Source organism: Triticum urartu, chromosome 1A, assembly GCF_056163025.1.
Source record: "Triticum urartu cultivar PI428250 chromosome 1A, HENAU_Tu73, whole genome shotgun sequence".
Classification (NCBI taxonomy): domain Eukaryota; kingdom Viridiplantae; phylum Streptophyta; class Magnoliopsida; order Poales; family Poaceae; genus Triticum; species Triticum urartu.
Genome location: NC_141873.1, coordinates 522,223,370 through 522,295,458, shown reverse-complemented (window position 1 = coordinate 522,295,458; position 72,089 = coordinate 522,223,370). Strand labels below are relative to the sequence as shown.

Here is a 72,089-nt window from a genome sequence, read left to right as displayed (position 1 = left end):
TATTTGAGTTATGAGTTTGTACTTCATTTTAAACAATGCGGAATAGTTTCGCAACTCACGCCACCTGGAACACCACAGCGTAATGGTGTGTTCGGACGTCGTAATCGTACTTTACTAGATATGGTGCGATCTATGATGTCTCTCACTAATTTACCACTATCATTTTGGGGTTACGCTTAACAGACAGCTGCATTCACGTTAAATAGGGCACCATCTAAATCCGTTGAGATGACACCTTATGAACTGTGGTTTGGCAAGAAACCCAAGTTGTCGTTTCTTAAAGTTTGGGGCTGCGATGCTTACATGAAAAGGCTTCAACCTGATAAGCTCGAACCCAAATCGGAGAAATGTGTCTTCATAGAATACCCAAAGGAAATTGTTGGGTACACCTTCTATCACAGATCCGAAGGCAAGATATTCATTGCGAAGAATGGATCCTTTCTAGAGAAGGAGTTTCTCTCGAAAGAAGTGAGTGGGAGGAAAGTAGAACTTGACGAGGTAATTGTACCTTCTCCCTTATTGGAAATTAGTTCATCACTGAAATCAGTTCCAGTGATTCCTACACCAGTAAGTGAGGAAGCTAATGATGATGATCATGAAACTTCTGATCAAGTTACTACCGAACCTCGTAGGTCAACCAGAGTAAGATCCACACTAGAGAGGTACAATAATCCTGTTCTGGAAGTCATGTTACTTGACCATGACGAACCTACGAACTACGAGTAAGCGATGATGAGCCCAGATTCCGCAAAATGGCTTGAAGCCATGAAATCTAAGATGGGATCCATGTATGAGAACAAAGTGTGGACTTTGGTTGACTTGCCCGATGATCGGCAGGCCATAGAGAATAAATGGATCTTCAAGAACAAGACTGACGCTGACGGTAATGTTACTGTCTACAAAGCTCGACTTGATGCGAAAGGTTTTCGACAAGTTCAAGGAGTTGACTACGATGAGACCTTCTCACCCGTAGCGATGCTTAAGTCCGTCTGAATCATGTTAGCAATTGCCACATTTTATGATTATGAAATTTGGCAAATGGATGTCAAAACTGCATTCCTTAGTGGATATCTTAAAGAAGAGTTGTATTTGATGCAACCAGAAGGTTTTATCGATCTAAAACGTGCTAACAAAGTGTGCAAGCTCCAGCGATCCATTTATGGACTGGTGCAAGCCTCTCAGAGTTGGAATATACGCTTTGATAGTGTGATCAAAGCATATGGTTTTATACAGACTTTTGGAGAAGTCTGTATTTACAAGAAAGTGAGTGGGAGCTCCGTAGCATTTCTGATATTACATGTAGATGACATATTGTTAATCGGAAATGATACTGAATTTCTGAATAGCATAAAAGGATACTTGAATAAGAACTTTTCAATGAAAGACCTCAGTGGAGCTGCTTATATATTGGGCATCAAGATCTATAGAGATAGATCAAGACGCTTATTGGACTTTCACAAAGCACATACCTTGATAAAGTTTTCAAGAAGTTCAAAATTGATTAGGCAAAGAAAGGGTTCTTGCCTGTATTACAAGGTGTGAAGTTGAGTCAGACTCAATGTCTGACCACTGCAGAAGATAGAGAGAAAATGAAAGGTGATCCCTATGCTTCAGCCATAGGCTCTATCATGTATGCAATGCTGTGTACCAGACCTGATGTGTGCCTTGCTATAAGTTTAGCAGGGAGGTACCAAAGTAATCCAGGAGTGGATCACTGGACAGCGATCAAGAACATCCTGAAATACCTGAAAAGGACTAAGGATATGTTTCTCGTAGATGGAGGTGACAAAGAGCTCGTCATAAGCGGTTATGTTGATGCAAGCTTTGACACTGATCTGGATGACTCTAAGTCACAAACTGTATACGTGTTTTTATTAAATGGTGGAGCTGTCAGTTGGTGCAGTTCCAAGCAAAGCGTCGTGGCGGGATCTATGTGTGAAGCAGAATACATAGCTGCTTCGGAAGCAGCAAATGAAGGAGTCTGGATGAAGGAGTTCATATCCGATCTAGGTGTCATACCTAGTGCATAGGGTCCAATGAAAATCTTTTGTGACAATACTGGTGCAATTGCCTTGGCAAAGGAATCCAGATTTCACAAGAGAAGCAAGCACATCAAGAGACGCTTCAATTCCATCCGCGATCAAGTCAAGGAGGGAGACATAGAGATTTGCAAGATACATACGGATCTGAATGTTGCAGACCGGTTGACTAAGCCTCTCTCACGAGCAAAACATGATCAGCACCAAGACTCCATGGGTGTTAGAATCATTACAATGTAATCTAGATTATTGACTCTAGTGCAAGTGGGAGACTGAAGGAAATATGCCCTAGAGGCAATAATAAAGTTGTTATTTATATTTCCTTATATCATGATAAATGTTTATTATTCATGCTAGAATTGTATTAACCAGAAACTTAGTACATGTGTGAATACATAGACAAATAGAGTGTCACTAGTTTGCCTCTACTTGACTAGCTCGTTGAATCAATGATGGTTATGTTTCCTAACCATAGATATGAGTTGTCATTTGATTAACGGGATCACATCATTAGAGAATGAAGTGATTGGCTTGACCCATCCGTTTGCTTAGCACGATGATCGTTTAGTTTTTTGCTTTTGCTTTCTCCATAACTATACATGTTCCTATGACTATGAGATCATGCAACTCCCGAATACCGGAGGAACACTTTGTGTGCTACCAAACGTCACAACGTAACTAAGTGATTATAAAGGTGCTCTACAGGTGTCTTCGATGGTGTTTGTTGAGTTGGCATGGATCAAGATTAGGATTTGTCACTCCGATTGTCAGAGAGGTATCTCTGGGCCCTCTCGGTAATGCACATCACTATAAGCCTTGCAAGCAATGTGACTAATGAGTTAGTTACGGGATGTAGCATTACGGAACGAGTAAAGAGACTTGCCGGTAACGAGATTGAACTAGGTATTGAGATACCAATGATCGAATCTCAGGCAAGTAACATACCAATGACAAAGGGAACAATGTATACCGTTATGCGGTTTGACCGATAAAGATCTTCGTAGAATATGTAGGAACCAATATGAGCATCCAGGTTCCTCTATTGGTAATTGACCGGAGATGAGTCTCGGTCATGTCTACATAGTTCTCAAACCCGTAGGGTCCGCACGCTTAACGTTCGGTGACGATCGGTATTACGAGTTTATGTGTTTTGATGTACCAAAGGTAGTTTGGAGTCCTGGATTTGATCACAGACATGACGAGGAGTCTCGAAATGGTCGAGGCGTAAAGATCGATATATTGGAAGCCTATATTTGGACATCGGAATGGTTCCGAGTGGTTCGGGCATTTCTCCGGAGTACATCGACCGCGTTGTCATAACGCTTCCGCTTACGGTCTATGAGGGTACGTGGACGACACTCTTCCCTCTCGTTGCTATGCATCACCATGATCTTTCATGTGCATAGGAATTTTTTTGAAATTACTACGTTCCCCAACAATCCATAGAAACATAAAGAGCTTTAATTGATTCAGATACTTTAGGCACAAAAATTTTCATCTTGAGATTTTCCGCATCATGAGCAATCCTATCAACACTTCTAGACAAATCATCAATCTTATTCAACTTTTCTTCTATGGAAGTGTTGAAAACTCTTTGTGTGTTGATAAATTCTTTAATATTATTCTCAAGATCAGAGGTGTTCTTGTTATTATTGTAAGATTGATTTCCATAGTAATTACCATAATTATTAGAGAATTTCTAGGAAAAGGCCTAGGATTAAAATTACCTCTATAAGCATTGTTGTTGAAATTATTTCTAGAGATAAAATTCACATCAATAGCATCACTATTTTGCTCAATCAAAGTAGACAAAGGCATATTACTAAAATCAATAGGAGCACTTTTACTAGCAACCAATTTCATAAGAGCATCAACTTTATCACTCAAAGAAGAAATTTCTTCAACCGAATTAACTTTTTTATTAGTAGAAGCTCTTTCGGTATGCCATTGCAAATAATTTGCCATGATATTATCAAGAAATTTGGTGGCTTCACCCAAAGTAATTTCCATAAAAGTACCACCCGCGGCGGAATCTAAAAGATTATGAGAAACAAAATTCAACCCCACATAAAAAATTTGTATGATCATCCAAAGATTTAACCCATGAGTTGGGCAATTCCTTAGCATCATTTTCATCCTTTCCCAAGATTTTGCAACATGCTCATGTTCAAGTTGCTTGAAATTAATGATCTGGGTTCTAAGGGAAATAATTTTTGTGGGAGGAAAATACTTAGTGATAAAAGCATCTTTGCAATTGTTCCAAGAATCGATACTATTACGAGGCAAAGAAGAGAACCAAATTTTTGCAAAAACACGCAAAGAGAACGGAAATAATTTCATCTTGACCACATCATTATCCACATCTTTTTTTCATTTGCATATCGCATAATTCCATGAAGGTATGAAGATGGGATGCGGCATCCTCATTAGGAGTACCAGAAAATTGGTCTTTCATAACAAGATTCGGCAAAGCAATATTAATATCACAAGTCTCCGCACTAGTGGCGGGAGGAGCAAGAGGAGTGCCAATAAAATCATTGTTGTTGGTATTTGAGAAATGACATAATTTGGTGTTCTCTTGAGTCATGATGAGTACACAACAAGATTGCACTCAAAAACAGATCTAGCAAGAAAACGGCGAACGAAAAAAAGAGAGGCGAATGAAACGGCAAATTTTTGTGAAGTGGGGGAGAGGAAAACGAGAGGAAAATGGCGAATAATGTAAATTGCAAGGAGATGAGATTTGTGATTAGGAACCTGGTTATGTTGAAGATCCTCCCCGGCAACGGTGCCAGAAATTCTCCTTGATGGTAGCTGGAACTACGTCGGTATTTCCCCGAAGAGGGAGGGATGATGTAGCATAGCGACGGTAGGTATTTCCCTCAGTTATGAAACCAAGGTATTGAACCAGTAAGAGAACCAAGCAACACAAAGTAAACAACACCTGCACACAAACAACAACACGTCGCAACCCGACAAGTTAAAGGGGTTGTCAATCCCTTCCGGGGTACGGCGCCTCAAGATAGGCAAGCAGACATGAGGTAAATTGTAGTAGATTGATAGATCGAATGCCAAATAAAATAAATAAAGATAAAATGCAGCAAGGTATTTTTGTATTTATGGTTTAATAGATCTGAATAAAAGTGCAAAGGAAAAGTAGATCGCAAGGCAAATATATGAGAAAGAAGACCCGGGGGCCATAGGTTTCACTAGTGGCTTCTCTCGAGAAAAATAGCAGACGGTGGGTAAACAAATTACTGTTGGGCAATTGATAGAACTTCAAATAATTATGATGATATATCCAGGCAATGATCATTACATAGGCATCACGTCTAAGATTAGTAGACCGACTCCTGCCTGCATCTACTACTATTACTCCACACATCGACCGCTATCCAGCATGCATCTAGTGTATCAAGTTCATGGAAAACGGAGTAATGCAATAAGAACGATGACATGATGTAGACAAGATCCGTTTATCTATATGGCAGTAGATATAGATCTCGTCTTTTTATCCTTAGTAGCAACAATACGTACATGTCGTTTCCCTTTCTGTCAATGGGATCGAGCACCGTAAGATCGAACCCACTACCGGGCACCTCTTCCCATTGCAAGATAACTAGATCAAGTTGGCCAAACAATACCAAATATCGGAGACGAAATACGAGGCTATAAGAGATCAAAGAAACTCAAATAACTTTCATGGATATAAAAAGATATGACTGATCATAAACTCGAAGTTCATCATATCCCAACAAACACACCACAAAAGAGTTACATCATATGGATCTCCAAGAGACCATTGTATTGAGAATTCAGCGAGAGAGAGAGAGAGAGAGAGAAAGCCATCTAGCTACTAAGTACAGACGCGAAGGTCTACAAGGAACTACTCACGCATCATCGGAGACGCACCAATGGAAGTGGTGAACCCCTCTGTGATGGTGTCTAGATTGGATCTGGTGGTTTTGGACTCTGCGGCGGCTGGATGGATATTTCGTCGACTCCCCTAGGGTTCTGGGATTTATAGAGCAAAGAGGCGGTCCGGGGGGCACTCGAGGTGGGCACAACCCACCAGGGCGTGCCGGGGCCTCCTGGCGCGCCCTAGTGGGTTGTCCCCTCCTCGGGACTCCCCCCAGGTGCAACCGGGGCCCATCTGCTTCCTTTTGGCCCATAAAAACATCGTGAAGTTTCGTGGCATTTGGACTTCGTTTGATATTAATTTCCTGTGATGTAATAAACATGGAAAAAACAGCAAATGTCACTTGGCACTATGTCAATAGGTTAGTACCAAAAAAATGATATAAAATGATTGTAAAACATCCAAGATTGATAATAAAACAGCATGGAACAATCAAAAATTATAGATACGTTGGAGACGTATCAGCATGCAATTTCAAAATATTTCCTACGATCACGCAAGATCTATCTAGGAGATGCATAGCAACAAGAGGGGGAGAGTGTGTCCACGTACGCTCGTAGACCGAAAACGGAAGCGTTAGGTTAACGCGGTTGATGTAGTCGAACGTCTTCACGATCCAACCGATCAAGTACCGAACGTACGTCACCTCCGAGTTCAGCACACGTTCAGCTCGATGACGTCCATCGAACTCTTGATCCAGCAAAGTGTGGAGGGAGAGTTTCTCCGCGCGACGGTGTGGTGACGGTGATGGTGATGTGATGCACGCAGGGCTTCGCCTAAGCACTACGTGAATATGATCGGAGGAGTAAACCGTGGAGGGAGACGTCGCACATGGCTTGGAACAATTAGTGTGTCTCCAAGGGGTGCCCTACCCACTTATATAAAGGAAGGAGAGGGAGGAGGTGGGCCCTAGGGGGCGCGCCAAGTGGGGTGAGTCCTACTAGGACTCCCAGTCCTAGTAGGATTCGGCCCCCCTCTTATTCCTTCTCATGGAGGGGAAAAAGGGGGAAGGAGAGGGAGGAGGAGAAGGAAAGGGGGCCCTACCCCCTCCCCTAGTCCAATTCGGACTCCCATGGGAGGGGCACCCTTGTGGGCTGCCTCCTCTCTCCCCTATGGCCCATTACTTTTCCTCGAGGGGGGGGGTCTGGTAACCTCCCGGTACTCCAAAAAATTCCCGAAAAGATCCGGAACCGTTCTGGTGTCCGAATACTATCGTCGAATATATCAATCTTTACCTCTCGACCATTTCGAGACTCCTCATCATGTCTGTGTTCTCATCCGGGACTTCAAACAATCTTTGGTCACCAAAACACATAACTCATAATGCAAATCGTCATCAAACGTTAAGCATGCGGACCCTACGGGTTCGAGAACTATGTAGACATGACCGAGACATATCTCCGGTCAATAACCAACAGTGGAACCTGGATGCTCATATTGGTTCCTACATATTCTACGAAGATCTTTACCGGTCAAACTGCAATGACAACATACGTTATTCCCTTTGTCATCGGTATGTTACTTGCCTGAGATTCGATCGTGGGTATCCTCATACCTAGTTCAATCTCGTTACCGGCAAGTCTCTTTACTCGTTGCGTAATGCATCATCCCGCAACTAACTCATTAGTCACATTGCTTGCAAGGCTTATCGTGATGTGCATTACCGAGAGGGCCCAGAGATACCTCTCCGATACTTGGAGTGACAAATCCTAATCTCGATCTATGCCGACCCAACAAACACCTTCGGAGACACCTGTAGAGCATCTTTATAATCACCCAGTTACGTTGTGACGTTTGATAGCACACAAGGTGTTCTCCGGTATAGTCAAAAGAATATGTATAAGTCATGAAGAAAGCAATAACAATAAAACTTAACGATCGTTATGCTAAGCTAACGGATGGGTCTAGTCCATCACATCATTCTCTAATGATGTGATCCCGTTCATCAAATGACAACATATGTCTATGGTCAGGAAACTTAACCATCTTTGATTAACGAGCTAGTCAAGTAGAGGCATACTAGGGACACTCTCTTTTGTCTATGTATTCACACATGCATCAAATTTCCGGTTAATACAATTCTAGCATGAATAATAAACATTTATCATGATATAAGGAAATATAAATAACAACTTTATTATTGCCTCTAGGGCATATTTCCTTCACAATGCCCACTGATCTTTTTGACTCAATTCTGACCTGTGAGATTCGGAGAAATTCGCGGCGTGCAATTTTTTAGATGGACTAGCACATATGGCCGTGCGTTGCAACGGGAGATTATGCAAGTGTGGTAGATATAAAAAAATGTCTGAATCAAATGCGAGGATGAGATAAGGACTTTTAATGTCATTTCACAAACAATGTCTAAGTGATGTCATGATGAAATAAGGGAATTCTAAAAAGTCATTTCAAAACAAAAATTGTGATGGTCTGATCACGATTTGATTTCTTAAGGCGTCACAATGAAATATTTTTTGGCTGAGCAAATTGCATTCATGGACCATGCCTGAGCTAGACTGACAAATGATGTGTCTCGTCTTGACCTGGCATAGTGGTGTTTACCACAACCAGTACCATGGTACCAGAATAAACATAGCTGTGTATCAAGGCAAAATAGACATTTAGTTATTTTTATATAACTTACAAAAACGAACCTATAGGAAGTTGTGGCAATTTTTTGGGGGCTCGGCATTGTACGAAACACAGAAACCTTTTTTTAACCCGATGCGAGGGACTAAATAAAATCATAAAAGGATCTCTACAGATCCCCTAATAAAACTTCTATGCAAGCGATGGTTCGTTTTGTTAATTATTTACGGATCTGTTTTAATTTTTGGAAACATTTTATAAAATTTCGAGTATATTTTTTCTATTTCCAAAATAAGTTTTGAATACTGGTTTTTTTAAATCATGAACATTTTTTGTTTCATGAACATCTATTTGAGTGAATATTTTTATAATATGCGATTTTTTTAAATCATGAACATTTTATGATTTTTTCAATATTTTTTGAATTCACAAAACATTTATGATTTCTCAATATATTTTTAAAGCTCACAACTTCTTGAAATTTGATTCTTTTGAAAACCCGAACTAACTTAAGAAGGAAAAACAAAAACAAAAATGAAAAAGTGAAAAGCAAAAAACGAAATAGAAAACATGGGGTGCCACCACCTGCAAAGGGGTCGGCCCATTAGCACGTGCGGGAGGAGGAGGCGCGCTTCCTACCGAGAAAAAAGGGTAGGAACCAGGGATCGAACCACCGCCTTAGCCATTGGGCTAGTTGTGTGCTTGTGTTTCACAAGTATATCAACGTATAAGAACCGAACCCGACGTTGATTTTTTAAATAAAACGAATCAGTTTACTTATGAATGGCATGATGGGTAATTTATGATAACCTCCGGGATAACTTTTATGACAAACGACTAGAAACAATAGCCTCTTTATTATTAGAAAAAAGATTGGAATTCATCGTCACCGTCTTCATCGTCATCGTCTTCATCGGATGATTCAAACATAGAAGAGTGGACGATGATGTCAACAACCTAGTGTTATTGTATCTGGTGGACAAGTTTGAAAAGGGCCCGAAGAAAAAGCGCCACACTCCATTGTTGCTACGATCCAACAGTAAACAATGTATTGAAATTGAGCTTCACTCACGATTATTTGCTCGCAGTAATTACTAGGCACAGGAGTAGAAGTGTCACAGCCCTAGTGTACAATAGTTGCATTTGCATCCATACATCATGGCAATCTTTCCTTAAATCTGAACGGGGATTAACAAACCCTAGCACTTCTTTGAAAACTAGGATCAACCAAAAGAATATTTTTTCAGTGAACCCAAAAATGCCTTAATTAATGTTTGATAATTTTGGCAAGGGTTTTGATCCAAGCCAAAAATAGTGAAAATTTTTAGGAAATTATTTGGGCTTTGATTTAATCCACTAATGTATTTGAGTTGGAGCAAATAAATCCTATAAATATTTTTATTGCTCCAATAATTCTGAAACTTCTTGTGGAGCTCTCGGTTAAACCATTTTGCATCCACAATTATTTCCAGAAGCTGCAAAAATAATTTGGTCAGCAAACCAAATTCAAAACATCTGCAGAATTTAGAAAACAGAAATAAGAGAGAAGGAGAGAAGTACCTGGGCCTTACCTGCTACTGTAGCTCGCCCAGTCGAGCCGGCCCAGTCCACCTCCTCAGCGCCAGTCGTCCTCAACCTCGTGCCAGAAGGCACGAGGGCGCGTGCTCGCTGCGCGCTGGCCACGCGCCGCTCCACCTCCTGCTTCCCGCCGCTCCCCGACGCGCCTGTGAGCGCCACGCACTCCCCCCGGGCCCCCTCCCTCTCTCTCGCGTCCATCCCCTCCTCTCCCTCGCTCTCTTCCGCGACGGCCGACGCGGCCACGGAAGTGCCGCCGTGAACCACCGCGCTCCCCGACCCCCTCTTGCCTTCCCGTGTTGCGTGGAAGCTCCGCCACCGTCGCCCACGCCTCCTGGACGACCCGCAGGACGCCGGACGCACCGCACCACGACCATGGCGTCGTCTTCAACCTCTCGGCCGCCGAGATCGCCGACGACCGCACGCCGCCACCAACCCTTCCCCAAGCCCGCTGAGACGCGTACTGCAACCGCCGTGAGCTCCTTCCTCGAACCCCCCTCTTCTCCGTCTCGTTTGTATGCCGTAGCACCATGCCCCACCGTCACCGAAGCTCGCCGCCGTTGCGCTTCGTTGCCACCGTGGCTAGAGCGAACGTAGCTCGAAGCCGAGCACACCGCTGTGCTCAGCGCGGCTCCAGGAGCCCGTAGCGCCCACCAACTCCTCATGTTGTGCTCCGCAGCCCCGTTCCGCTCGACGCCATAGCTCCGGCCGGCGCCGAGGTTGACGCCGTGCCCAACTCCAGTCACCTAGCGCCCTCCCCTTGCCACAGTTGGATGCACACGAGCCCCAGCTCCTCGTAGGTGGGCTCGGCCATCGTTTTGGTCACCGGAGCAGCCATCCCGATCATCGCCGCCGCGTCTGTGTGCTCGCCGGCGTTGAACTCCGGTGAGATGACGTGGCCCGTCATTAGCCACTAATGACCCTGCTGATTAACCCCCCTAAGTCACTGACACCTGGGCCCCACATTTTAGCTAACCGTAGTTTATTTCTCTGTTTAGCTTAAACTAACCACAGTGGCCCCACACGTCAGCGTTGACTTGCTGACATGGCCATTGACCAGGCCCACTTGTCAGCCACACAACACAGCCCTCGGTCACTGACCAGTGGACCCCACTGGTCAGGTTTGACCTGGACCGCCTCTGTTGACTTGCTGACGTCACAGTGACGCAATGCTGACGTAGTTAATAATTTTCTGGATTTAAAATAATTAAAAAATTCCAGAAAATGCCCAAAACTTCTAAAAAAATCATAAAAAATTATCTATAACTCCAAATAAGATAAATTATATATGAAAAATTATCAAAAAAATCCAAAGAATCTGTTTATGGCATTTTCATGCATGTTTGAACAAGTTAACCTCACTGAATAGGACAATTCATGATTATGGAATAAATGGTAATTAGTTTTGGAGTTGGAATTTGCTATGGGTTTGAATTCCACTTCAATGAATATGACTAACTGTTGCACTAGGTCAATTCAGTACTTAATATGACATATCATTCATATGAATGTGCATTGCATTGATTGTGGTTCCTTTTGTGTTTGTCGGTGGTTGTTCCCTCTTAGTAGACGATGTTTCCGACGACGTGATCGATGACACCGATGAAGAGATATACTATCTTCAGAAGTGCCAGGCAAGCAAAACCCCCTTGTTCATCCCGATACAATCCCACTCTCTCGCTCCTGCTCTCTTTTACTGCATTAGGACAACAATGTTTCAACTGTTACATGTTGCGGTAGCTGAACCCCTTTCCTCTGCATGACCTATCATTGCCCTAGTAAATAGATGAAACCCACTAGCATGAGTAGGAGTTGTTTGAGCCCTGATGTGCCTACTCATTCATGTTTGTTTGTCATGCCTGCTACTGCTTAGAGTTGAGTCAGGTCTGATTCATCGGGGATGAATTGGAATGTGGTGAACATGTCCTACCGTTGAGAGCTAAGTGTGTGAACACGATTTGGTAAAGGTAGCGGTGAGAGGCCATGTAGGAGTACATGGTGGGTTGTCTCATTGTAGCCGTTCTTAAGAACTGAGTTCTGTGTTTGTGATCCATGAACAGTTACTACCACACATTGGGTTCCGGTAACTCGACCCCTCTCAACTTATTAATCCACTCGATCTCTGTTCAGGAGTTGCAACTAGTTTCTGGTGTTTGTAGGTAGTGTTAGTAGTCTACCAAGTGGCACCCGGTACAGGTGGGCTTGGGACAGACTAGGCACAGTAGCCCGGTGTACCAAGTGGCACCCGGATGGTGGGCTTGGGAACCCTATACACATCGTTTGGGGCCGTGAGCGACACCCCGGCCGGATCTCCTTGCGGATGGAACCCGAATAGACGATAAACCTGGACGAGAGACTTGTGTAATTAGTCAGGTCGTTGCCGACTCCCTCGCCCAGCTTCCGCTTGAAGGTAGCCGAGGTACATGACGTGTACAGGGCGATAAGTGGCGAGAGCGTGTGTGAAGAAGTACACCCCTGCAGGGTTATCATTATCTATTCGAATAGCCGGATTCCTCGGATATGGAAACTTGGACCCCTTGTATAGTTCATAAACAAGTGAAAGTGGATACTCTAAAATGAGCAAGATAAGCGTGAGTGCTATGGATGGCGTTCTCGTAGGGAGACGGGAGCGGATCCATAGTGGAGTATTGATATGGTGAATATGTGGACTCGTGTGCGCCACCGCAAAAGAGTTACTTGCAGTCGTAATTCAGGATAGTCACCGAGTCAAAGTTGGCTTGCTGCAGTTAAACCCCACCATCCCTTTTGTTGATAATGATGCATATGTAGTTAGTTCTGATGTAAATCTTGCTGAGTACATTTGTACTCACGTTTGCTTAATTTATATTTTGCAGAGAGACTTCAGTCTCGCTAGTAGTTCCGCGTGGACTTCGATGTTTAGCTTGTTACCTCAGCTACGATCTTGTACCGTTGGGAGGGTCTTGTAGATAGTCAGGCTTCTCAGCCTTCTTCATTTGTAGTTGTCTGTACTCAAACAAGTTAAACTTATGCATGCGCTTTGCTTGTATGCTATGATTGTTGGGTCATGAGACCCATGTTTGTAATATCTTGCTCCTCGGAGCCTAATGAATAATACTCTGAGTCGTAGAGTCTTGTTGTGATGCCATGTTGTATTGCATATATTGAGCATATTGTTTGTATGATTGCAATGCTTGGTATATGTGGGATCCGACAACCTAGTTGTTTATCCTTAATAGCCTCTCTTATGGGGAAATGTTGTCTTGTGCTTCCATGAGCCATAGTAGTCCGCTACAGCCCGGTTCACCGGAGTCCTGCTAGCCCAGCACTACTGCTCCGAAACACTTGACTGGCCGGCATGTGATTCACTTCGTTCCTGTGTCTGTCCCTTCGGGGAAATGTCACGCGGTGACATCCGGAGTCCTGCCTAGCCTGCTACAGCCCGGTTCACCGGAGTCCTGTTAGCCCAGTGCTATAGCCCGGATTTGCACGCTGCTGACCGACATACTCGATGTTGATTCATGTATGCCTGTCCCCGTAAGTTAGTGCCATTTTGGGTTCACGACTAGTCATGTCGGCCCGGATTCTCTGTCATATGGATGCTAGCGACACTATCATATACGTGAGCCAAAAGGCGCAAACGGTCCCGGGCCATGGTAAGGCGACACCCGTGGGAATACCGTGCGTGAGGCCGCAAAGTGATATGAGGTGTTACTGACTAGATCGATGTGATTTGGAATCGGGCTCCTGACAAAAAGAAACATCACACGTGCACGTTTCCCTAAAAAAAGAAAAAGAAAAAGAAACATCACACGTTTCCCTCAAAAAAAAAGAAACATCACACGTTCCCCTAAAAAAAGAAAAAGAACAAGAAACATCACACGGTGGGCAACACCGCCGCTCCTCGGAGGAGATCCTCAGACAACCTCCTCACCGAAGCGCAAGAGGACCCACTATGGTCCACTGCCTTGCGGCAGACCACCATCATTTCCATGGCCTTCTCCTTCGCCTTCTTCCCTTCCTCGCCACCGCCCATCAGGGACCTCACCGCTCGCTCCAGCTCTGCCGCCTCCACGAAGTTGTCCCGTTTCCTGTCCACCGTCAGCGGCACGGCCACGCCCATGTCGCAGACCAACGTGAAGGCGTTGAAATGCTGCTCCGCGCCGAGCGGCCACGGCAGCATCGGCACGCCGAACCAGAGACTCTCCAGGACGGAGTTCCAGCCGCAATGGGTGACGAAGCCCCCCACGGAGGCGTGCGCGAGTATCTCCTTCTGCGGCGCCCTCTTGGGCCACACGAGCCCTCTTTCCTCTGTCTCCCCCAAGAAACCTTCCGGGAGAAGCTCCGCGAGGTCCCCGTCGCTTGGGTGTCGCGCGCCGTGCGAGGTGTCCGCCGGCAGCCCACGGAGCACCCACAGGAAGCGGTGGCCGCTGCGCTCCAGGCCCCGCGCTATCTCGTGCGCCTGCGGCTTTGTCAGGAATCCTTTGCTCCCGAAGCAGAGGAACAGCACGGAGGCCGGAGGCTGCGCGTCGAGCCACCGCACGCACTCGTGCGTCTGCTCCTCCTCCTCGGCGTGAGCGGGTGGCGTCAGCGCCAGCACTGGGCCGATCGGGTACACGACCGGGGCGCGGGCTCCACGTGTGCACCGACCTTCAGCGATGGCTGCGAGGACGCGCGGCTCCAGATCGTCTGCAGTGTTGACGATGATGCCGCTGGCTTCCACGTAGCGCCTGCCGGTGTACACGAACCACTTGTAGGTCGGACTCTTCCGTTCCAGCAAGGTCCCCGGGAGGACGGACGGCGGCACCGGGGGGAGGCCGGGCAAGTCCAGAGCGCCTCCCATCTCCTCGAACTCAACGACCACCTCGTCGTCCAGAGCGGGCGAGCGCAAGAGGAGTGACAGCATCGCGGCGCTGGAGGTAAAGTAGACGTAGGACGGCACGGCGAGCTCGCCGGACACGTCTAGCGCCGGCGTGCAGAATATGTCGACGACGAGCGCGGCCACCGGACAGGTCAAGCCAATTATAGCTGCGCGGAGATGGGGCACGTGGAGCTGCACTGCGCGGGAGATGAACTCCTCGATGCCCGAGTGGTCCGTCGGGAGCTTCACGTCCGGGAGATGGTGGAAGCGGATGTCCACGGCGCCTGCCGCTTCCTCCCGGCGTACGTGCTCGCAGATGTCGGACGCGGCCTGCGCTGTCGGCGCCGGCAATAGGAGCACCGTGAGCGACAGGGGCCGGCTGCTGCTGGCGAGCAGCTGCTTCCCGGCCTGTATCATGGGCATGAAGTGGCCGGCGCCCCAGACCGGCAGTAGCACAATGGTCGGATTCGCCATTGTCGGTCTTCGGCTGGCTAGTGGCTACTCGATCTGTCTCTAGCTAGTGCCTTTCTCTTTTTCTATGGAAAATAGTTGCATGAGTATCCCATGAGTGAGACCCCATGAGTTGGTGTTTCTTATAGCCATTGCAGTTGCAGACAAGGACAGTATTTGTACGGAACGACGATAACGATGTGAGTCCATGTTGGAAACTTGAATAACCGTGACTTCCTAGAGTTGCACGAGTGTCCCATGCATATATGCTAGCGACAAAAATAGTGTCATACATCATCACTAGCGTTGGTAGGGTTCATATATGTTATATGAACGTCCACGTACGTCCTCTTCTAATTATCACTAGAAGAACGCCCGTGTGTTGTAACGGGGCCATATTAACTTTAAAAGTTCAATATTAATCATGTTAATAATACATTTAATATTTTCATACATATCAAGTGACACTGGCGACCTTTTTTGTCAATTTAGCAACGGGCTCAGTTGCAACGGGCTCTTTATACATATCAGACAACTCGCTACTACTTAAACTACAACTATGGCTACCAATATTTTTTTGTCAATTTAGCTCAGCAATAGTGCCTGGCTTAATAGACTGCTTTGCATTCACCCCCTCAGAAGACAGAGAGAACCAACTCAACATGTCAGAAGATTAACAGAAATTTCATTTGTATGGCATGAACATATAGCAGGAGCACCAACACATAGATCAGCAGAGAGCAGAGCACAGCATGCACACACTCGGGCCATCTATATCATACACACATAGCAACGCACACACGCATCACGCTGGCATACACATACAGAAAAGCAGGCACACACGCATCATGCGCATTGGCCGGTACGACGCACGCAGAGCAAGGACGTACGCACGGAGAGCAAGCTAGCAAGCACGCACGCATCCAACCCCGCCGCTGCATGCGCTGGCGGAAGGTGAGACAGCAAGGGAGACTGCACATTGAAGCTGTCCATGCAAGGCTAGAGGTGCTGGGCCAGCGACGGCGGTGTCAGGACGGCGCTTGATTCGTTCCCGGTGGCGTGGAGCTTGGGGCGGCAACGCGGCGATAGCTAGTGCTCGGGGATGGGGTTTGGGGCGGGGGCAGTCGACCCGATGGCTGGCAAAGTTAACGGGCTCGGGCGGCTGGATATTCGGCGGGTGGCGGCGGCACAGCGCGAGGATGGGACAGGCGGGAAACATAGCGGGCGTTCAACTACCAATACCCACGCCTTTTTTTAGGAGAATTGCTTGTGAAAATAACGTGCGACGACGACTTAGCGAGCGGATCCCCTTAAAAAAGACATAGCGAGCAGATTCCCTTAAAACTAGTAGGAATGGATACGATTGATGACGTTGATAAATAGTGGTGAATGTTGGCCTAATTTATTATCATCATGCATGGAAACGAATCATCAAGAAAAAGAATACTTCCTATTACTACACTTATAGGAAGCTTCCTAATCTCTACTACCAAACAGTTTCTGCCCAAATAAGGAAGGAAAGTTATGGACGTGATTCGGAAGAAAACAAACGTTATGAAGATTAATTAATTTAGATTTGATCTTTAGAGATTGATTATGATTGATTCTTTTACATAAAGACATTACTAAATAATTTGTGTCAGTATGGAAAGTTCTGATCCGTTCAGTTTTTTTCGTTGTGTGAGAGGGTGAAGTGAAAATAAACCGATAAAGTGGGGGAGGCGACGAAAAAATCTATGACGGTTAACCTACGAAAAAAAACCGGACGAAAGTGGTGGGACGAAAAAAACCTGTAAGCGAGACTACCAACTGCTCCATTAGGAGTCGACCCGATGGCTGGCGAAGTTAACGGGCTCGGACGGCTGGAAATTCGGCGGGTGGCGGCGGCACAGCGCAAGGATGGGACAGGCGGAAAACCTAGCGGGCGTTCAACTACCAATACCCATGCCTTTTTTTAGGGGAATTGCTTGTGAAAATAACGTGCGACGACGACTTAGCGAGCGGATCCCCTTAAAAAAGACATAGCGAGCAGATTCCCTTAAAACTGATAGGAATGGATACGATTGATGACGTTGATAAATAGTGGTGAATGTTGGCCTAATTTACTATCATCATGCATGGAAACGAATCATCAAGAAAAAGAATACTTCCTATTACTACACTCATAGGAAGCTTCCTAATCTCTGCTACCAAACAGTTTCTGCCCAAACAAGGAAGGAAAGTTATGGACGTGATTCGGAAGGAAACAAACGTTATGAAGATTAATTAATTTAGATTTGATCTTTAGAGATTAATTGTGATTGATTCTTTTACATAAAGACATTACTAAATAATTTACGTCAGTATAGAAAGTTCTGATCCGTTCAGTTTTTTTCGTTGTGTGAGAGGGTGAAGTGAAAATAAACCGATGAAGTGGGGGAGGCGACGAAAAAAATCTACGACGGTTAACCTACGAAAAAAACCGAACGAAAGTGGTGGGACGAAAAAAAACCTAAAAGCGAGACTACCAAATGCTCCATTAAAAATAGAGATTAGCATTGGTAAGTTTGCCTCTTCATCACCGATTTAATCAGGTCCTCTCATCGGGTCCTTTTCTTCCATGAGTTCCACCATAATGTCTTCATCGGGTCCCTTTCCCCATTAATTCCACCGAAAAATATGCCACTTTTTACCCTTTCCTTACTTGTAGTCCTCGAGATGGCTTATTGACTTAGCTCGTAGAGCGGTTAAGAGGATAATGATATTCCTAACCTATGAGAGTTTAAGTCTTAGACTTAATCTTGATGCTTGCATTTTTCTAAAGTACATATTGAAAACTTGGAATAATGGTGAACGAACTCGTTGCCATCACCAAAGCCACGTAACTCCCTGTATTTGTGGGGAACAAAAGAACTGTCTAAGTGCTGATCATTATCATCATCATCATCATCAGTGGCGGAGCCAGAAAAATAGGATGAGGAGGGCCGAGTATTGTTAAACCTTGTTGGGGTGAGCCAATCCATCAAAAACACCCATTTTTAACAAGCCTAAATCACAAATGTTGGGGGGGAGGGGGGGGGGGGGGGGGGGGGCAGGGCCTTGGCTGGCACCCCCCGTCTCCGTACTTAAATGGATGCAATCCAAAGGGTACACCATAGGCATAGGTATAGGCATCACATCAAAAAATAGTATACTTGTTGAAGATTGGGATTTAGGCCTGGATCCACCTCCACCTTGTTCGGCAGGTCACACTAAATTGATGCAATCTAAACGTGCATCGTAGGCATAGCATCACATCGGTGAATAGTGTCGTAGGTTGGCATCACATCGAAAAATAGTTGTGTAGGCCAAATATCATTTTTTTTAGGACGTTGTAGTTAATGTTCTCGCTGAAAAGTTAGAAAAATCAGCAGTTTACAGTATGGCTTTTCTACCGTGAGTAATTCGAGAGTTAAAATTTCCGACCGCTGCCAAGCTGGCAACAGCTGGTTGGTCAGTCTGTCCATCCGATGGTCATATCAGGACCTCGGGTTGCGACCCTGTCTATACGTTGTCATCCCCTCCACCATTAGTTAGTTGGCTGCTCCGAATTAATATTCAACAAGTGTCACTTATAGTAACCCATCCTCCTGAAACATTTGAGAGAATCCTAGCGAGAAAAACCCTCAAATACCCACAATCAAAGAGATTGAGCATCACTAAAGGATCTGTTCTAAGTGAGATGGAGACTTGTTACTCTTTAAGACTGTGATCTTATAGACGGTTAGGCTTCAGTTCAAAACTTCCAAGAGTCATCGCGGACAACCGTAGAACATGTTTGTGAATGTTTAGATATCTACCTTGAAAATCTATCATGAGTGATTAGACGAGGTTTAACTAAACTTAGTTCAAGGAGAATAAGATGAAAACTTGGTCTTTTGATTTAAATCTCAGCCTCTCTAATCAGACATAAAACTGTCACGACATATTCCCCGAGCAACTGGTTTCAATTTATTCACCCTTTAAATTTTTGTATTTGTATGTTGTGAAGACTTTGTCTCCTCCTCTCTCTGAAGACTTTTCATTCCACTGTTTTTTACATGTTCTATTTCGTTTTTGCTTAGTTATACCTTTTTAGCGGGTGGTATTTAAGTGTACATGCCTATTTGTTCGTCTTGTTTACTTCTACTATTACTTAGCTTGCATGCTTTCCACTGTTTTGATGACTTTGTCCTCACATTGAATACATGCTTACTCTAGGTTCTATTTCTTTGCGCTCCTTAGTTTTTATTTCTTCGAAGAATAAGCTTCTTAATCTGGTAAGTCTCCAATTTACCTCCCCCCCTTCCAGTCGATTGAACGCTCCAAATAGTCATTGTCGGGGGATGAACCCCGGGCAAGCAACAGAACCCGAATCCTTTTCAAAAACATCAGGGCCGGCATCGCTTCTCAGTCCGGCCCGCACTTGGCTGGGTTTGTCAACACGGCCAAGTCCCTCAACCCGACCGAACTCTTCGACCCGACCAAGATGGCAACCCGGCCCTGACGGCTGGCACAAGCCGACACAGTCCGGCGAACTATGGCTTTCCCAGCAAGCCAACTCCTCCATGGCGTGTTCCTCAACCCAGCCACGGGTCAGCTCCCGTCCCATCCAAGGCGTGCGATGGGACGAGTCCTCATTAGGGGGATGAGCGTGGCAATAGTGCTCCACCAACTCCTCTGACCAGCAGAGGCGTGGCAATAGTTCCCCACCTACCCCGCTGACCGAGGCCGGCGTGGCTAGAGCACACCCCGTCGTCACTGCTGATGCCAGCAGACGGCGACCTGGCGGTGCACCACTGTAGCGGACTCGACCCGACCACTCCGTTACAATCGACAAGACGGAGAAAAGTGCCCCCTGGCACACGGGGCCCACGACTGGAGAACTCGGCGAGCCCTGACACCCTGCGGGTCCCAGCACCGGCTTCTCGGACGATGACAACCCGACTCCACAACCTTGTAACTTTACCATTGTAACCCTGGGGGTTGACCCATAAAACCCCTTAGGAGCCCTCATGTACGCGGGCACATGAACACAGGCAAGACACCACTCACTCACACGATCAGTAGAGCACACATTCCTCGAGAAGGAGCAGCCTATGCTTTGGCCTGTCTTCCTTCCTCCCCAATACAGCTCTAGGAGCAAGCTTGTAACATCCACATATAAACCACACTCGGCAGGATTAGGGGTGCACTACTGCAGGATGCACTACCTTTTTAAAAATTTCATAACTTTTTTTAAAAATGTTTGTAAATAGTATAAAATGTTCATAAATTCAAAAAATATTCATGATTTTATAAAATATTGCAATATCTGTACAAATGTTCATGGATTTAAGAAATGTTCAAGATTTCAGTTTCAAGTATGTCCATGAGTTTAAAAAAAATTCATGATTTCACGAAAATATGAGTGATAGTGTATCTCGGTGATGCGGAAAAATTTGGTCATGGACATTGGAGATTATATTTTTTTTCTCCAGTTGCAATGCACGGGCTGTTTGTGATTTTATAAAAATGTGTTTGCTTATTCAAAAAAGTTCCAAATTTTGAAAACAAATGTCTAGGAAATCAGAAAATGTTCATGATTTTTTAAAAAGCTCGTGTATTAGAAAATGTTAACAAAATTGAACAAAATTTGGCTAATTCAAAAAAAATCATGAATGAAAAAATATCCTAAAAATTCAACAACTATTCGTGACTTGCAAAATAGTTTATTCATTCATAAAATGTTCACTGATTAAAAAAATGATCATGTATTTGAGAAAATGTTTGTTAAATCACAAAAATGTTCATGAATTTTAAAAATTACTCCACCAATTTCAAAAACAATGTCTGTCCGTTCTAGAAATGTTCGCCGGTTAAATAAAATTGTTAAAAAATATTCACATTTTTTTGCAAATAGTATAAAATGTTCATGAATTCAAAAATGTTCGAAAATTGGTAAAAGTGTTCATGAATTTGAAAAATGTTCACGAGTTGATAAAATGTTCATGATTTCACGAAATTGAGTGATAGTATATCTTGGTGATGCAGTAAAATGTGATCATGGCCATTAGAGATTATGATTTTTCTCCTATTGTAACGCACGGGCCTTTTTGCTAGTACGTAATAAATAATTTTGATCTGACGGCTGAAAATGAAAAGGATCAGGGTACGCCATCTGCTGGTTCACAGGGCTACGAATTTCCTTCAGCTTCCTATATCTACTCGGGGGCTCTCTTCTCCGTCCGATTGCGTCTCTCCGCTCAAGCTGCCGGCGGCGACGACAGATAATTCCCTCTTTACCTCTCGTTCTCCCGGCCCGACACCACGCTTATAGCCTGGCGATCCTTGTCCCGTAGCGCCGCCCGCAACCTGTTCGATGAAATGGCTGCGAGCGGCGTCGACCTCATCGGCGCCCTCCCGGACGAGATCCTCCACCACCTCCTCTCGTTCCTCCCGGCGCAGGAGTCCGTGCGGACGTGCGTGCTCGCCAGGCGCTGGCGCCACCTCTGGAGGCTCACCACGGGCATGGGCATCGTCGGCAGAAGCAGCTCCTGCCGTCATGCACCACCTCCTCGTCCTCCGTGAGCGCACGAGCCTGGACTATTTTGAAATCAAGTTGATGGAATTCTCCGCAGCAGATCAGCCCTATGTCAGCCCTTGGATCCGTTACGCCATGCTGTGCAATGCCCGTACGCTCACCGTTCATCTCTACCACAACGCCCGTTATGGCGTTACGCATGTTTTATTTAGAACTTTTTTGACACTTAAAAGGTTAGTTTTTGAGTTTTTGCTCCATTAGCAATTTCCGTCAAGTACCTCACTACATCAGTCAGTCTTCGGTATTATACAACAAAGAGTGAGTACACCGTTGCATTCTTGGGCACAAACTTCAACCAGCACCCAATTGTACAAGCTAATAGGTGACTACATCAGCAACATATGATCTGCCAAGATGACTCGCCGCGACATAGTAAACCAGGAACTCCATCATGTCGAAGTCGAACGTCAACGGTCATTACAGCTGCTTCAGGAAGCTAGAGTCATCTGTGAGACTCCCTCGACCGTGCCTCCTGAATCCTGATGGACCTGATTGAGCTACGTTTAGACACCAGCAGGTCAAGCGAAATTGGTGCTGCTGCAGCCAAGTCAAGCGAAATTGAACAGATTACATACGTGATTACATCCAAGGTTTGAGCTGATGTAAGATCTAGTAAAATAGAAGGAAAATGTGATTCTATACAACTAGAAAAAACAATAAATGAGAAGACGAGAACTCCTTTCCACTAAAGTAAATAACATAAGCTGCAGTTCAGTTTAGACTTTGATTAATCCAAAAAATATGCGTCGGCCTAACATACATTTATTGACTACTCCCTCCGTCCCATAATATAAAAGCGTTTTTAACACTACACTAGTGTCAAAAGCGCTCTTATATTGTGGGACGGAGGGAGTATTTAACTATTTCCTGTTTTTGCAGATGGTTGGTACGTTCATGGCTATGAGGCCTCTTCCTATAATATGTTTAACTGAGCATGGTGTGAAGACATGAAAGGAATTCGTACAATTCCGGGAGCAAAGGTATAGTGTCATTCATGATTTAGTTTTCTTGATTGGTGTGAACCTGGCCGAGTTACCCAGTATGATGGCCACTTTGTATTGCAAAATTAATACTGTGGCAGGGACTCTATCCTCTGGATAGCAACTTAAGACAGATCAAACAAGAATGAACTCTATCACAAGATACTAGTTTGGTCGAATGTGCTAATAAAGAGATAGATTACGAAGTATGTTCTGTTGTATATGCCCACTCATCTCCATATGTACAATATGCTAATTGTGTCAGATTCAGCACTATACTCGTGGCTAATCTGTGGTCTTTGTTTCTACTGACTACAGACACATTGCAATCTCACATGTAAATCTCTCTAGGGTGACCTGTTCTTAGTAGAACCGATCTTATTTTCACTTCAAGAGGAATTTCGCGCTTCTGCCAGATCCTCCCTATCTCCTGATGGAGCTTGTGTACGAGCTTCATCTTGCTGGACCTTGGTCGCTCCAACATATGACACTCTGATTGCGTGCAACTTAATGGCTACTTCTCGCATGATCATTCTTTCCTTCGGGAGCACACACGTGCAAGAAAGTGCTAATTGTGTAAGCGACAAAACGCATTGATAGACAATGTTTCCTATTTCGTCTGCTCCATGAATGTATCCGCAGCATTCTTCTTGGAGATGAACATCGATTATACGTACTATCTGATCTGGGAAGTTCCTCTCCACAAAGTTGACAATGCTGAGGCCATCCTGAAACATGCAGTCCGTTGGTCTTTTGCCTATCAGCATCTCTAGAATGATTATTCCAAAGCTGAAAACATCACCACATGTTGATGCTTGGCCACTATTGGCATACTCTGGAAAAGGTTAAAAATAAACTAATTGAGTAATAGTACACTATAGATCTTTAGTATCCATGTTACAATCTTAAACAAATACAAGATCTGGCGATGGCCGTTACCTGGAGCTATATATATCCTATTGTCCCCTTCAATCCGACTGAGTTGCTTGAACTTGTGCCTGAACTTGACTGTCCAACTGTTGCGGACCCAGATTGAAGTACGAGGTTTGCAATGCCAAAGTCACCCAAATGTACATTCATATCAACGTCTAGGAGGATATTGCTAGGCTTCAAATCACGATGGACAATGGATCTTCTAGAATCATGGTGCAAGTAGGCCAATGCATCAGCTATATTAACAACCATGCTTATCCTTTGCCCTAAGCCCAATACAATAGGTTCTTCACCAGCAGGTTTTTCATGTAACCATTTGTCCAAATTTCTGTTTTTTTTTTGAACCGGGCGTACCCCTTTCCATTTGCATTAAACGGAAATACATCAGTTCCAGGAAGTTAGAGAGGAGGGAAAGGAGGTAGTGAGTTCAAAGCACTGCCAGGAAACCCACCGTGCTCGCCCGCCATCGTGACGAGCACTATGGGGCGAAAACCTGACAACACCATACAGTTATACAAATCCCTGACCACCAGCTAAGCACGAGACCAAAAGGGACTCAGAACGCTAAGAGAAACAAACAGCATGCAAGCCGAGGAGAATCGCCTCCAGGCTAATCACCAAGCCAGCACTTCTCCATCATCATCTTTTGCACTTCTGGCCTTCTCACACAACGCCATCAGCCTGGACGTACTCGAGCGGATCATCTCTGCACCTTGACGTAGTTCCTCCGCGTCCCCTGCTTTTGAAGCCCTGCCCGATACAAAAGAAAGGAACATGCCGAAAACACAATCTCAAACGGAGATTTAATCAATTTCTTCTCAAAGGTAGCTCTATTACGGGCCAGCCAGATGGCCCAAGTCACAGCCGCCAGGCCAACAGTGAAGAACTTATCTCTTTTAGGCAAGAACATATTACACCACACATAATATTGCCAAACATTGTTAGGACATGTGTCAGTCCCCAGGACCACACCTATAGATCTCCAGGCCACACGAGCCACATGGCAGGAGAAAAACAAATGCGAACTCGTTTCCAGTTGGCCACAGAAGGAACACACAGGGTTTCTTGGCCATTTTTTCCTCTTCATCACCGATCTGGTGAGAACTGCATCTTGTGCCATTTGCCATAGGAAAACCTGGATTTTAAGCGGATGCTTAGCTTCCCAGATCCATCTATGGTTGCAGCCACTAATCGGCTTCTCCAGCCATTTATACATAGATTTAGTGGAGTATTTGGCATTCTTATTAAGCCCCCAATAGACCGAGTCTCTATCAGCAGAAAGGTTTAAGCCTACAATTAACGCACGCATTTGATCCCATTGATCTCTCAGATCAGGGTCAAGGCGGCGTCTAAAGAACGAAGAGGGCACAGCACCACCGAAATTTTCCACTGTGCAATCTTGATCAGTGAAAATTGCAAACAGCCGTGGGAAGGATAATTCAAATGGTGGGAGACCATTCAGGGAGTCTTTCCACACCCTGGCCAAGTTACCAGCCCCCAAGGTAATTCGCCTCCCCACCATGTATAAGTTTTTAACCTTCAGAAGAGCCTTCCAGCAAGGCGAATCAGAATATCTCGAGGACACTGTGGCCACAGATTTGTTATACAAATATCTCGCTTTTACCAGATCTTGCCACATCCCTTTCTGGGTTTCAAGTTTCCACCACCACTTCACCATAAGGCTGATATTCTGTTTCCTGAGGTCTTTGACCCCCAGGCCCCCTTTCTCTTTCGATCTACATACCCTTTTCCATTTAACCAGGTAGTAACGATTCTTCTTATTGCAACCTTGCCAGAAAAACTTTCTTCGGTGCTTATCGAGCTTATCTATAAAGGTCTTACTCATGAGCCACATCGACATGTGGTACAGAGACAATTGCGACAGCACCGAAGTAAGCAGAGTAAGCCTGCCCCCTATAGAGGCAGCATGCCCAATCCAAGTCCCAAAATATTTCAAATAGTTGTCCACAATAAATTCCCACACCGAGTCTTTCAAAGAGGAAAAGCTCACTGGCATCCCCAGGTATTTGATTGGAAAGTGTCCAATCTCACAGTTGAAAAGCTCAGCATACCCCTTATCGATCTCTGCATCTCCCCCAATAGTCAGAACCTCACTCTTCTGAAAATTCACTTTAAGCCCTGACATCAGTTCAAACATGTATAACAGGATCTTAAGATTCATTGCCTTCTCCATGTCATGTTCCAGGCAAATGATCGTGTCATCTGCATACTGCAGAATGGACACCCCATTTGGGATGAGATCAGCAGCTAAACCAGTTAGCAGGCCATTTTGTTGAGCCTTGTTGATCATTTTATTTAGGCAATCTGCAGCCAAATTAAACAAGAAGGGGGAATGTGGATCTCCCTGGCGCACCCCTTTCGCGCTCTGAAAGTATGGTCCTACAGAACCATTCAGCTTGATGCTGACCGTACCATTGTATAGGATTTGTCTCACCCATCCACACCAAGTTTTATCGAAGCCTCTCAGCTTATGACATTCCAAGAGAAACTCCCAGTTGACTTTATCGTAAGCCTTCTCAAAGTCTAACTTCAGCACCACCCCAATTCTTTTCTTGACATGCGTGTAGTTCAATATCTCATGAAGAGACATGATACCATCCATAATATTCCTACCCTTCACAAAAGCATTTTGCGAAAGGCTAATCAGCTTATCAGCGTAATTTTCAACTCTTCTATCCATAGTCTTAGTAATCAACTTATACGGGCACCTAAGGAGGCAGATGGGTCGGAACTGTTGAATTCGTTCAGCGCCCGAAACTTTAGGAAGAAGAGTGATCACTCCGTAGTTGAGACGCTGCACATCAAGCGTCCCATCATGGAAGTGCCTAAAAATCCTCATAATATCATTTTTGACAATATCCCAACAATGTTGGTAGAACTCTGCAGGAATATTGTCCGGGCCAGGTGCTCTATTGGTATCCATTGCAAACAGAGCCTCTTTCACCTCCTCCACAGAAAAGTCCTTAGTTAGCTCTTCGTTGTCCTCTTTCGTAAGTTTCTCCGAATCATCCCACGCACCAAGGTCCATGTGAAAGATGTTACCAGGTGCTAGACCGAACAAATCCTTATAAAACTCTGTGGCGTGTGAGATTAGGTTATCAGTGCCCTCGATTTCCACATCACCACACTTCAACGTGTGAACGGTGTTTTTTCTTTTGCGCCCATTGGCTATCTTGTGGAAGTAATCAGTGTTAAGGTCCCCTTTGAGCAGCCAGCGCTCATGGGACTGTTGAAGCCAGAAAATTTCCTCATTCACTAGAATCTCGTGCAGCTCAAAGTTAATGTCAACCTTCCTATTATACATCTCAGGCAGCAAAGGGCCTTCTTCTTCCAGCTCTTCCAAAGCGGCTAGTTCCAGCCTAAGCTCTTCTTTCCTTTTTTTATCGTGACCATATTTGTGGGATCCCCACCCTTTAAAGAAGGTTTTAAATCTTTTGAGCTTAATATTGAGAATGTCTATAGGGTCTTTTGCTTTAACAGCTTTGGACCAGATTTTCTCAACTAAGGGCAAGAAGTTCTCATTTTTGAGCCAGGCCAGGTCGAACCTGAACTCTCTAGGCTTAGGAGCTTCTCTACCCGAGTCGCCTGAGGAAAGGAGTAAGGGATTGTGATCAGAAAGCTCGCGAACAAGCTTCCTAACCGCCACGAGAGGAAATAAGTCCTCCCAGTCACTAGACATCAGAATTCTGTCTAGCTTTTCTAAAGTGGGATGGAATTGGTTGTTGGTCCAGGTGTATTTGCCACCACTACAAAAAATTTCTCTCAGGCCGAAAGCATTGATAACAGAGTTAAACATATCCATGGACTTATGGTTATGGGCCTTCTTATTCTTTTCTTCCCCATTTCTCAATATATTAAAGTCGCCTCCCACAATATAAGGCTTATCCATGGAGGAGCAGAAGTGAGCGAGTTCAGTCAGGAACTCCTCCCTCTTATCTTCATGAGCTAGCCCATACACCACTAACATACTCCATATACTCTTCTTATTGATATCTTTCAAGTCAAGTTGGATCATATATCTACCAGTGTTGCTATGGACAATGTCTAGATTGCCTTTTCTGGCCCCAGCCAAAATCCCACCAGATTTGCCATTTGAGGGGATCCAGACCCACTCAAATATATTAAAAGGGTCAATCTTCCTCAAGCATTTAGAGGAGATTTTTTTTTTCATAGTCTCCTGCAACCCTATGAAGTCGAGTGTATGGTCACTAATTAGATCAGAGAGGCAGGTGGCCATACCTTTCTTGCCCACCCCTCTGCAGTTCCAAATGAGACCTCTCATTTGGAACGGTTTTTTTGTTTCTTGGCCCTGGTAACCCTGCCAGGAGCCGGGGCAGAGTTACCACCATTCTTCCTATCCTCAGTCACCAGGTTCTTTTGACTTCTAGTCACAGGCCTAGAAATCTTAACCGATGATCTGTGGGTTTTCTTTTTACTGCCATGCTTGGATGAAACGAACTCATCCTCAAAATACTCATCTTGCTCCAGCCAAGTTAAGCTAAGAGGGGCTTTTTTTCCTAGACCATTAATCACTGACATGTTATTATCGACATCATTGTCTTTGTTCATAGAATTCTGTTTATTCATTAAGTTTTCTCTAGCCTCCTCAAGCTCGCGTAAAATGTCAATGCATGTAAAATCATTGTCAGGAATGCAAACTCCCATTTTATTAGCTCTACATATCAACTCAGCATCCCCTAAAGCAGCAAAAGAATTATTTCTGGGGTTTGAAGTATTACCTTCCATGGTTTTCTTCTTCACAGCCATAGCCTTTGTCATCATATCCGCCTGCCCCCCCTGAGCACAGCAAAGACTAAACCTCAGGTTAGCTTCAGGAACCAAAGGGGGAGTTGGGACGATCTCATCTTCGCAGTCAGGTGATGGTAAATGTACCAGATAATCATCTGAGATCTTCATATTAGGATCAGCCTCTCCCACCACCTCAGACACCTGCGAGACACCAGTTACTATTTCTGCGTAAGAAGATTTTTTCACAGTACATGGCATATCATTCACCTGTATATCACGCACCCAAGTTGTGCACTCCGGCACGGGTTCCTGAGCCTCGCAATTCTGCTTGTTCTCAAATGCCAGATCATAGGACACCAGAGCAGAATGCTCATTTGCCAATTTCTCAATGAACAGGGTCGTATCCTCATCACTCTCCGACGAATCAGAAGAGTCGTCCTTTACTGCATTGGTCTTCTCAGAATCAAGCTTTTTCTCAGAGGGAATCAGGCGACAGGCCTTGCCCCCCCTGAAGGAGGAGTTACCAAGCTCAACAGGAGCCTGGGCTCCTTTCGAGGATTCAACCCCCCCTCCTTCTTGTCTTTTTCTCTTTGGGGTAGTGATGTTGTTATTATCCTGGTTCCTAACAGCCACAGGGTCATCCTCGACAGGAGGATTTCTAACCACAACCTCTTCCACTTCATACAGAAATCTGTAAAAACGTCCCCCCATGCACCCCTCAGCAGAACCAGGAAGTTCATCCACACTGCGGCATCCAATTTCAGCCCGGACAGATGAAGGTCTTTTCAGAGTAGACATATCAATCTCCAAGGTCACACCGACAAGCCCACCCACAAATGCCACATTCTTCTCACATCTCTTGTTTAAAGGGATCTTGCTGATTCTAACCCAGGCAATTTCCATCAGACTCTCACAATCCATGTCATCAGACCATGGAGTGATGCGAACCACAGTCTTGTGTTTCTTCAGGGTAATATATTCAACAAAAAGGGCACGCTCTACCTCCCTAACGTTAGGAAACCTCATGACATACTTGTTAGGGGCCAAGAGATGAGCAGAGCATCTCCAGCCCTGACCGATGTACACCCCCATGTCATCCTGCAGATCTTGCTTGGAGATATTACCCTCTACAATAGTGATCAGAACATTTGTATTCTCTCTCTGAGGCTGCCTCTCCATGCTATAATCAGGAAAATAGCAAAAACCCTGCCCCTTAGATTGGAAACCACACATAGCAGGAATACACTCCCATGGAATCAAATCAGTACAGACAATCGACAGGTGACCCTTTCTCTTGCAACGCTCACACAGAGCCTGCGGGCATCTAGCAGTGTAGTGACCCACAAGGTTGAAGATCTGGCATGCATCAGGCATGGGGTTAGGGTTACCAGCGTTGACGGGAAGATCGCGCCTCACAGTGGGGGTAGGAGACTTCCCATGAGGACGGCGTGGAGCTTTGTCCCCACCCTCGCTGTTGGTGGCCGTCGTCCAGCGGTCAGGTCGAGGCAGTCCAGATCCGCCTGAGCCCGCCGCGGCTTCCCACTTGTCGAATCCCGTGTCACCAGAGCCCGACGCCTTGGTGGTTGAGGACTGCCCCGCATCCTCCTTGCGCTTCCACACGTTGCTGTCTCGCCCCCGGCCGCCACCACGGCCGAAGCGCCCCGCCCCACGGCCGTGCCTGCCCGCACCAAAACCATCTCCCCTCATCTCTCCGCCTCCACTTCGCCTCCCAATCTCAGGATTCTTTGGTGGGATTTTTGTGGGAGGTGGAGATGCGACAACCTGAGCAAAGGATCTATTGTCGCCGCGAATTTTCCCCTCCCACCACGAAAAAGAAGGAGGAACCCTAGCCCCCCCCCCCTCTGCGGCGGCTCCCAGAGGTGAAGCAAGCATTCGTCCAGATCTGAGAAAATGGGACGCGGACAGGACGGTGGGGCTTTTGTACCTGAGGCGGGTGCCAAAACCCTAGTTCGGGGCGGATCCGGGCGGTCGATGGCCGCGTCGCCCACGTGTTGCAGATCGGCGCCATGGCGGCCCGGGCCACGGCCGAGCACCCCAGGGCCCGCATCCGGTCGTGGTGGAGGTCTTGGCGGGCCACGCACGGTCACGTCCACCTTGTTCCCGTGCACCGCAGCACCGCTCCCCCGATCGACGCGACACTCCGCCCCATCCCCGCACGCCGGCGTCCCTCCGTGAGACGACCCAATCACCGGCAGGCGATCGTGGATCTTGGCGAAGTGGCATGGAAAGGACACGACCCCTCCAACATCGATCCGCTCCCCCTCGTGAACGTACCGCGCATCGACCAAGCACCCGCGGCAGTCGAGGAGAGCGAGTCGCTGGATGTCGCTGCGGAGGAAGATCTCGCCGTCGCGGAACGTGGCGGTGCGATGCACCAGATCGGCCGCGTACGCCACCCGCCATCGTATGTCGCACGCCATCGTCTGCCGTGGCGTGGCGTGGCCGTACCCTTGCGCACGCGTACTCCGTAGATTGGGAAGGCTTAGCTCCTCGATGTTGGAGCCTTGAAAGCATTACCTGAATTATCTATTGACAGACAAGCTGTTAGGATAGGAGTAATGTACCGATGTCTAATGCTTCTCAGAACCTTACATTCTGATATGAAATTTTTATCTACACATCTCATCTTGGGATCGAAAACCTTAATAGCCACTTCCATTTCAAGTTGAGTCAATTTTCCTCTGTAAACTGAACCACAACTTCCTCTGCCAATTAGATTTGCTTCACAGAAGTTCCCAGTAGCTCGAGCTAGATCATAGTAAGAAAGTCTAGGGAATTTTCCACCAAAGGAAGTCGATGATATGTATGCTCTGTGTGACTTCTTCTTCTTATGAAGAGTTATAATTGAAATCAACATGATGAGTGATAAGAAGCCAAATACTGGAATCAACACTCTGACCAAATAGTACTTCTTTCCTTTTCTTTGGGAAGTAGCAGGACACAAGGGCATTCCGAGATCCACCACTCCTCCGCATAGTGCAAAATTGCCATCAAGATAAACTGATGGAGCATTTTTAAATACTCCAGTTCTTGGAACTTCTCCTTGGAGCTGATTGTAAGAAAGGTCCAGCATGTCGAGGAGGGGTAGGTCAGCTAAAACTTCAGGAATGGTTCCTGACAAATTGTTATGGGAGAGATTAACCATGTTCAAGCTCTTTAGGTTCCCGAGAGATGCTGGGATGTCTCCTATGAGAAGGTTTTGGTCCATTTGAATGGTTACCAGGTTCTGACATTGACCTAAGATGTGAGGGATCTCCCCAGTAAGCTTGTTTGATGAAAGACGTAAGTCAACGATTTGTTTAAGGGCACCAACTTCTAGGGTTATGTTGCTCTGGAGAGTGTTATCGCTAAGATCTAACAATGTGAGCTGTTGAAGATTCCCAAGCTGGACGGTATGGGACCTTCAAACTCATTGAGTGCTAGAGAGAGCAACGTCAACTGAGTTAGGTTTCCCATAGAAGAGGGAATTGGCCCGCTGAATTTGTTCTGATAAAGATTTAAACTTTGCAATTTTGTAAGCATCCCAACCCATTCCACAATCTTTCCACTTAAATTGTTATAATCAAATCCCAGATTAATTAGGGACTGAAGGTTTGCCACACTTGTGGGAACTATACCCGATAGCTTGTTTCCACCCAAAGTTAGCATCTCAAGACTATTTGACAAGTTTCCTATTGAACCTGGTATTGTCCCATCTAGTTGATTTCGATCTAGAGCAAGGATATTTAGACCGCTACAGTTTATTAATACATTAAAGAACTCCCAGCTTTGGGCGTCTTTTGCTTCAAGACCGTTTCCCCCAAGATTCAAATAGTACAGGCTTTTAAGCTTACCCAAAGAAGAAGGAATTTCACCAGTGAAATTGTTATTCTCCAGCTCCAGTCTTTCCATCCCTGAAACATTACCTAAGGAAGCTGGTATTTTCCCTTGGAACATGTTTCGGTTCAAGAAAAGCCATTGGAGATTAGAGAGGCTGTCACCAATGTTAAGTGGCAACCTGTTTCCTAGCTTATTCGACTCCAAGCCAAGCACTCGAAGGGAATTAGACAGATTGAGTAGGCCTTGTGGGAATCCACCAATTAGCCTATTCCCACCTAAGGCCAGCCACCGTATACTTGGTAACTTTCCGAGTTCATCGGGAATACCTCCCGACAGGTGATTATATGACAGAGACATAACTTGTATGCTAGAACTGTTGCTAAAGGTTGATGGGATGGTTCCGGTGAGATTATTTGTGTTGAAGCGTAAATCGGATAAGTTGGAGAGGAGGCCTAGTTTGGGTGGGATTTCTCCTACAAAAGAGTTATAGGAGAGGAATAATTTTCTCAGCTTGGAGCAATTGGCAAGAGCATCAGGAATGGTGTCCTGCAATGAGTTGTAGCCGAGGTCAAGGATTTGCAGTCTGTGGAGGCGGTTCAGTGGGGGCAACCGGCCAGACAGACCGTTTGTTGAGAGGTTGAGTTTCTTTAGGAACGTGAGGTTTCCAACCAAGGAACTGATTTGGCCGGACAATTTCAGGCCGGCGAGGTGCAGCTCCACAATGCGCCCTGGGTGTCTCCGGCTGCATTTGATGCCCTCCCATCGGCAAAAGGTGGTGCTGCTGTTCCAGTGTTTCAAGATCCCCGATGGATCGTAAGTGATCGCCTGCTTGAAACCTATCAGGGAGAGCATATCTTCTGTGTTGTTCTCAGGAACCGCTGAGCAAAGAACCACAAAAGACAGCAGCAACATTATGGACATGGCGAGTGTGACCTCATGATCAGAAGACATTGTTGCCTGCAACGTATTAAGAGCTTAGACATTATATATTGTGGTATGCCGTGACAAGCTTACAGTACTGTCATTCGAAGGGCAATGCTTATTTTTTCGTATCATATCCACATTTTTTCTCAGCAATATAAATATGGAAAGCAGTTGCCTCAAAAAAGAAGCAATCAAAAAGCAGTACTTTTTTTATGGAAGGCCATCATGGCTAGTTTTATTCAAACTCAAATAGGGTTACATCTTTCTGAGCATACTGATAACAAAATCAAAAGGCAGTACTAGTAATATGTAATCTCTTGGTTGGATTCTTCCAACCATCTTTAGCAATGGATAACTAGTACTCCCTCTGTAAACTATTATAAGGGCGTTTAGATTACTAAAGTAGTGATTTAAACACTCTTATAATAGTAAATGATACCTCGCGCAGAAAATCTACCAAGTAAAACCAGGCAGAAAACGCGGAGGTATCATCTACTAATACTGGATGAACCTTCTAAAACCGAACCTAGTAACCTTTTTTGTAATGTATTTCAATGAGAATTGATTTTACGAAAGATGAATATTTAAATTAATAATATGGCAACTGAAACTTTTTTAAATATCGTATTTGATTATTATTTAGTTGTAAAATATTTCTTGAATAAAAGTAGGAGAAGCAGCTCGTAAAAAAAAATAGTGAGGTAGAGGATAAGACACCTTTGCTCGGCTTGAACATATACACCACAACAATCTTTCTCTGCTTGGTTTCCTGCCTGCAGGGACGCGCGCGCGCGTGTGTGTGACCTTTGAGTCGTTTGCTCGGGCTTATATAGAGGTTTATGAACACTATGTAAGTATGTATCACATCCCCACATCCATACACTTGCAATGCCCTGCATCTGCGTGTGGTATTAATTGGCACACGCGCCCTATGTCGACCGCCGCTCCAGTCAAGATATTGATTCAGTCCTTTGGCTTACAGCAATTCCTACATAGAATAAGATGACCTCCTCGCGGGGCCGTGTTACGTACACCCTGCTCCACACAAGTGGCATGCAGTTTCCCACTTTCCCTGCACCTCACGGCAGTAACAAACATTGACGTCGTCTTGTTTATGTGAGAGGACTGTGTGTGTGAACTTTGAGTGGGATGATCAGCTAGCTCACGCTTATACAGAAGTTTTGAACAGTATGTACCACATCCCCACATCCACACACTTGCATTGCCCTGCATAAGCATCTTTAACTTCACTAAGTCTTTTTTTGAGACAATTTAACTTCACTAAGTTTCTTTTGTTGTTGAGGGAATTTAACTTCACTAAGTGATAGGGATACCTACCATGGGTAGGCCCACAATGGTCTAAACTTTGTGGAGGCCCATGGCGCCTAAGCCCACGGCTTTTAAAGTACCAAAACATCGACTAGAGTCCAAAAGGACTTGGTCACTCGTCCGGAGAGAGGTGGGCCGGCCCATTAAGAGGTTAATAACTCTAGTGCGTAAAAAATGAAATAAATACCTGTGGGGGCGAGAACTCAAACTTTTTGACGACCCTCCCATGAACTCAAAGCCTTTACCAATTGACCTATTAAGTTTAGCTGATTGATATGCAACGAGATAGTTTAAGTACCGAACATCTTCTGATTATTTTGAGCAATTCAAGAAAATTGTGAACAAAGAATTTAAAATTCCGACGAAATTTTGACAAATGCCAACACTTTTTAAAACCGTGAACAATTTTTTAGAAAATGTGAACATTTTTTGAAATTGCGAACAAATTCCTAATTCCAGAATGTTTTTTTGTACTGACAACAAATTAAAGTGAATAAATTTTGAACACTTTTTTGAAATTATTTATATACTATGAATTCTTTTAAATATATATTGAGCAATTTTGTAATATATGCTTAACATTTTCTTGATATACACCGAAAAATATTTAAATACACATTGAACATTTTTGTAATTACTCTTAAAAATATTTGAGTGCACATTAAAAATTTCTGTGATATACACTGAATAATTTTGAAATGTACAATGAACATTTTCTAAAAAAATGTTGAATATTATCTTAATATAGGGTGGGCATTTCCTTAGATATATGATGAACATTTTTGTATATAAATACGAAATGAACTTTGTATAATACACAGAACTAAAAAAGGAAAAATAGAAAATAAAGAAATAGAGAACGAAACAGAAAAAAATGAAAAATGAAATTAGTCGTCAAGTACTAATAAAAAAATCACTGTGTATTAATGGAAAGAAAAAGGAAAAACAAAGAAAAATCAAACAAACAAAAAACCAGAAAAACATGAAACAGCCAGAAAAAGAAAACTGAAGAAAAAATGAACGAACAAAATGAAACAACAACGCGCAGCAATGCTGCGAACTGGGCCGGCCCACCAGCGGGTGTTTCCGCGACCATTTGCCGCGCGCGAGCGGTCAATTAGTGTCTCGGGGGCTACACCCAGTAATCATGCCCCCATTGAAAGATATATATGACCCGAGTAATGCCATGGATCTAAAGTAACCGTTCTAGATATATGAAGATGAAATTTACTTATATCTGAGACTCCAACTGATTGCAAATGGTCAATCGGAGTCTTGGGGGCTACGCCCAATGAGTGCACTGACTGTGCCTCTATTGAAAAAAAGATCAACAAACACCTCACTCGGTTGTCAAGTTTATAAAAAGCCGTCCGAATGAAATTGAGCGACACTTACAACAACACTTACTCAGATATTTGCTTTCAAAACTTCACTCGAATTGAGCATGTCCTTCACTAGAATTCTTCAGCGAACGCCTTGTGGCATGTCCGACCTTGCGCGTGCGCCAATTTTAATGCGGCAACACATGATAATCGTGACGGCCACACCTTTCGCTCCAACTCACACCCCTAAGCAAACGACATAATACGTTTGCTCCCCATGGCAAATTGAGGGAACAACACAAGCAGTGTCTTATCCCTTACCTCCTCCCTCAAAATCACATCCGGATGGCAAATTATTTTATCCAAAGCAAGGCAATTTATGTGTGTAGCATGTCAGTTTCCTCTGATGTAACATGGCAATTCCTGAAACATATGTGACATTTGTCTCTGGTGCAACATGGCAGTTCCCTCTTATGTAAGATGGCAATTCTTGAATATGTGTGGCAATTTGTTTTGTTGTAGCCTGACATTATTCTCTGTTGTACCACGACATTTGTCCATCTTGTAGCATGTCTATCCATAGACATATGTGGCAACTTTGTTTATTGCAGGATGATAATTTTTTTGCTGCAGCATGACAATCCTCTTCCACCAACATGGCAATTCGTGATTAGGTTGGAAATTTTCTCTCGTATAACTTGCCAATTATTTTATATTGTTTCATGACAATCCCTGAACACATGACAACTTCTTCTACTATAGCATGCTAATTCCTGAACATGTGGGCAATTTCCTCTTCTATTAGTCTTACAATTATGTGACATGGCAAATCTCTAGAACTTATGGCAATTTCCTCTTGCACTATGGAATCTCTTTCTGCTATAGAATGGTGATTATTTCTTCTTTAATTAGCACGGAAAATCTCTTTGTTATAGCATGGAAATTCGTTGGCTGGAGGAGGGAAAAGGTGTAGAAGAAGGCGGGGGTGTGGTGTGCGGGGGAGGGAGGTTTTTATGGTCTGACAATGGGCCCTTTGCATGCTTGTGGTCGTTCGCTCGCGTGATCCTACTAGAGCGAACGGCGATGTTCACTCGCGTGAGACTCCCAAAGCAAACGATTGTTCGCACCAGGGACACAAGGAAGAGCACATTTTTTCGAGTCTGATGGCTTTGCATGAATTACAGTTGTACTTTTTCCCGCGTAGAAGGTACACATGTACTAGCAGCACCTTTCACGTGCGTGTGCATATGCATATATAGCTATGATCAAACTAAACAAAACTAGACAAGGAAATTGGATTCGAATAGTCTCTATCCAAATATTTAACCGTACAAATAAAATTGCTCCTAAGATTGACCGAATCAAAACTGATACAACCATACCCTACGAATTCCCACATCGGAAGCCTATCATAAAATTCTTTGTGTGAGTAGGTTGAGATCGGATGGTCGGCGGTGTTGGTGGATTATGGTATTGATCATGTTCTCTGAGTGAAAACCTATGATTTAACTTTCTAGCTAGTTCAAGTTGTCTGGGTATCTTGGACGTGATGTACTTGTTAAAGGTGGTGTCTCGGAGCTTCATATTGGAGGTGATAGCAGATGTCGCCCTTTTGGTTTGACATGACAACATCAACATAAGGGTGGTTATCTATCCTTTAAGGTGTTGTCTTTAGATGTCACACTCTTTGTTAAGTCTCATGTTGTTCTGCCGACGGATTATAGTCCACAAGGTGATATGTTTGTGGTTCGATAGAGGTGATGCTCAAGCAAGGATTGTCCAAAGTGGAGGGGCTTCGGTTTTCTCTTTAGTTCGTATATACTCCGAAGTGGTTGGAGTAGGTTGATTTGTTTGGTGTTGATGCCTTGGCACTATTTTCAACATATTACGATTGTCTGCATCCTAAGTGTGCCGAGGGCGGCGATTTTACCTTCCTTCTGGGAAAAGCTCATTTGTTCTTGAGATGCAAGTGTGGTTAACTGTTAACTCAAGGTTTGGGTCGTTGACCTGCTTCATTTTTGGTATTATGGGAGAGGTGTATTTTTGAAAAAGAAAAGGTTTGCTTTAAAGAGAAGCTCAGGAAGCACCTCTTTCCCAGCTTATTTCCAAACAATAGGGGAGGGGGGACTTAGAAATTGAGGTGGGCACATATTTTGAGTTCTCATTTGGCTTGTTCTTAATTCTACCCATGAGCTAATAAATAAGCCGAAAAAACTGTCATAGAGGTGGGCGCTTATTGTACTAATAGTTTTCTAAATTTGGTTAAATATCATTTCAATGGAGAATCACTTGTGGTTGCATGGTTAGGAGGTTGTATCTCCAGCTCGTCGGAGATCAACCCCATGTTTAGCACATTGTTTCATCTCAGTGGGACGCGATGTTTTCGTTGATAATGAGGTGTCAATAATGACTTTGTCAACCTTAAAGTCTGTCGGCTCGGTCTCTAAAAGATGCCCATAAAACCAGGGCATAACTGTGTACGCTCATAGGGGAGAAATATATCATTAGATTGTGTTTTTTTTAACACTTAGATTGTTTTTCTTTAGTTGTGAGATGGAGTGGTACGGTTTTGCCGCGCATGCAGTCCCACCCCGATCGATGGACTGGATCCAGCTCCCTTCATCAGCAGAAGAGACAAGCGGCAGACAAGCTAGGGTACGGTTGGTATAGAACTTCCAAAAGATACTAGTACTGGGCATTCCCGGTCCTGCACCGCACTACCTTTCGTTTAAACCAAACGAAGCTGATCGAGGACGATCACGACGGCCATGAACACGGATGCAACTTTCGGTTACACGGCACGCTCGTTTACACGTTAGCAACATGCTGCTGCGGTTGCAGGACATAAATTCCGTATGATCCTCATTCTCCAGTTGGGTGCAACCACCGGATCTGATCCGCACTCGCGTCGTGCCCTCGATATGTATTCCTCATTTATTCCGTCAGTCCGTGAAGTGGACTGGCTTGTCTGATAAAACAGCTGGACCCTGGACGAATGGGCTGATATTTATAGCAGCAAGTCTGCTTGGGTGTTTCTTTGGTACTCTCTCCGTTTTTTTAGTCCCCATATAAGGTTTGGTCAAAGTCAAGCTTTGTAGAGTTTGACTAATTTTATATTAAAAAATATAAACATTCATAATATGAAATCAATATTATCAGATGCACCACGAACCATATTTTCATACTATATAGTTTTAGTATTGTAGATGTTTATATTTTTTATATAAATTTGGTCAAACTTTATGTAGTCTGACTTTAACCAAATCTTATATACGGAGTAAAAAGAAATGGAGGGAGTAGTACAACCGTGATGTTTTGAATAATTTAATACAAATTACATAGACGGGAGGAAATGAGTGAACAAATACACCCAAACACGTCTTTTCACACGAAAAAACATCTAAAACACGTCTATATACATCTAATTTAGAAAATAGTTAAAACATCTTATAATTCGGCAACCGATGGAGTATTGTTTTTCTTCAGTCAACGGTACTGATTCATCACCCTTGTGAAAACCTACATTCATCACCTTTTAAAATATTCCGCCTCCCCTCCACTCCAGATCCCGATCTCCACCGCCTCCCCTCCCCTCCCGCGGCCACCGGATCCCGGCTGGGCAAAGCCCATGCGGGGGGATGATGGCGGCGGCGGGGCGTCCCTCCGTCGCGGCTTGGAGGTGTGGCTGTGACGGTGGATCTTGAGCGGGCGCCTCGGGAGGACGTGTGTGTGGCCACGGCGTCGGTCACACAGCGATGTGACCTCCTTTATCTTTGGTTGTCTTCATCATCAGTCCAAAAGGATCTGGTTGGTGGGTGTTGCCTCACGGTGGCTTCCCAACAGCGGATCAACTGGAGGAGGAGATGGTGGCCTAGCTGCTGAAGTGGGAGGAAATGAGTGAACAAATTACATAGACGGGAGGAAATGAGTGAACAAATACACCCAAACACGTCTTTTCACAAAAAAAACATCTAAAACACGTCTATATACATCTAATTTAGAAAATAGTTAAAACATCTCATAATTCGGCAACCGATGGAGTATTATTTTTCTTCAGTCAACGGTACTGATTCATCACCCTTGTGAAAACCTACATTCATCACCTTTTAAAATATTCCGCCTCCCCTCCACTCCAGATCCCGATCTCCACCGCCTCCCCTCCCCTCCCGCGGCCGCCGGATCCCGGCTGGGCAAAGCCCATGCGGGGGGATGATGGCGGCGGCGGGGCGTCCCTCCGTCGCGGCTTGGAGGTGTGGCTGTGACGGTGGATCTTCAGCGGGCGCCTCGGGAGGACGTGTGTGTGGCCACGACGTCGGTCACACAACGATGTGACCTCCTTTATCTTTGGTTGTCTTCATCATCAGTCCAAAAGGATCTGGTTGGTGGGTGTTGCCTCGCGGTGGCTTCCCGGCAGCGGATCAACTGGAGGAGGAGATGGTGGCCTAGCTGCTGAAGTGGGTGAGGATGCCACCATCGTCGGCGGCGCCCGTGGGTGTCGTTTTTCTCGTTGGAGGCAATGGTTGGGCGTCCATCGCTCCATTGTTTCCAGGGGAAACCTCATCTCTGGAGGAGGCTACCATGGACGGCGGCGCCTGTGGGCATCGTAGCCCTCATTGGAGGCATGGAGGGGCCTCCTGGATCAGATGATGGCGACATCTTCATGGTCACCCCCATGGGGACATCATCTTTAGAGACATTCATCGGCTGGACGTACATGTGGACGGCTTGGTGGTTGGGCGCCGATAGGTGGTGGAGCGGTGCTTCATCTTACACATCAATGGCGGCGAATCTCAGCGGTGTGGCGCAGTGGAGACTCGGCGTCCGATGGGTGGCGATGGACTCGCGCAGGAGGACGGCGGTGTTTGCCGTCGTGGTGGCGTCTATGATTGAGAGCCCTGGCAAGGTCGATGCGTCAGTATCTCATCTGAGGATGGATCAATGGATGAAGGAGGTGACGACCCTTGTAGCGTGTGTATGTGATGCCCACTGAAAGTGCGTCGGACCAGTTTGTAACCCAATCCAAGTATTGTGGCCTGGATGGGGCATCCGACATTAGATGTTAGGTGTTGGAGCGATGTCTGTTTGGTATTAGGCTTGGATATTCATCACGGGGATAGGAGTAGCGACAGGTGTTGCCAAGATGGTAGTTTCAGGCTTACTGATGTATTACCCTGTAAGAACTTTGTGAATAATTAATAAAATGACTGCATGCATCGGCCAGATGCAGAGGCCGGGTACATCTCCTTTTTTTTAAAAAAAAATCATCTTTTAATTGACATTTTTTTCCTTCCCTTGGATATTGTGGGGCTGTGTACCTGTGTCCGAGTGATTCTGAGTAGAGGAGTACAAACTTTAGTGGGTGTAGTTGGTGCTACCAGTGCAATTGTGTTCTACTGTAGCAGCTGTATGTGTGCTGTGGGATAGTATGCAGCTGCTAGCAATGATCCTCGGTTGCAATGGCATCTATTGCGGCGGTCCTCTCGCTAATGATACATTTGAGGTTTTAAACTCGTGTCATGATTGCAGCTAATGATGTGGTGACTAGCTTTCCAGCAAGGAGGCTTAATAAACAAGTGGCCACCTTTAAGTTCAAAACAAATACGTACTCATGAGTTAGTACGTGTGCACGCCTTTGAAAATTTAAATTGGGTCAAGGATTGCTCCAGCAAATACTACAAATTTTATATTACTAAATAAAGTTGATACCATTGGATTCACATTTATAAGCAGTTTTAGTGGTGTGCTTTTTGGGGCACAGCCCATGGTGAAATTGTTGTAAGCACCTAGTAAACATGGACAGTGGGAGTTAAAAAGAAGTGCTATTCAGCCGAACCGAAAGACAAAATAACTGAGACTTCTGAATTTTTAAGTGGTGACCGAAATTTGGAACCATCCCCCTTTGTTTGTCTCTTCCCTCCTAATCCAACCCTCTCCGAAACGAGTATATAACCTTATCAAAACCCCTCACTCACATTCAGCTGAGACCTCAGACTCACACACAGCTCTGCCTCAGCGCTCTGCCACAGCATACATGGAGATGGACAGTGAGCCGTCGACGCCGAGCCATTCCTCCTACTTCACCGGCTGCATGGCCTCCCCGGCGTGGCTGCCGGCCGTGCACCGGAGCCCCGGGCGGTTCCACCTCCTGTCTCGCGACGGCGGCCGCGACAGCGGGCGGCGGGCGTGGAGGCGGCTGCTCAGGCGGCTGGTGAGGAAGAGCGCCTGCTGCCCCAGCCCCAGGGCGCCGCCCCCCATGATCACCTTCCAGTACGACGCCGCCAGCTACGCCAAGAACTTCGACGAAGGACGCCGGCCCTCCTCCGCCTCCGCCACCGCCGACAAGCCGGCCGCCGGCGAGCTGACCGACCCGGCCGAGCGCCTCAGATGACTCCTTGATTTTCCTTGTCGTCGGTTCACGTGTAGCTGTTGTTCTTGGGTGGCGGTAGTTGCGACGTCGGTGTCCATGTCTCGGCGGAAAATCGCTGCTTGTACAGAAGATGCAGACTGTTCTTGTTCAAATGTGACTCCCTCTCGAGTCTCGTCTCGTCTCTCCTTGTCTCCCTGCGATGATCCGATCGAACGAACGAACGAGTTGTGACCACGCGCGCGTACGAACCGGGTGGTGACCGGCCATGTGAACAGTGGCCAAATTGGCCGTCAATTTCCGTTTCGTCCTCGACAAACCACAAGGACAGACACATCGCTGCTGCTCGGGACGACGAAGTACGAACTCGGCGCACTCGCCGAGCAGGTAGTGCAGTAGAGCGCACTCATCGACCGTCGGCAAGGGGGGAATAGATTCGCTGGGCAGGGAAGGGAAAGAGATGTGCTAATCAATTTGGCCGGTGGAGCCGGGAACAACATGACGCTTTCTTTAGAGAGATAAGTGAGCTGAACGCAAAGTGGGGCTGATCAACCACTGGGGGAGTCAAGGTAATCATGACAGGATCATGGACGAGAGAGAAAAGGGGGGCGAAGAGTCCCGGTTACGCTCGGCCGTGTCGGCCTCTGGTCCAGATATCCGGTGGAATGGAATGTTCACAAAAGGGGAAAAGGATCGGGTGGAGAGATGGCCTTCGGCTTGGGAACTTGCGTCCAGGGCAACATGGTCAGATCCATGTTGACGTGGCCTTGCCGCGGCCGCCATGGCATCGGCTGTGTACCAGCAGGAGCAGCTACATTTGGTTGATTATTAGTTCGTTGTGATGTCAGGTCTGTTGGGTAACTAGTGCCTGCTGGTGTAATGTTAACGTTTGATTACATTCGTTAGTGACTCTGTGGCCCAATGGATAAGGCGCTGGTCTACGAAACCAGAGATTCTGGGTTTGATCCCCAGCAGAGTTGACTGCCTTTTGTTTCCGCCCTCTTAGTTTTTAGTGCGATCAGAGCCTATAATGACAATATTTTAACAAAGCCAAGAGGAATTGTTTTTCCCTTGGGAAACGTTATGTGGCGGCGGACCGGCCGAAGCCTATGGCTAACACGTCTACAGATTCATTGTTTGCGTTGTTGGATTTTCCTCTTCGACCCACCATAATGCTCTTGGCCCATCACGACTGCTTTTTGGTACATTTTTGTTTCTGCCCTCTTAGTTTTTAGTGCGGTCAGAGCCTATAATAACAATATTTTAACAGAGCCAAGAGGAATTGTTTTTCCCTTGGGAAACGTTATGTGGCGGCGGACCGGCCGAAGCTTCGTCCGGTCGCTCCCGTACCGCTGGATCGCCCAGCGATTCTATGGCTAACACGTCTACAGATTCATTGTTTGCGTTGTTGGATTTTCCTCCTCGGCCCACCACAATGCTCTTGGCCCATCACGACTGCTTTTTGGTACATTTTTGTTTCTGCCCTCTTAGTTTTTAGTGAGGTCAGAGCCTATAATGACAATATTTTAACAGAGTCAAGAGGAATTGTTTTTCCCTTGGGAAACGTTATGTGGCGGTGGACCGGCCGAAGCTTCGTCCGGTCGCTCCCGTACTGCTAGATCGCCCAGCGATTCTATGGCTAACACGTCTACAGATTCATTGTTTGCGTTGTTGGATTTTCCTCCTCGGCCCACCACAATGCTCTTGGCCCATCACGACTGCTTTTTGGTACATTTTTGTTTCTGCCCTCTTAGTTTTTAGTGAGGTCAGAGCCTATAATGACAATATTTTAACAGAGTCAAGAGGAATTGTTTTTCCCTTGGGAAACGTTATGTGGCGGTGGACCGGCCGAAGCTTCGTCCGGTCGCTCCCGTACTGCTAGATCGCCCAACGATTCTATGGCTAACACGTCTACAGATTCATTGTTTGCGTTGTTGGATTTTCCTCCTCGGCCCACCACAATGCCCTTGGCGCATCACGGTTGCTTTTTTCCTCTCATCTTCCAATGCGTCATCCGGCCAGCTGCCACCGTGGCGGCCGCATGCTGGAACCAACATCCCGACATACTGGAACCAGCGAATTTTTTTGCTACATCCATTCAAGTCGGAGGTACGACCGCGACGATGAAGATGGCCTTTTGCTGCAATCGTCGTCAGTTTTTGTTACAATCGGCGAGAAAATTTGCTACATCCATTCATGGCAGAGATGCGACCTGAGACGGCGGCGAGGATGATTTTTGCTGGACCCGTAATTGTTTTTTGCTACTATGGGCGAGGTTGTTTTGCTACATTCATTCATGGCGGAGATGCGGCCAGGGACGGTGGCGACGAGGATTTTTGCTGCACCCGTAATTGTTTTTTTGCTACTACCGACGAGGTTTTTTTTGCTACATTCATTCATGGCCGTGACGCAACCTGGGACGGCGGCGACGGTGATTTTTGTTGCACCCATATTTTTTTTGCTACTACCGGCGATGTTTTTTGCTACATCCATTCATCGCGGAGATGCGACCAGGGACGGCGGTGACGACGGTTTTTGTTGCGCCCACAATTGTTTTTTGCTACTATCGGAGATGTTTTTACTACATCCATTCATGGCGAAAATTTGACCCGGGAAGACGGCGGCGATGATTTTTGCTGTAACCATCTTTGTTTTTTTTTGCTATGACCGATGAGTTTTTTTTGCTAAATCCATTAAATGGCGTTGGCTGGCTACTATCGTTCGTGCAACCCCGTGCAACGAGCGTCGACGGTGCACCGGGGGTGCTTCAACCAAGTTACTTTATGAAAGTATTTGGTGATTAATGTTTGTAAACAAGCTAGGAATCTACACCCAAGAAATTGTTACTGTTTCTTGATGGAATGCTACAAGAGTGCTTTTTCAGTTGTAGAAATATGGGAAATATGCTGGAAACATACACCAATTTTGCTTTCATGGTTTTTTTGGTTTATGCTACAATGCTACATACAAATATTTTTGCTTTGTGCGCGGTGCGACTGTCCGAAATTTCGGCCGGTGCACCGACGCCTATCAGTGGCCTTTTCCCTTTCTAGTTTTCAGTGGGGTCAGAGCTTACAATGGCAATATTTTAGCAGAGCCAAAGAGAATAATTTCAAGGAGGGCAAAGGAAGGTTGCTTGGGTCTCCTGAGATGTACTCACAATGCCCAAGTATCAAGGATGGCTAGGGTTTCGAGATACAACTTTTTAACCTAGCTATGGTTGCTAAGCAAGCTTGGAGGCTCGTCCAAGATCCTGACGCACTCAACTTCTGTGGGCTATGTATTTTCTGGATGGCGATGTTTTGCAAGCTAACTTGGGGAGCCACCCTTCCTAGGTTTGGAGAGTTGTCAACGAGGGTATCTCTGTGCTCAAGCAAGGACTGATTCGAAGGATTGCCAATGGGCATTCAGTGAATGCGTGGGAGGATAACTGGTTACCTTGAGAATTTATGCTAAGATCTCTCCAATGGTGAACTACCGGTCCACCTAGTCGAGTCAGTGACTTTATTGATGAATCGTCTAAGTCATGGAATAGAGGATTAGTTAATGAATATTTCCAGACTCCTAATGCGCAGATTATTCTCAACATTCTCCTAAGTACTCGCAACTTAGAGGATAGTTGGGCATGGCACTACGATCAAAACAATATCTTCACTATTAGATATGCTTATAAGCTCCTAGTCGACGCTAAAAAGAGAAGGGAAACATGGCTTGAAGGTAGGACCTCGGTTTCTGACGCGTCATCGGTTCAGAATCAGTGGAAAAAATTGTGAAATATGAGGGTTCCAAGCAAAGTCAGAAATTTTGCATGGCGTCTTTCTCACAACTTGATCCCAACCGAGGCAGTGAGGGAGAAGAGAAATATGGCGGATTCCAGTAGCTATCAAATCTGCAATAGAGCTGAAGATACATGGTGTACATGCACACATTGTTTGTAATATGTCAAAGTGTGTTTGGTCACTTGTTGATGAAGATCTTGTCGAACATTTGATTGCATGAAATAACGTTGGTGCAAGGTTATGGCTGATGGAGATGATGGATTCTATGAGGGAGGGCTAGTTCATTAAGATGATTGTTACCCTATGGGCCATTTGGTGGGCTCATCGATGGCGATTCATGAAAACGAGTTCCAGTCCCCCCTTGTCAACATATAGTTTTGTCCAGAATTACTTGTTGGATCTTGCTATATTGCCATTGCGACCTACCAGATGTGGCACTATGATGCCAGCGGCGGCTTCAAGATAGGAGAGGAATAATTGGATCAAGCCTATGTATGAATATCAACGTGGATGCCGCCATCTCCAGGAACAATGACAAGGGGGGGGTCCTTGGTGGCAATATGCAGAGATAAGCATGGCCTCTATATGGGTGCATAGGCTGTTGTGGTTAAGGACTTGGTCCTTGGAAGCTATGGCATTGAGAGAAGCCCTTTCTCTGGCTGAGGATCTTTATCTAAGAAGAATTTGTATTGCTATTGACTGTCAATCAAAGATCAACCATATCCAGGGAGGGTATAAAGGTGCCAGCCAAGCGTTTATTCATGATATCAAGACGAAGATTGAAGAGTTCGAGGTCACCCATCTGCATCATGAGAAGAGAGCGCATAATGGAGAAGCACATGACCTAGCTAAAGCTGCCACTTCACTTTATCTGGGGCGCCATGTGTAGCTTATGAATACCCACATTCCATTTAGTTGAATAAAAGCAGTGTTCTACCCCTAAAGAAAACTTTCCTGCTCACAACATGCATCCAAAAATCTTACCGCATTGCCGAGCTAAGAAAGGAGGCATTGAAATCAGCTACATAAAGAGATGGGGTGAGATAGAAAATAGATATGCATGTGTGATAACCCACAAGTATAGGGGATCGCAACAGTTCTCGAGGGTAGAGTATTCAATCCAAATTTATTCATTCGACACAACGGGAGCCAAAGAATATTTGCAAGTATTAGTAGTTGAGTTGTCAATTCAACCACACCTGGAGAACTAAATATCTGCAGCAGAGTGATCAGTAGCACAATAGTATGATAGTTTGATAGCAGTGATAACAATAGCAACAGTAACTGCAGCAGTTTTATAGCAATGGTGACCGTAGTAGCAACAAAAGTAACTTAGCAAGAATCAATATGCGAAGATTGTATGCATTGGATCGGTGATGGGTAATTGTGTTGGATAACATTCATCATGTAACAGTTACACTACAAGAATCTTGTTAATCCATGACGGATTCGTCCAGTCACAGAACAATGCAAACCCGTCAAGGAGGGCGGTCCATGACGAATTTGGAACCCGACATGTATATCGCGTCATAATTTGACAATTGCACCACCATGATGGATTCTGACCGTCACCGAACAATCCATTGGCCCCTCCGGCCCACCCTAGACCCGTTCCTCTATGACAAACTAATCCGTCATGGATTTGCATAACGTTGTACCAACATGGATGTGAAATGGCATCTACGTGGACCTGACGTGGCATCCTGCATAGCCATTGGCCTAATTTTTTCTGTCTAACGAGGCCCATCATCGCATTTATTGTAATACAAACCATGATATTCATCCTACCAGCTACAACTCAACCCATTACACATATTCGAACGATTTTTCATAATCCAATTAATTTCCACTGAACAGGACCATAATTTGACCCATTTCATAAATTTTCATTCAATAATTTCACCAAGTAAAGGTCATTTACATCCAACATCGGTTCACATGAACTTGATAAAAATTACACGACATTACATAAGAAATATACAACATTGTGCAGACCCTCTTAATCATCAACTTTGCCTCTGCAGCTCAAACTTCCTTTGCGGCTTTGGCCAAGGAAACCTGTAACAAACTTAGATTCTGTTACAAAATGGCAAGTTGATTACGACAAAAGCAACAGTAGTTATTATCACCTGAACCATCATTCTAATTTCACATGATATAAAGGTCAATCACGAGGTATAGCTAAACCTATAAGGAATAATTGTGTTTCATTAATCAACAATAGTGTTTCATTACAGCAACACAACATTAATCACTAAGCAGGAGTAACCCACTTCCAAATAGTTCAGAGACGTATTTTGGAGACCATGTCATCAACTAGAGTGACAACTTATCAAGTTTGTAGCATTATATATTATTCTAAAATGTATATACAAAACTACTATTTGCATATCAAATCTATATAGAAAAATCCTAACCATTTGCATGTTTTGAGAAAGAAAATTAGAACATATAGTTCCGTGTTATCATAAAGTAATTAGGAGAGCTAAAGAGATGCGAGAATAATCACTATTCTGTAAGTGATTTACATGCTGACAGTACCATAGAGCGTAAACCTTATGGAATCAAACCAGACTACTATTGTAATGTAATGCATACAAATGTTAACTAGATAAGTGCATACATAAGCCACTCTATCTTACCACCATATTGATAGAGATCCAACATGCCATTGATTAAACAGGCATAATCTACAAGAAATCATGGTGAATTGTTGGGCCATTTCGATAACTATGATGCAAGATTTTTGAGCCTGCACCATATTGATAGAGATCCAACAAACATATCATCGCCGTACATCCACTTCTCTACTATCCCTATCAAGTCGAAAACTACAAAATTACTATGTGAAACAGGCTATAATGTGCATATTAACCAAGAAAATTACCTCAGTAGAACAAGTGAACTATATATATGTATAAATGATGTGCATATTAACATTTTGAGACTTAACAACTTGCTCTAACTGGGTTTATACCATGGATGCATGTTTATCTAGAGCCTTAAGATCATTAGATATTCTAAACATCAAGTCACTCAAACGATCAATCATGAAAGCATTGCGCTTCAATTGCTTCTTAACATATGTATTCAAATGTTCTTGCTTAACAATGTAGTTGTCGAATTCATCCACACATTGGCTAGCAGATATATCATAAGGAATATCACCTTCATCAAATCTTATAAGAGATTTTTACCTTTACTACCTGTGTCGGGGTATCGAGTCCATTTATTTCTTCAATAGGTGGTAAATTCTTAACAACTTTAGCTTTAATACCCTTTTCTTTCGTAGATTTCTTTGCCTCTTGCATATCTCCAGGACTGAAGAATAAAATACCTCTCTTCTTCGGTGTTGGTTTAGGTGGTGGTTCAGGAAGTGTCCAGTCATTATCATTCCTCGATATATTATTCAATAGTTCTTCAGTCTGCTCAACAATTCTTTCCTAGCACAACTATCTAGGTAGTCCTGATGACCCACAAGTATAGGGGATCTATCGTAGTCCTTTCGATAAGTAAGAGTGTCGAACCCAACGAGGAGCAGAAGGAAATGATAGGCGGTTTTCAGCAAGGTATTCTCTGCAAGTACTGAAATAAGTGGTAACAGATAGTTTTGTGATAAGATAGATTGTAACGAGCAACAAGTAACAAAAGTAAATAAAGTGCAGCAAGGTGGCCCAATCCTTTTTGTAGCAAAGGACAAGCCGGAGCAAACTCTTATAATAGGAAAAGTGCTCCCGAGGACACATGGGAATATCGTCAAGCTAGTTTTCATCACGTTCATATGATTCGCGTTCGATACTTTGATAATTTGATATGTGGGTGGACCGGTGCTTGGGTGCTGTTCTTACTTGAACAAGCATCCCACTTATGATTAACCTCTATTGCAAGCATCCGGAACTACAACAAAAGTATTAAGGTAAACCTAACCATAGCATGAAACATGTGGATCCAAATCAGCCCCTTACGAAGCAAAGCATAAACTAGGGTTTAAGCTTCTGTCACTCTAGCAACCCATCATCTACTTATTACTTCCCAATGCCTTCCTCTAGGCCCAAATAATGATGAAGTGTTATGTAGTCGACGTTCACATAACACCACTAGAGGCTAGACAACATACATCTTATCAAAATATCAAACGCATACCAAATTCACATGACTACTCATAGCAAGACTTCTCCCTTGTCCTCAGGAACAAACGTAATTACTCACAAAGCATATTCATGTTCATAATCAGAGGGGTAATAATATGCATATAGGATCTGAACATATGATCTTCCACCAAATAAACCAACTAGCATCAACTACAAGGAGTAATCAACACTACTAGCAACCTACTAGCACCAATCCCGGACTTTGAGACAAGAATTGGATACAAGAGATGAACTAGGGTTTGGAGATGAGATGGTGCTGGTGAAGATGTTGATGGAGATTGCCCTCTCCCGATGAGAGGAGCGTTGGTGATGACGATGGTGATGATTTCCCCCTCCCGGAGGGAAGTATCCCCGACAGAACAGCTCTGCCGGAGCTCTAGATTGGTTCCGCCAAGGTTCCGCCTCGTGGCGGCGGAGTCTCATCCCGAAAAGTTCCTTGTTATTTTTTTCTCATCGAAAGACTTCATATAGGAGAAGATGGGCATCGGAGAGCCACCAGGGGGCCCACAAGGTAGGGCGGCGCGCCCTAGGGGGGGGGGCACCCCCACCCTCATGAGAAGGGTGTGGGCCCCCTGGCCTTCATCTTTGGCGAGGATTTTTCTTTATTTATTTTAAGATGTTCCGTGGAGTTTCAAGAGTTTTGGAGTTGCGTAGAATAGGTCTCTAATATTTGCTCCTTTTCCAGCCCAGAATTCCAGCTGCCGGCATTCTCCCTCCTTATGTAAACCTTGTAAAATAAGAGAGAATAGCCATACGTATTGTGACATAAAGTGAAATAACAATCCATAATGCAATAAATATCGATATAAAAGCATGATGCAAAATGGACGTATCAACTCCCCCAAGCTTAGACCTCGCTTGTCCTCAAGCGAAAAGCTGATAACAATAAATATGTCCTCATGTTTAGAGGTAGAGGCGTTGATAAAAATAAAATACGGACATGAAGGCATCATGATTATTCTCATAACAACAACATATATAGATTTTGTCATATGATTACTTACGTTCAAGTGATGATCTATTCACAATGCGAAAGTATAAATCATAAACCTTATTGGGCTCCGACAAACTATAATCTCAGTCATTGAAGCAATTGCAATTTATCATAACATCGGAAAGAGACTATGTCAGAGCTAAAAAGCAAGTCCACATACTCAACTATCATTTAGTCCTTCATAATTGCTAACACTCACGCAATACTTGTGGTTATGAAGTTTTAATCGGACACAGAGAAAGATAGGGGCTTATAGTTTTGCCCCACAACCTTTTACCTCAAGGGTAATGTCGACAATAATGGTTCATGCTCCCCTACATCGAATTAGATATATATATATATATATATATATATATATATATATCATGTTCTTTCCAACATGCTGAGCTTGCCAAAGGATAAAATGAAAAAGGAAAGGTGAAGATCACCGTGACTCTTGCATAAGGTAGAAGATAATAATAAAAGATAGGCCCTTCGCAGAGGGAAGCAGAGGTTGCCATGCGGTTTTATGGTTGGATGCATAAAATCTCAATGCGAAAGAATGTCACTTTATATTGCCCCTTGTGATATGAACCTTTATTATGCAGTCCGTCGCTTTTATTACTCCCACATCACAAGAACATACAAAGCTTATTTCTCCCACACCAATCAATCATACATATTTAGAGCAATTTTTATTGCTTTGCATCGATGACAACTTACTTGAAGGATCTTACTTAATCCATAGGTAGATATGGTGGACTCTCATGGCAAAACTGGTTTAGGAATTTTGGAAGCACAAGTAGTATTTCTACTTGGTGCTGAGAATTTGGCTAGCATGAGGGGGAAAGGCAAGCTCAACAAGTTAGAGGATCCATGACAACATACTTTATCTTAGATATAAAAAGACATAACTCATTACGTTGTCTTCCTTGTCCAACATCAACTCTTTAGCATGTCATATTTTAATGAGTGCTCCCAATCATAAAAGAGGTCAATGATAATATATCTATATGTGAAAACCTCTCTTTCCTTATTACTTTCTATTAATTGCAACAATGACCAAAGCTATGTCTGCCAACTCCCAACAACTTTTAATCATCATACTCTTTCTATGTGAAGTCATTACTCTCAATAAGATCAATATGAACTCTTTGTTTCTTTTTCTTCCTTTTCTCTTTTCTTTTATTCACCCAAGATCATGGCAAAATAATCAAGCCCTTGACTCAACACTAATCTTTATTATATATAGCTCACGGACTCGATTACATAGAGAGATCATAAAGCAAAACTCAAAACTAGATCATGCCATAAACTTTATTCTACTAGATCAAGATACTACTAATAGGATCGAACTAAGAAAAACGGTAAAGATAAGAGTTGTGATGGTGATACGATACCGGGGCACCTCCCCCAAGCTTGGCAGTTGCCAAGGGGAGTGCCCATACCCATGTGATTATATCTCCTTTGTCGGTGAAGAAGGTGGTGGTGGTGGATAATCGCACATCGTGCGTAAGAGGTCCTCCAGCTTGCGAATAATACCCTTGAGTGCGACAATATGGTCCTTCAACAAAATATTTTCTTGTGTGAGATACTTGTTTTGTATACGAGCTAACTCAATCATCTTGAAAGCTTCGATCTCAGTTGGGGTAAGAAGGTTATGATCAAGTTGAGGGATGTCTTTTGATGCCGGAGCTTGATCCTCCGTGACCTTCTTGATCCTTTCATCCTTGTTGACCCTAGTGGGTTCTTCCCTATTCAGATATATATTCATTAGCCAAGCATCATTGTCACCATTGTTGGAGGAGGAGACGACATGATGCCTAGCCTGGAAAACCCTGACAGAAAACAGCTCGAAACAAGAATAGAGGAGGTTTGCGTGATACAGGAGTCAAAACTTTCGGGAGAATATATAATGAATTTTTACCGACCAAAATACGTATCGTGCAAGAAAACGGAGTCCGGAGGGCACACAAGGTGCTCACGAGGTAGGGGGCGCGCCCAGGGGGTAGGGCGCGCCCACCACCCTCGTGGGGCCCTCGTGTCCTTCCCGGACTACTACTTATTTTTCTAAATATTCCAAAACAGAGAAATATTGCCTTAAAATTGTTTTGGAGTCGGTTTACTTACCGTACCACATACCTATTCCTTTTCGGAGTCTGAAACGTTTCAGAAAGTGTCCCTTATGTATTCCTCTGGGGTTACGGTTTCAATAATATTGGTTTCAACATTTATGGGATTACCTGAGATATAATGTTTGATTCTTTGACCGTTTACCACCTTCGGATTTGTGCCCTCGAAGTTGTTGATTTTTATGGCACCGGAACGATAGACCTCCTCGATAACATAGGGGCCTTCCCATTTAGAGAGAAGTTTTCCTGCAAAAAATCTTAAACGAGAGTTGTATAGCAATACATAATCACCTACATTAAACTCACGCTTTTGTATCCTTTTGTCATGCCATCTTTTAACTTTTTCTTTAAACAACTTGGCATTTTCATAATCTTGGGTTCTCCATTCATCAAGTGAGCTAATATCAAATAACCTCTTCTCACCGGCAAGTTTAAAATCATAGTTGAGCTCTTTAATAGCCCAATATGCCTTGTGTTATGGTTTGAGAGGTAAGTGACATGCTTTTCCATAAACCATTTTATACGGAGACATACCCATAGGATTTTTGTATGCAGTTCTATAAGCCCATAATGCATCATCAAGTTTCTTAGACCAATTCTTTCTAGACCTATTAACAGTCTTTTGCAAAATTAATTTGAGCTCTCTATTTCTCAACTCTACTTGACCACTAGACTGAGGGTGATAAGGAGATGCAATTCTATGATTAACATCATACTTAGCAAGCATTTTACAGAAAGCACCATGAATAAAGTGTGAACCACCATCAGTCATTAAATATCTAGGGACTCCAAACCTCGGAAAAATAACTTCCTTAAGCATTTTAATAGAAGTTTTATGATCAGCACTACTAGTTGGAATAGCTTCTACCCACTTAGTAACGTAATCAACAGCAACTAAAATATGTGTGTATCCATTAGAGGCAGGAGAAGGTCCCATATAATCAAAGCCCCAAACATCAAACGGTTCAATAACAAGAGAATAATTCATAGGCATTTCTTGACGTCTACTAATATTACCAATTCTTTGACATTCATCACAAGACAAGACAAACTTACGGGCATCCTTGAAGAGAGTAGGACAATAAAAACTAGATTGCAATACCTTATGTGCGGTTCTATCTCCAGCGTGGTGTCCTGCATAAGTCTCGGAATGACACTTGCGTAGGATATGTTCCTGTTCATGCTCAGGTACACAACGTCTAATAACACCATCTACTCCTTCTTTATAAAGATGTGGGTCATCCCAAAAGTAATGTCTTAAGTCATAGAAAAACTTTTTCTTTTGTTGGTATGTGAAGCTAGGTGGTATAAACTTAGCAACAATATAATTAGCATAATTAGCATACCATGGAGTACTACGAGAAGTACTTATAACATTTAATTGTTCATCAGGAAAGTCATCATTAATAGGTAGTGGGTCATCAAGAACATTCTCTAACCTAGACAAGTTGTCTGCAATGGGGTTCTCAGCTTCCTTTCTATCAACAATATTCAAATCAAATTCTTGTAGCAAGAGAACCCATCTAATAAGTCTAGGTTTAGCATCTTTCTTTTCCATAAGGTATTTAATAGCAGCATGATCAGTTTGAATAGTTACTTTAGAATCAACAATATAAGATCTGAACTTATCACAAGCAAATACAACTGCTAAAAGCTCCTTTTCAGTAGTAGCATAACTTCTTTAAGCATTGTCTAGAGTCTTACTAGCATAATGAATAACATTTAATTTCTTATCAACTCTTTGCCCTAGAACATCACCTACAGTATAATCACTAGCATCACACATAATTTCAAAGGGTAAATTCTAATCAGGTGGCTGAACAACAGGTGTAGAGACTAATGCTTTCTTAAGTATTTCAAATGCTTCTACACAATCATCATCAAAGACAAATGGTATATCTTTTTGCAATAAATTAGTCAGAGGCCGAGAAATTTTTGAGAAGTCCTTAATGAACCTCCTGTAAAATCCTGCGTGACGAAGGAAACTTCTTATACCTTTGATGTCCTTGGGACATGGCATCTTTTCAATAGCATCGACCTTGGCTTTATCAACTTCAATACCTCTTTCAGAAACTTTATGCCCCAAGACAATACCTTCATTAACCACAAAGTGGCACTTTTCCCAATTCAAGACAAGATTAGTTTCTTCACATCTCTGCAAAACTCGATCAAGATTGCTCAAGCAATCATCAAAAGAGGAACCATAGACGGAAAAGTCGTCCATGAAAACCTCACAAATCTTTTCACAAAAGTCAGAGAATATAGCCATCATGCATCTTTGAAAGGTAGCATGTGCATTACATAAACCAAAAGGCATACGTCTATAAGCAAAAGTACCAAAAGGGCATGTAAAAGTAGTCTTTGATTGATCTCTAGCCGACACAGGTATTTGAGAGAAACTAGAATAACCATCTAGAAAGAAATAGTGTGTATGTTTGCATAATCTTTCTAGCATTTGATCAATAAAAGGTAAGGGGTAATGATCTTTCTTAGTAGCTTTATTTAATTTGTGGAAATCAATTACCATCCTATAACCTGTGATAATTCTTTGTGGAATCAATTCATCTTTATCATTAGGAACAACAGTAATACCTCCCTTCTTAGGGACACAATGGACAGGACTTACCCACTCACTATCAGCAATGGGATAGATTATACCTACCTCCAGAAGCTTGAGTATTTCTTTTCTTACCACTTCTTTCATTTTAGGATTCAGACGTCGTTGAGGATCACGAACTGGTTTGGCCTCTGCTTCCAAATTTATTTTATGTTGACATAGAGTGGGACTAATGCCCTTAAGATCATCAAGAGTATATTCAATAGCAGCATGATGCTTCTTCAGAGTTTTCAATAATCTTTCTTCTTCATGCTCTGAAAGGTTAGCACTAAAAATAATAGGATATATCTTCTTTTCATCAAGATAAGCATATTTAAGATTATCAGGAAAAGGTTTAAGCTCAAACACGGGATCACCCTTGGGTGGAGGAGGATCCCCTAAAATTTCAACAGGCAAATTGTGTTGCAGAATAGGTTCCTGTTTAAAGAATACCTCATCTATTTCCCTTCTTTCATTCATGAACATATCATTTTCATGGTCTAGCAAATAGTGTTCTAAAGGATAACTAGGAGGTACGGCAATAGAAGCAAGACCAATAATTTCATCCTTACTAGGTAATTCTTCCTCATGATGTTGTTTACTAAATTTAGAGAAATTAAACTCATGAACCATATCATCCAAGCCAACAGTAACAACATTCTTTGTGCAATCTATGGTAGCATTGACATTATTTAAGAATGGTCTACCAAATATAATGGGACAAAAGCTATCTTGTGGGGAACCAAGAACAAGAAAATCAGCAGGATATTTAGTTTTCCCACACAAGACTTCAACATCTCTAACAATTCCAATTGGTGAAATAGTATCTCTACTGGCAAGTTTAATTGTGACATCAATACCTTCTAACTCAGAAGGTGCAATTTCATTCTTAATTTCTTCATATAAGTCAATAGGTATTACACTAGCACTAGCACCCATAGCACATAAGCCATGATAACAATGATCTCCTATTTTAACAGAAATAACAGGCACGCCTACCACAGGTCTATGTTTATCTTTATCACAAGGCTTAGCAATTCTAGCAGTTTCACCTTCGAACTGGATAACATGCCCATCAATATTATCAGACAAGAGATCTTTAACAATAGCAATATTAGGTTCTACTTTAACTTGCTTAGGAGGTGTATAAGTTATAATATTGCTTTTACGAACAACAGTTGAAGCTTTAGCATGATCCTTTATTCTAATAGGGAAAGGTGGGTTCTCAACATAAGAAGTAGGAACAATAGGATCATTATAAGTGACAGTCTTTTCTTCAACTTTAATAGGTGCAGCTACTTTTACTTCTATGGGAGGATTATATTTAAAGCACTTCTCCTTAGGGAGATCAACATAAGTAGCAAAAGATTCACAGAAAGAAGCTACTATCTCAGAGTCAAGTCCATATTTAGTGCTAAACTTATGGAAAATATCGGTATCCATAAAAGATTTAACACAATCAAACTTAGGTGTCATACCTGACTCCTTACCTTCGTCGAGGTCCCAATATTCAGAGTTGCGTTTAATTCTATCCAATAAATTCCATCTGAATTCAATAGTCTTCATCATAAAAGAGCCAGGACAAGAAGTATCGAGCATGGTGCGATTGTTTTCAGAACGCCGAGCATAAAAACTTTGCATAATTATTTCTCTCGGGAGCTCCTGATTGGGGCATGAATATAACATTGATTTAAGCCTCCCCCAAGCTTGAGCGATGCTTTCTCCTTCGCGAGGCCAGAAATTATATATATAATTGCGATCGCGATGAACAAGATGCATAGGGTAATACTTTTGATGAAATTCCAACTTCAATCTTTTATAGTCCCATGATCTCATATCATCACATAGCCTATACCATATCAATACGTCTCCCTTCAAAGATAAAGGGAAGACCTTCTTCTTAGCAACATCATCGGGTATACCTGCAAGCTTAAATAATCCACAAACTTCATCCACATATATTAAGTGCTCATCAGGATGCTTTGTTCCATCTCCTGTAAAAGGGTTAGCTAGCAGTTTTTCCATCATACCCGAAGGAAATTCAAAAGGAGTTTCATTTTCAATAGGTTCAGTAGGTTGAGGAGCAACTCTTTGCTCTACTAGACGGGGTGAAGATACCCCGAACAAGCCCCTCAGAGAATTACTTTCCATAGTAACAAGTGACAGTAAATTTCAGCACACTATATAAAATTTTCCTTACCAAATTCCACCTACCAAAGGCGCTACACTCCCCGGCAACGGCGCCAGAAAAGAGTCTTGATGACCCACAAGTATAGGGGATCTATCGTAGTCCTTTCGATAAGTAAGAGTGTCAAACCCAACGAGGAGCAGAAGGAAATGATAGGCGGTTTTCAGCAAGGTATTCTCTGCAAGTACTGAAATAAGTGGTAACAGATAGTTTTGTGATAAGATAGATTGTAACGAGCAACAAGTAACAAAAGTAAATAAAGTGCAGCAAGGTGGCCCAATCCTTTTTGTAGCAAAGGACAAGCCGGAGCAAACTCTTATAATAGGAAAAGTGCTCCCGAGGACACATGGGAATATCGTCAAGCTAGTTTTCATCACGTTCATATGATTCGCGTTCGATACTTTGATAATTTGATATGTGGGTGGACCGGTGCTTGGGTGCTGTTCTTACTTGAACAAGCATCCCACTTATGATTAACCTCTATTGCAAGCATCCGGAACTACAACAAAAGTATTAAGGTAAACCTAACCATAGCATGAAACATGTGGATCCAAATCAGCCCCTTACGAAGCAAAGCATAAACTAGGGTTTAAGCTTCTGTCACTCTAGCAACCCATCATCTACTTATTACTTCCCAATGCCTTCCTCTAGGCCCAAATAATGATGAAGTGTTATGTAGTCGACGTTCACATAACACCACTAGAGGCTAGACAACATACATCTTATCAAAATATCAAACGCATACCAAATTCACATGACTACTCATAGCAAGACTTCTCCCTTGTCCTCAGGAACAAACGTAATTACTCACAAAGCATATTCATGTTCATAATCAGAGGGGTAATAATATGCATATAGGATCTAAACATATGATCTTCCACCAAATAAACCAACTAGCATCAACTACAAGGAGTAATCAACACTACTAGCAACCTACTAGCACCAATCCCGGACTTTGAGACAAGAATTGGATACAAGAGATGAAATAGGGTTTGGAGATGAGATGGTGCTGGTGAAGATGTTGATGGAGATTGCCCTCTCCCGATGATAGGAGCGTTGGTGATGACGATGGTGATGATTTCCCCCTCCCGGAGGGAAGTATCCCCGACAGAACAGCTCTGCCGGAGCTCTAGATTGGTTTCGCCAAGGTTCCGCCTCGTGGCGGCGGAGTCTCGTCCCGAAAAGTTCCTTGTTATTTTTTTCTCATCGAAAGACTTCATATAGGAGAAGATGGGCATCGGAGAGCCACCAGGGGCCCCACAAGGTAGGGCGGCGCGCCCTAGGGGGGAGGGCGCCCCCACCCTCGTGAGAAGGGTGTGGGCCCCCTGGCCTTCATCTTTGGCGAGGATTTTTCTTTATTTATTTTAAGATGTTCCGTGGAGTTTCAAGAGTTTTGGAGTTGCGTAGAATAGGTCTCTAATATTTGCTCCTTTTCCAGCCCAGAATTCCAGCTGCCGGCATTCTCCCTCCTTATGTAAACCTTGTAAAATAAGAGAGAATAGCCATACGTATTGTGACATAAAGTGAAATAACAATCCATAATGCAATAAATATCGATATAAAAGCATGATGCAAAATGGACGTATCAAGTCCCTAGAAGCATCGGTTAGTCTGTTATAGAAGATATCAAGTATTTCATTTTTCTTAAGATGATGATCAGGCAAAGCACTAAGTAACTCGAGAAGCCTCCCTCAAGTTTGAGGGAGATTCTCTTCTTCAATTTGTACAAAGTTAAATATTTCATGTAAGGCAGCTAGCTTCTTATGAGAAGGAAAATATTTTTCAGAGAAGTAATATATCATGTCCTGGGGACATCGCACACAACCAGGAGAAATGGTATTAAACCATATCTTAGCATCACCCTTTAACGAGAAAGCAAACAACTAGAATATATTAGTAGCGGATCTTTTCCTCATGAGTAAGGTGGCTATATCATTTAATTTTGTGAGATGTGCCACAACAGTTTCAGTTTCATAACCATGAAAAGGATCAGATTCAACCAAAGTAATTAAGTCTGGATCGACAAAGAATTCATAATCCTTATCAGGAACAAAGATAGAAGAAGTAGCAAACTTGTCATATTTCATTCTGGCATTCAAAGAATTTTCTTCCGGCTTACTCAGCAATTTCTTAACATCTTCTCTATCATTAAAAGCAAGAAACTCCCTAGTTATCTCCTCACCTACAACATAACTCTCGAGTATCTTAGGAATTCAATTCTAGAAGAGCTATATCTAATAAATGTATCATGAGTTTCAGCAATTTAATCAATTTCAACACTCTCAAATTCTTTAGCTCTAGCAAGTTGTTCATCAAGAAATTCACCTAGTGGCACAGTTTCATTAAGCAGAGTACTAGCATCATTCATAGCAGAAGTAGTATCATCAATTACTTGCGACATATCAGAATTAATAGCAGGTAGTGGTGTCGCAAGCTTATGCAAAAAGAAGGCGAATCATGTGCAGAGTGTGATGGTAGTTCCTTACCTTCCCTTGTCTTAGAGGGAACGGTCTTGGTTCTACCATATTTCAGATTCTTCATAGTGATCAACAGATATATATATATATATATATATATATATATATATATATATATATATATATCCCAAGTGACTTTGCAAATAGAGCTATGATCCCCATCAATGGCGCTAGAAAATGGTTTTGATAACCCACAACTATAGGGGATCACAACAATTTTTGAGGGTAGAGCATTCAACCCAAATATATTGATTCAACACAAGGGGAGCCAAAGCATATTTGCAAGTATTAGCAGTTGAGTTTTAATTCAACCACACCTGGAGAACTAAATTTCTGCAGTAGAGTGATTAGTAGCACAGTAGTATGATAGTTTGAGAGTAGTGATAACAATAGCAATAGTAATAATAACAGTTTTATAGCAATGGTGATAATAGCATCAACGAAAGTAACTTAGCAAGAATCAACATGCGAAGATTGTTGGTTTTGGATTGGTGATGGATAATTGTGTTGGACAACATTCATCACGTAACAGTTATTGTTGGGGAACGTAGTAATTCAAAAAAATTCCTACGATCACGCAAGATCTATCTAGGATAAGCATAGCAACGAGACGGGAGAGTGTGTCCACGTACCCTCGTAGACTGAAAGCGGAAGCGTTTAGTAATGCGGTTGATGTAGTCGAACGTCTTCATGATCCAACCGATCCAAGTACTAAATGTACGACACCTCCGTGTTCAGCACACGTTCAACACGATGACGTCCCTCGAGCTCTTGATCTAGTTGAGGACGAGGGATAGTTCTGTCAGCACGATGGCGTGGTGACGGTGATGATGAAGTTACCGGCGCAGGGCTTCGCCTAAGCACTACAACGATATGACCGAGGTGTTAAACTGTGGAGGGGGGCACCGCACACGGCTAAGAGATTGTCTGTTGTGCTTTGGGGTGCCCCCTGCCCCCGTATATAAAGGAGGGGAGGAGGAGACCGGTGGCCAAGGAGAGCGCACCATAGGGGGAGTCCAACTAGGATTGCCAATCCTAGTTGGAGTCCCCTTCCTTTCCAAGAGGGGGAAAGAGGGAAGGAGGAGCAGAGGGAGAAGGAAAGAGGGGGGCGCCACCCCTCCCTAGTCCAATTCGGACTTGCCATAGTGGGGGGGGGGGGCACCCATGCGGCCCTCCTCTCCTTTCCACTAAAGCTCACTAAGGCCCAATACTTCCCCGAGGGTTCCGGTAACATCCCGATACTCCGAAAAAAAATACCCGAATCACTTTGGAACCATTCCGGTGTCCAAATATAACCTTCCAATATATCAATATTTACCTCTCGACCATTTAGAGACTCCTCGTCATGTCCGTGATCTCATCCGGGACTCCGAACAATCTTCGGTCATCAAATCACATAACTCATAATACAAATCGTCATCGAACGTTAAGCGTGCGGACCCTACGGGTTCGAGAACTATGTAGACATGACCGAGACACATCTCCGGTCAATAAGCAATAGCGGAACCTGGATGCTCATATTGGCTCCTACATATTCCACGAAGATCTTTATCGGTCAAACCGCATAACAACATACATTGTTCCCTTTGTCATCGGTATGTTACTTGCCTGAGAGTCGATCGTCGGTATCATCATACCTAGTTCAATCTCATTACCGGCAAGTCTCTTTACTCATTCCGTAATGCATCATCCCGCAACTAACTCATTAGTCACATTGCTTGCAAGGCTTATAGTGATGTGCATTACCGAAGGGCCCAAAGAGACCTCTCCGATACACGGAGTGACAAATCCTAATATTGATGTATGCCAACCCAGCAAACACCTTCGGAGACACCTGTAGAGCATCTTTATAATCACCCAGTTACGTTGTGACGTTTGATAGCACACAAGGTGTTCCTCCGGTATTCGGGAGTTGCATAATCTCATAGTCAGAGGAACATGTATAAGTCATGAAGGAAGCAATAGCAATAAAAATAAACGATCATTATGCTAAGCTAATGGATGGGTCTTGTCCATCACATCATTCTCTAATGATGTGATCCCGTTCATCAAATGACAACACATGTCTATGGTTAGGAAACTTAACCATCTTTGATTAACGAGCTAGTCAAGTAGAGGCTTACTAGGGACACTCTGTTTTGTCTATGTATTCACACATGTACTAAGTTTCCGGTTAATACAATTCTAGCATGAATAATAAACATTTATCATGATATAAGGAAATATAGATAACAACTTTATTATTTCCTCTAGGGCATATTTCCTTCAGTCTCCCACTTTCACTAGAGTCAATAATCTAGATTACATAGTAATGATTCTAACACCCATGGAGTCTTGGTGCTGATCATGTTTTTCTTGTGGAAGAGGCTTAGTCAACGGGTGTGCAACATTCAGATCCATATGTATTTTGCAAATCTCTATGTCTCCCTCCTTGACTAGATCGCGGATGGAATTGAAGCGTCTCCTGATGTATTGGCTTCTCTTGTGAAATCTAGATCCTTCGCTAAGGCAATAGCTCCAGTATTGTCACAAAATATTTTCATTGGACCTGATGCACTAGGTATTACACCTAGATCGGATATAAACTCCTTCCAGACTCCTTCATTTGCTACTTCTGAAGCAGCTATGTACCCCGCTTCACACGTAGATCCCGCCACGACGCTCTGCTTGGAACTACACCAACTAACAGCTCCACCATTCAATAAATACGTACCCGGTTTGCGACTTAGAGTCATCTGGATCAGAGTAAAAGCTTGCATTGACATAACCATTTACGACGAGCTCTTTGTCACCTCCATAAACGAGAAACATATCCTTAGTCCTTAGGTATTTCAAGATGTTCTTGATCGCTGTCCAGTGATCCACTCCTGGATTACTTTAGCACCTCCCTGCTATACTTATAGCAAGGCACACATCAGTGCATACATGATAGAACCTATGGTTGAGGCATAGGGAATGACTTTCATTTTCTCTCTATCTTCTGCAGTGGTCGGGCATTGAGTCTGACTCAACTTCACACCTTGTAACACATGCAAGAACCCTTTCTTTGAATGAGCCAGTTTGAACTTCTTCAAAACCTTATCAAGGTATGTGCTTTGTGAAAATCCAATTAAGCGTCTTGATCTATCTCTATAGATCTTGATGCCCAATATATAAGCAACTTCACCGAGGTCTTTCATTGAAAAATTCTTATTCAATTATCCTTTTATGCTATCTAGAAATTCTGTATCATTTCCAATCAACAATATGTCATCTACATATAATATTAGAAATGCTACAGAGCTCCCACTTACTTTCTTGTAAATACAAGTTTCTCCAAAAGTTTGTATAAAACCATATGCTTTGATCACACTATCAAAGCGTATATTCCAACTCCGAGAGGCTTGCAGCAGTCCATAAATGGATTGCTGGAGCTTGCACACTTTGTTAGAACCTTTAGGATTGTCAAAACCTTCTGGTTGCATCATATACAACTCTTATTTAAGATATCCATTCAGGAATGCAGTTTTGACATCCATTTGCCAAATTTCATAATCATAAAATGTGGCAATTGCTAAGCATCGCTACGGGTGAGAAGGTCTCATCGTAGTCAACTCCTTGAACTTGTCAAAAACCTTTCACAACAAGTCGAGCTTTGTAGGTAGTAACATTACTGTTAGCGTCAGTCTTCTTCTTGAAGATCCATTTATTCTCAATGGCTTGCCGATCATCGGGCAAGTCAACCAAAGTCCACACTTTGTTCTCATACATGGATCCCATCTCAGATTTCATGGCCTCAAGCCATTTCGCGGAATCTGGGATCATCATCGCTTCCTCATAGTTCATAGGTTCATCATGGTCTAGTAACATGACTTCCAGAACAAGATTAGCGTACCACTCTGGTGCGGATCATGCTCTGGTTGACCTACGAGGTTCGGTAGTAACTTGATCTGAAGTTTCATGATCATCATCATTAGCTTCCTCACCGATTGGTGTAGGAATCACTGGAACTGATTTCTGTGATGAACTACTTTCCAATTCGGGATAAGGTACAATTACCTCATCAAGTTCTACTTTCCTCCCACTCACTTCTTTCGAGAGAAACTCCTTCTCTAGAAAGGATCCATTCTTAGCAACGAATATCTTGCCTTCGGATCTGTGATAGAAGGTGTACCCAACAGTCTCCTTTGGGTATCCTATGAAGACACATTTCTCTGATTTGGGTTCGAGCTTATCAGGTTGAAGCTTTTTCACATAAGCATCGCAGCCCCAAATTTTAAGAAACGACAACTTGGGTTTCTTGCCAAACCACAGTTCATATGGTGTCATCTCAACGGATTTAGATGGTGCCCTATTTAACGTGAATGCAGCCATCTCTAAAGCATAACCCCAAAACGATAGCGGTAAAACGGTAAGAGACATCATAGATCGCACCATATCTAATAAAGTACGGTTATGATGTTCGAACACACCATTACGCTGTGGTGTTCCAGGTGGCGTGAGTTGCAAAACTATTCCACATTGTTTCAAATGAAGACCAAACTCATAACTCAAATATTCACCTCCACGATCAGATCATAGAAACTTTATTTTCTTGTTACGATGATTTCCACTTCACTCTGAAATTCTTTGAACTTTTCAAATGTTTCAGACTTATGTTTCGTTAAGTAGATATACCCATATCTGCTCAAACCATCTGTGAAGGTCAGAAAATAACGATACCCGCTGCGAGCCTCAACACTCATCGGACCACATACATCAGTATCTATTATTTCCAATAAGTCAGTTCCTCGCTCCATTGTTCCGGAGAACAGAGTCTTAGTCATCTTGCTCATGAGGCATGGTTCACAAGTATCAAGTGATTCCAAAATCCCATCAGCATGGAGTTTCTTCATGCGCTTTACACCAATATGACCTAAACGGCAGTGCCACAAATAAGTTGCACTATCATTATTAACTTTGCATCTTTCGCTTCAATATTATGAATATGTGTATCACTACAATCGAGATTGAATAAAAATAGACCACTCATCAAGGGTGCATGACCATAAAAGATATTACTCATATAAATAGAACAACCATTATTCTCTGATTTAAATGAATAACCGTCTTGCATCAAACAAGATCCAGATATAATGTTCATGCTCAACGCTAGCACCAAATAACAATTATTCAAGTCTAAAACTAATCCAGACGGTAGATGTAGAGGTAGCGTGCCGACGGCGATCACATCGACTTTGGAACCATTTCCCACGCGCATCGTCACCTCGTCCTTAGCCAACCTTCATTTAATCCGTAGCCCCTGTTTTGAGTTGCAGATGTGAGCAACAGAACTAGTATCAAATACCCAGGCGCTACTACGAGCATTAGTAAGGTACACATCAATAACATGTATATCAAATATACCTTTCACTTTGCCATCCTTCTTATCTGCCAAATACTTGGGGCAGTTCCGCTTCCAGTGACCAGTCCCTTTGCAGTAGAAGCACTCAGTTTCAGGCTTAGGTCCAGACTTGGGCTTCTTCCTGGGAGTAGCAACTTGCTTGTTATTCTTCTTGAAGTTCCCCTTCTTCCCTTTGCCTTTTTTCTTGAAACTAGTGGTCTTGTTAACCATCAACACTTGATGCTCCTTCTTGATTTCTACCTCCGCAGCCTTTAGCATCGCGAAGAGCTCGGGAATAGTCTTTTCCATCCCTTGCATATTATAGTTCATCAGGAAGCCTTTATAGCTTGGTGGGGGTGATTGAAGAACTCTATCAATGACACTATTATCAGGAAGATTATCTCCCAGCTGAGTCAAGTGGTTGTGGTACCCAGACATTCTGAGTATGTGCTCACTAAAAGAACTGTTCTCCTCCATCTTGTAGCTATAGAACTTGTTGGAGACATCATATCTCTCAACTCGGGCATTTGCTTGAAACATTAACTTCAACTCCTGGAACATCTCATATGCTCCATGACATTCAAGACGTCTTTGAAGTTTCGATTCTAAGCCGTAAAGCATGGCACACTGAACTATGGAGTATTCATCAGCTTTTCTCTGCCATACGTTCATAACATTTGGAGTTGCTCCTGCAGCGGGTCTTGCACCTAGCGGGCTTCTAGGACGTAATTCTTCTGCGCAGCAATGAGGATAATCCTCAAGTTACGGGCCCAGTCCATGTAATTGCTACCATCATCTTTCAACTTAGCTTTCTCTAGGAACGCATTAAAATTCAAGGGAACGGTAGCACGGGCCATTGATCTACAACAACATAGACATGCAAAAACTATCATGTACTAAGTTCATTATAAATTAAAGTTCAATTAATCATATTACTTAAGAACTCCCACTTAGATAGACATCCGTCTAGTCATCTAAATGATCACGTGATCCATATCAACTAAACCATGTCCGATCATTACGTGAGATGGAGTAGTTTTCAATGGTGAACATCACTATGTTGATCATATCTACTATATGATTCACGTTCGACCTTTTGGTCTCATTTTTCCGAGGCCATATCTGCATATGCTAGGCTCGTCAAGTTTAACCCGAGTATTCTGCGCGTGCAAAATTGGCTTGCACCCGTTGTATGTGAACATAGAGCTTATCACACCCGATCATCACGTGGCGTCTCGGCACGACGAACTGTAGCAACAGTGCATACTCAGGCAGAACACTTATACCTTGAAATTTAGTGAGGGGTCATCTTATAATGCTACCGCCCTACTAAGCAAAATAAGATGCATAAAGGATAAACATCACATGCAATAAAAATATGTCACATGATATGGCCATCATTATCTTGTGCTTTTGATCTCCATCACCAAAGCACCATCATGATCTCCATCATCACCGGCTTGACACCTTGATCTCCATCGTAGCATCGTTGTCCTCTCGCCAATTATTGTTTCTACGACTATCGCTACCGCTTAGTGATAAAGTAAAGCAATTACATGGCGATTACATTTCATACATTAAAGCGACAACCATAAGGCTCCTGCCAGTTGCCGATTACTTTTACAAAACATGATCATCTCATACAATAATTTATATCTCATCACGTCTTGACCATATCACATCACAACATGCCCTGCAAAAACAAGTTAGACATCCTCTACTTTGTTGTTGCAAGTTTTATGTGGCTGCTACGGGCTTCTAGCAAGAACCGTTCTTACCTACGCATCAAAACCACAACGATTTTTTGTCAAGTGTGATGTTTTAACCTTCAACAAGGACCGTCCGTAGTGAAACTCGATTCAACTAAAGTTGGAGAAACAGACACCCGCCAGCCACCTGTGTGCGAATCACGTTGATAGAACCAGTCTCATGAATGCGGTCATGTAATGTCGGTCCGGGCTGCTTCATCCAACAATACCGCCGAATCAAAGTAAGACATTGGTGGTAAGCAATATTACTATTATCGCCCACAACTCATTGTGTTCTACTCGTGCATATAACATCTATGCATAAACCTGCCTCGGATGCCACTGTTGAGGAACATAGTAATTCAAAAAAAATTCCTACGATCACGCAAGATCTATCTAGTAGAAGCATAGCAACGAGACGGGAGAGTGTGTCCATGTACCCTCATAGACCGAAAGCGGAAGCGTTTAGTAATGCGGTTGATGTAGTCGAACATCTTCATGATCCAACCGATCCAAGTACCGAACGTACGGCACCTTCGTGTTCAGCACACATTCAACACGATGACGTCCCTCGAGCTCTTGATCCAGTTGAGGACGAGGAAGAGTTCCTTCAGCACGACAGCGTGGCGACACTGACGATGAAGCTACCGGCGCAGGGCTTTGCCTAAGCACTACGGCGATATGACCGAGGTGTTAAACTGTAGAGGAGGGCACCACACACGGCTAAGAGATTGTCTGTTGTGCTTTGGGGTGCCCCCTGCCCCCGTATATAAAGGAGGGGAGGAGGAGGCCGACGAACAAGGAGAGCGCGCCATAGGGGGGTCCAACTAGGATTCCCAATCCTAGTTGGAGTCCCCTTCCTTTCCAAGAGGGGGGAGAGGGAAGGAGGAGGAGAGGGAGAAGGAAAGAGGGGGGCGCCGCCCCCTCCCTAGTCCAATTCAGACTTGCCATGGGGGAGGGGGCAGCCACCCTTGCGGCCCTCCTCTCCTTTGCACTAAAGCCGACAAAGGCCCAATACTTCCTCGGGGGTTCCGGTAACCTCCCGGTACTCCGAAAAATACCCGAATCACTATGTTACCATTCCGGTGTCCAAATATAACCTTCCATTATATCAATCTTTACCTCTCAACCATTTCGAGACTCCTCGTCATGTCCGTGATCTCATCTGGGACTCTGAAAAATCTTCGGTCATCAAATCACATAACTCATAATACAAATCGTCATCGAACGTTAAGTGTGCGGACCCAGCGGGTTCGAGAACTATGTATACATGACCGAGTCACATCTCCGGTCAATAACCAATAGCGGAACCTGAAGGCTCATATTGGTTCCTACATATTCTACGAAGATCTTTATCGGTCAAACCACATAACAACATACGTTGTTCCCTTTGTCATCGGTATGTTACTTGCCCGAGATTCGATCGTCGGTATCATCATACCTAGTTCAATCTCGTTAACGTCAAGTCGCTTTACTCGTTCCGTAATGCATCATCCCGCAACTAACTCATTAATCACATTGCTTGCAAGGCTTATAGTGCTGTGCATTACTGAGAGGGCCTAGAGATACCTCTCCGATACACAGAGTGACCAATCCTAATCTTGATCTATGCCAACCCAACAAACTCCTTCGGAGACACCTGTAACATCCCAAAATTCTAAATTTTGGAATGTTATAATAAATAGATAGATTGATTGATTGAGTGAAATTCGAAGCTTTTGAAAGTTAAATGAGAGGGAATAAAAGGACTTTCCCAAACTTTCACCTTCTTCTTTTGATCCCCGTGAATTCAAATGCTCTTCATCACAAAACCCTGGAGAGAAGATGACATGACTTCTTCCATTATTTAAATGACAAAGGGTTGTTGAAAGTATTTGAATTTCATTTGAAAGTATTCAAATTCAGAAACTTCAAGCAACTCAATGATTTTCACGAGAGAAGATAAAATGACTTCTTCAAATTATATGAAATATGAGTTGGGAGTTTCAAAGGATCAATTTCAAAGTCCTTTTGAAATTATTTTTCAATTTGGAGTTATTTGAGTTTTATTCAAATTATTTTTCTCCAAAAACAAAATACATGGAAAATAGGGTAACATGATTCCCTACAATAGAAAATTGGAGAAAAATTAATTTGAAATCATTTTGGTATTTTAAAAATGATTTTTGTTAGATTTTAATAGACCAGTAGCACTCTTTGATTTATCTGAATTTGTGTGTATTTCATTTGGTGCTACAAAAATGTTCACGTTGTAGGAAATCTTTTTCTGAAAATGTTGATATATTATATGCCTATATATTTTTTTAGTTATTTTGTTTTATTATTTTAGTTCTCTGAGAATTTTTTTTAAAAAAAGAGCTTCCCTCCGCTGAACTGGGCCGGCCCAGCTCCTGGCAGGCCACGGCCCAGCCCAGCGCGCCCGTCCCCGAGCTCCCGCCGGACTCCGTCGCCCGCACGACAGCGCCGCCGCCGTGGTCGCCATGGACACCGCCACCACCTCCCTTGCCCCTCCTCCACGCCACCTCCTCCCCTCCCTATATATCCGGAGCCCCGGGCCCCGTTTTCCCCCTCTGCCGCACCGCGCCGCCCCTGCCGCCGCATATCGCCGCCGCCGCAGCGCTACATCACCGCCGCAACCGCCCCTCGCCCGCGCCTCGCTCTCCACCCCGCCCGCGCCCCAGCGCACCCGTCGCCCTGCGCCGCCTCTCCCCGTGCGCCTCGTCGTCTCCTCCGACGACCGGAGCCGCCGCTGGAGCCCCGCGCCGCCTCGCCGGAGATCGTCGGAGTAACCACCGTCATCGCCGGTTCTTTTGGGTGAACCGGTATAAACCGTAACCCGCCTCGGTTTTATTTTAAGTTCGGTTTTTTTAAAAAAAACCTAGACTAGATCTTTTTTTTAGGTTTTACTAAACAGCGAACGTCCACTGTTTAGACCGTATAAGAGAACGTTCGCCTTTTAGTCTTTTTTCTGTCATTTTCGGCCAGGGACCTAGTTGTGAATACTTTATTTACAAAATAGTCCCTGCACTTCAAACGATCATTACTTTTTACTCGTTAGTCCAAATCCAACGAAACCAACGCTCACGTCTTCGTTACGATCTCCTCTATCCAGTAATCCAACTCAAACATGTTTTTGAAAAGGTTAAAATTTGAAGTAGATCAGATTTGAATTCAAACTTCATTTGATCATAACTTGAGTTTCGTAGCTCCGTTTGAGTTGATTCTTTTTGCAAATCGAAGCTCTTGACCTAAACCTTCTGATAAGGCCAAATTCACATAATTTTGGTACTGTTAGAAATAGTTTTATGTTGCAAGAGCTATTTGCTTGGTTTTCTTGTTTTCCGAATCGTCTCCTTCGATCTTTCTGATCTTTTGAGTGATTGCTTATGTATGGTTACTATTGCTTGCTTACGATAGATTGACCGGAGTGTGACGAGTAGAGCTATCAAGAGTTTTGAGTGTGAATCATCTTCATCGACATTGCAGGCAAGTTCACACTTTGATCATATCCCTTTTCATACCTAGTTTTTATGCATTAGTTACAACCCTCAAACATTGCATGAGTAGGATTAATAACATGTGGGTATTGGGAAGTAGTGATGAGGTAGGAACCTATTGCCCTGCATTCAAACCTTGGGAGTTACTGTTACGTTATGCTTATAGTGCCATGCTATGCTCGTAGACGTGGATTGGGTTTTGAGAGTATTCATGACAGATGTGAGATTGTTAATTAATGGTTTACTTAAGGTGGCAACTTAAACACACATCTGGGTGGATTGAGGCACCTGGTTATTCTCCGATTGCCTGTCTAGGCACCGGGGTAGACCAGGATTGCCTGTTTTTTTTATGGACCGCCACCCAGGCTCAAAGGGATCATGAGATTTTTCATACTAGAAACTTCCGTGTGCAGCCACAAGCTATTATGGGCTCTAGCATAGTTGATTAAGTCGTGTGAACTCTTACAGTGGTAGACTAGCAGATGTAGGGGTTGTAGGTGGTACGGTCTACCCGATCGTAAGGTGCTAGCACTTCTGAAAGACTATGTCTCGGTCATCCGTTTCTCAAACACCATGCAGTGCGAGATATCCAACGGAGGAGATCGAGTCTTGTGGGGAAAAAGTGTGCAAACCTCTGCAGAGTGTATAAACTAATCATGGTTAGCCGTGTCCCCGGTTATGGACATCTTGAGTATCTAGTTCTTGGATTATCCTGTTGATCTCATCATGTTA

At 43.7% G+C, this 72,089-nt stretch overlaps 3 protein-coding genes, 1 non-coding gene and 1 pseudogene across 14 annotated transcripts; 2 read left to right on the top strand and 3 right to left on the bottom strand.

The window, feature by feature from the left end:
• Positions 1-13,835: 13,835 nt before the first annotated feature.
• On the bottom strand, positions 13,836-15,509 carry LOC125537304 (malvidin galactosylase UGT88C3-like). The gene has a single exon (XM_048700602.2). The coding sequence runs from the start codon at positions 15,434-15,436 to the stop codon at positions 13,979-13,981; it is 1,458 nt and encodes a 485-aa protein (XP_048556559.1). The 5' UTR covers positions 15,437-15,509; the 3' UTR covers positions 13,836-13,978.
• A 7,660-nt stretch (positions 15,510-23,169) lies between these two features.
• LOC147992176 (uncharacterized) lies at positions 23,170-30,568 on the bottom strand. Of its 10 annotated transcripts, none has more exons than XM_087528319.1 (4): positions 28,943-30,568; positions 28,820-28,876; positions 28,666-28,739; positions 23,170-24,655 (listed from the first exon to the last, which is right to left on the bottom strand). In XM_087528319.1, exons 1-4 carry the CDS (start codon positions 30,566-30,568, stop codon positions 24,520-24,522), a joined length of 1,893 nt encoding a protein of 630 aa, XP_087384445.1. In that variant the 3' UTR covers positions 23,170-24,519. The 10 variants fall into 10 exon arrangements, with proteins under 10 accessions (XP_087384445.1, XP_087384446.1, XP_087384449.1 ...); XM_087528320.1 differs by having other exon boundaries at positions 28,958-30,568; XM_087528323.1 differs by having other exon boundaries at positions 28,666-28,723; positions 28,958-30,568.
• A 515-nt stretch (positions 30,569-31,083) lies between these two features.
• On the bottom strand, positions 31,084-34,255 carry LOC125524920 (uncharacterized; annotated as a pseudogene). The gene is made up of 3 exons (XR_015608492.1): positions 34,157-34,255; positions 31,289-33,472; positions 31,084-31,222 (listed from the first exon to the last, which is right to left on the bottom strand). The product of XR_015608492.1 is annotated as an uncharacterized LOC125524920 (transcript).
• A 7,791-nt stretch (positions 34,256-42,046) lies between these two features.
• On the top strand, positions 42,047-42,638 carry LOC125537298 (uncharacterized). Its single transcript, XM_048700595.2, has one exon. It carries the CDS (start codon positions 42,122-42,124, stop codon positions 42,476-42,478), a length of 357 nt encoding a protein of 118 aa, XP_048556552.1. The 5' UTR covers positions 42,047-42,121; the 3' UTR covers positions 42,479-42,638.
• Positions 42,639-43,361: 723 nt separating this feature from the next.
• Positions 43,362-43,434, top strand: TRNAR-ACG (transfer RNA arginine (anticodon ACG)). Its single transcript has one exon. It is a non-coding gene; the product is annotated as a tRNA-Arg (tRNA).
• The last annotated feature ends 28,655 nt before the right edge of the window (positions 43,435-72,089 follow it).

Excerpts from the sequence above, each read along its gene's own strand:
- LOC125537304 (XM_048700602.2), bottom strand. The coding sequence starts at position 15,436 with ATGGCGAATCCGACCATTGTGCTACTGCCGGTCTGGGGCGCCGGCCAC.
- LOC147992176 (XM_087528305.1), bottom strand. The coding sequence starts at position 30,568 with ATGCTTGCTTCACCTCTGGGAGCCGCCGCAGAGGGGGGGGGGGCTAGG. Across the intron at positions 28,877-28,942 it reads CTTGGGTGCGTGATATACAG|GTGTCTGAGGTGGTGGGAGA; the intron begins GTGAATGATATG and ends GGTGTCTCGCAG.
- LOC125537298 (XM_048700595.2), top strand. The coding sequence starts at position 42,122 with ATGGAGATGGACAGTGAGCCGTCGACGCCGAGCCATTCCTCCTACTTC.